The sequence below is a fragment of the Lampetra fluviatilis genome, chromosome 39 (assembly GCF_964198595.1).
Source record: "Lampetra fluviatilis chromosome 39, kcLamFluv1.1, whole genome shotgun sequence".
In the NCBI taxonomy this organism is placed as follows: Eukaryota; Metazoa; Chordata; class Hyperoartia; order Petromyzontiformes; family Petromyzontidae; genus Lampetra; species Lampetra fluviatilis.
The window spans coordinates 6,169,283-6,241,371 of NC_136313.1; the positions used below are offsets into that span (position 1 = coordinate 6,169,283).

At 51.0% G+C, this 72,089-nt stretch overlaps 1 protein-coding gene across 1 annotated transcript; it reads right to left on the minus strand.

The window, feature by feature from the left end:
- Window positions 1–41,996: 41,996 nt before the first annotated feature.
- LOC144946039 (insulin gene enhancer protein ISL-1-like) lies at window positions 41,997–49,083 on the minus strand (the record flags this gene model as incomplete). The annotated part of the gene is made up of 5 exons (XM_078874779.1): window positions 41,997–42,116; window positions 43,189–43,359; window positions 44,215–44,510; window positions 45,806–46,134; window positions 48,884–49,083. Coding segments are annotated over 5 exons (1,116 nt in total), but the record flags the coding sequence as incomplete, so codon positions are not given.
- Between the last annotated feature and the right edge of the window lie 23,006 nt (window positions 49,084–72,089).

Sequence of the window (72,089 nt, forward strand, 5' to 3'; positions counted from 1 at the left end):
CACTCAGCAAACCCCCCCCACCCCACCCAGCACCGTGTAGGCTTAATAGCAGCATCCTTGGGAGCCGTGAAGTGTGAGCCAGGCAAATCGTTTCCGTAAATCTAACGCCAGTTTCCTTACTGCGCGTGTTTTTCGGGGGTGCCGATAATGGCTCATTGACCCGCGGGCTAATGGGACCCCCCCTTCCCTCCCTTCTCCTCCTCTTCCTGTCCTTGGTAGAAGTTTGGCTCCGAGTTAAAGGCACTGCGCAAAATTGCGGGGCGCTTCAAAAATAAAAAAGTCAACATTTCTGAGAATTTTGCAACAACATCACGAGAAATGTTGTGCCTCCGGGCTCTGGAGGACCACCTGGAGAAGACTCTCTAGGCACGCGTTGACGATGATGGCGAACGAGTGGAGACTCTTTGACTTTTTTGAAGCTATTAACATTGCATTTGTTAGATTATCCGTTATTTTTCCATTTAAAACGATAGGCCCATGTAAGTGTTAACATTTTTTCGCGCTCGCGTTTTGGATGCGCGGATCCGTGAGCATCATCATCATCATTGTCGATACTCATCGACAAATTTATTAATGTTTTATATGTGTGTCTGTGTACAATGAAGAAGGGCCATCACCCGAAACGTCGCCTGTTATATATATGTTTTTATTTCCTGTCAAGGCCACTGTGTTATTGACGAATGTGTTGATTTTTTTTTACTTTACAAACATCAATTGATCGTTACCTTTTTATCGCGTTAGGTGTGGTTCAGGGAATCGATCGCCAGGTTGGCGAACACAAAAACAATGATCCCCCATATAGCCTTTAACAGACTGTTCAGGCAAGTGCTGTTAGCGAGTAGCACCTATGAAGGCCGGCACGGCACACGAGAGGATGGGTGGCAAGCACCACGCCCCGGCCGTCTTTGTCTCCCCAATGGCGATGTTTACACACCGCACCAGGTACTCATTTGAGGCTGAGTCGACCTAGGGGAGGAGGCCCAGGACCGGTTCAGATAATCGTCACTGGTGTTGGCCGTGTGCGGGAAACGCCGACTTCGTAGCGCAGCGCGTTAACCGCTACACCACCGCTCACCCACACACACATAAACACCACACACACACATAAACGCCACACACACACACATAAACGCCACACACACACACGCACGCGCACACACGGACTATGAAGATTGAGAAGCACTTTGGCAATATTGTGTTGTCACACAATGCAAAAGCGGGCGGTGTGGGGGGGGACACGCAAACCAACCGAACGCACAATTTCTTACAGTGTTTCAAAAGGGGGCCTTTGCGCGCGGTTAATAAATAAATAACGTCGCTCGCTGCCAGCAAGCTGTAAATATTTAATCGGATCTTTGCCTTGCTGAACAGATGTCAAGGCAAGCACCTTAAGGCAAGCCGTCCGCGTGGAATGACAGAGACGACGGAGACAGTGAAGTCGTGCAATTGTAAAGCCCGACAAGCCCTTTTGTTTAGTCAGATCAAAATTGGCACCGGTGTTTGGGGCCTCGTGGAAGGAGGGGGAAATGCTGCCGCGGCGAGTCTACGATGTTGGCACCGACGCACCAACGAGCCAGGCATCGTGCCCACTTCGACTACGTCTCCCCACCTCGGCGTGGTCAGTTCAAACAAATCGGTGTCCCCTTCCTTACTTAAATCGCCCGCCCGCGTCTTCTGACCGCTCAGCAGCGGTGAATGGTGGTCACAGTCAAACGGTGGGGGGGGGCTCGTGTACGGCGCGAAAGAAGTTCAACACGTTATAGTAACAGGTTTTTACCCTTTCAACTGGTACAAAAACTGACACCTTTATACAAGGCATCATGTTTGCAATAACCACAACACATGCATTTTGACTGCTTGTGTTGCGGTTATTGCAAACATGATGCCTTGTATAAAGGTGTCAGTTTTTGTACCAGTTGAAAGGGTAAAAACCTGTTACTATATTTTGCCACTGGTAAAGGAGGTCTCATAGTGAAGTTCAACACGCATACAGTCCAAGACGCCTGGTCGCCGTGGACGGAGCAGGGAAGCATGTAGTTTAACACGTAGGCTATCGCGATCAAAATTATCCATTATAAAGGTTGTTTTGGGGGTTAGGCTCTCTTAAATATAAAATGCGTCGTTTTATTCGACCCAGCCAAAAAGTTAAACGTGCCACATTCGTTACTACTTCGGAATACTACAGGTGTGTTGGAGAGCAAACCCATAGCATTTGCGGTTTCAGTGTTTGCAAATTACCCTGACAATGAGCTCTCAATAGACCCCCCCCCCCGCCCTAAGTGGGTGGTTTCCTTCTGGCGGCAGTGGCGTGAACACGACATTGCAGGGCTGCACCTTTAGCATCTCCCTCGGGCTGAGAAACGAGCTGACGATGTTTCGAGTGCGGCTGACCTAAACTCACAGTCCGTTGTTTCTTTTCTTCGTGATCCTGGTTCGAATTCAGGTTTCAGTTCTTTACACAAATATATTTATTTTTTAAAAAATACGACTCTTTGGTCACGTTCTGCAATCGTATCACCGGTGTCCCGACACCGTGAACTCTCCCAGTCCACACCTAGAGATCGGCCCCAGACAGATTAATCCGCAGGACAACATCTGAGGTCACTTCAAATCGGTCTCTTAGATCAAGCACGCTATTCGAGTAAGCTGGAGTGAGCGTCACGCTCAACTCCAACGTGATATTCGGGAGACAAAATCACCCTGAATGGTTCGGTCAAGTTGACAGGTACATTTGTGTGGGTCTGACGGTGCAAGTGATGCAAGTGGAAGGATAGAGATGAAGAGGAAGAAGAAGGCAGAGAAGAGGTAGGGTGGGGAGTGGCGAGGTGGTGCGATATGATGATGGTGGCATCAGGAGCGGAAAGAGAGATGACGCGGGGCAGGGCAGCGTGGAGTAGGTTGGACAAACGCGTAGAAGAAGATTAAGAATAATGAGAAAAATAAGAATATGAGAATAGGTTTTACCCTTTCTGGCAATAAAACAGTTGTGTTAAGATGTTAAAACACCAAACTGAAACATTTTGCAAGGAATCCTGTCTTCGTTAACCGCACATATTTGTAGTGAACATGCAAAAAAAACACATGCTCTGGTAGTATATAATGCATTGTCTTTGAAACTGATTGGTCCACATGTTTTTTTTTGCATGTTCACCGCAAGTATATGCGGTTAATGGAGACACGATTCCTTGCAAAAATGTACCAAATCTTGACTTTAAGTTTTCGTGACTGCAGAAAGTCATATTCTTTGGGTCTTTCGGTAAAGTCACGTAGATAGGTTCAAAGAAAATAACAAAAAACTACGACGTTTCGATCGCAACACAAGCGGTCGTCATCAGGAATACAACAAAAAACTATCTACGTGACTTTACCGAAAGACCAAAAGAATAAAAATGTTCCACTTTAGTGTTTTAACATCTTAACTGTTATATTGGCAGAAAGGGTAAAACCTATTATTATTATTATTATATTTTTATACTGAAATAATAATAATGAGAAGGAGAATAATAATAATAAGAAGCAGAAGTCTAAGAAGAAGAACGGTTCCTAGACAATTGCACGGGCACGATCATCCTAACCGGCTGTGTCCAAATCACCCGGGGCAGTGTTCCTCCGATTTCGCCAAATCTCAGACACTGAGCAGACAGAGATGGTGCTTGGATCAGCAAAAAAACCCACACCGTGCACATCAAAATCACAAAGCGATTTGGCGATGATGCTGCTGCTGCTGCTGCGTTGGCAGTGAAGGCAACGAGCAGAGTGCCTAAACAAAACCAACGCGTTCGCCAGTGACGGCTGGCGCGTGTGAGAGTGTGAGTGGCCTTAAAATAATGTAACTTATATAACAGACAACGTTGTGGGCCAATGGTCCTTTTTCGTAGCAGATGCGCCGTGGCGCAGGGCTATTTGTTGCAAGGTCCCCACGGGCCACTGGGCGGACCCTGGTGGCTTTTAGTGCGGCCCCCGACAATAAACACAGAGTGAAGTCGTCCCCCATCATCATCATCATCATCGTCGTCGTCGTCGTGCTGCTGTCAAACCCAGCAATGTTCTTAGGTTTTTTCGGTAAAGTCACGTAGGTAAAAAATTAAAATCAATCAAAGTAAAATAAAAAATAAAATAAAAATTTCGACGTTTCGGAGGCAACACAAGCTTCCGTCTTCAGGTGGAACCGTCACAGCACGATAGCTGTATCAAGTGAGAGAAATTCCAAGAAACAGTATTTGTATATATACTGGTTGAGGGTGGGAGGAGCCAAGGTAGGCCCTGAATATTATTTTTGTGAGGTTCGGTGCGGCTGAAGCACGCTGTTAGGAATGAGGCTCATTCCTACCCTCAACCAGTATATATACAAATACTGTTTCTTGGAATTCCTCTCACTTGATACAGCTATCGTGCTGTGACGGTTCAACTTGAAGACGGAAGCTTGTGTTGCCTCAGAAACGTCGTGATATTTATTTTATTTTTTATTTTACTTTTATTAATTAAAAATTTTTACCTATGTGACTTTACCGAAAAAAACCTAAGAATATGAATCCTTGCAGTCACGAAAGCTTCAAATCTAAAACACAGCAATGGTTTCAAACGCGTGGCGGCCCCCACACTGGCGATGTCTCATCGGAGAAAGTGACCCCCACCCCTCTGAAAATCATTGATGACCAATGCCTATAGCACGCAAATATATATGTAATATATACTCTTCATATTAATGTACATTAACACCCAGATTTATGTCTCCCCCACCCCCCACTTTTTTACGTCTTTTTGCTAATACGTCGTCGTCAATTTATTAACACAGCTACCCGATTCGCATCGCCTCAACGGCCCACACGCTCACGTCGCTGACAACGTCGTCATCGTCGTCCGTTCCTTTCTCGTGATCCGTCGCCTCTCAGCCTTCGCCTCCACCACCCACCACCACTATACCACTACCCTGTAAACCGCTTCGATTTACATAGTTTCGATTTACGTCGTTTCGATTTACGTCGTTTCGATTTTCGTCGGCACACCTTTGAGGAACGCATCCCCGACGTATAGCGGGGTTATTGCTGTGCATAGTTGCGTATAACACGCAGGCTTTCGCGACCAATATTCCTAATATAGGTTTTTGGGTTAAATCGCGTAAGTATAAATCTGTCGTAACCCTCCACCACTCGTGGAAACATCAAACCCAGGGAATCTTCTGTGTTGGGTCTATGCGTTGTGAAGAAGGGCCATTGCCCGAAACGTCAGCTGTTTTATAAATATTTTTTTCTTTGAACGCCGCAGTGTCATTGACGACTATGTTGCCTTGTTGTTGTTGTGAACTATGCACAGCAGGTTGTTACAGGTTGTGACAGACGGTTGCAGGGCTCAGTGATGATCAGCGCACAGCAAAAACCCATCGATGGACTCTACTGCTATGCTCTCCACGTCTTCTACTGCCCGCTTTAACCAACTCAGACTCACTAAAATGGTGCAGTTTGGTCAAACATCTCCGGCCCCGCAATCCTGATTTGGGGGGGGGGGCAGTATTTAAATGCAATTCTAAAATAACATTTCCTTCCCTGTCCGTGAGTATTCCTATTGTTATTCTTACGAGTACAACGATTGAACTTAGCCCATCATCAGTGTGCAGTCGACGAAATTAATATTACTTTGTAGGAGCTCCATAGGGCGACTGCAAAATTATTACGCTATCGTGGCCGGGCGGGCAGCAGTGACGTTGAGATGCATTTGGTGTTCGCCCCATTCTTACAGCACGAGGTTATCACGAATAGGCTGTGAATAAAAACTAGAACTAGACAATAGAAATGTGTTACCAGGTAAGGCCCCACAACTGAGCTATGCGGCTCTTTTCCAGAAGCGACCTGGCTATCACAAATGACAGCTCGACGAAGTGGGGCTTATCATCTTGTGGACATTTATAGCAGCAGGCAAATGCTCCAAACGCGTGACGTTGATTCTAAATGCGGAGGGGGAGAAACAAACCGGAGGACCCCGAGAAAAATCCACGCGAACATGGACAGAGAGAGACACGCAAACTTCAAATATACAGCAGCAGGCGTCAGGATTGGGATCGAACCCACGACCTCCTGCATACCAGGCGAGGTAGTTAACATCGCAGAGCCACCGTGATGATGATGATACAGAGAGACACGCAAACTTCAAATACACAGCAGCAGCAGACGTCAGGATCGGGATCAAACCCACGACCTCCTGCATACCAGGCGAGGAAGTTAACATCTCCCAGCCACCGTGGTGATGATGATGAGAGAGAGATACGCAAACTTCAAATATACAGTAGCAGGTGTGAGGGTCGCTAGCCCCCGAGATCCCTCCCTCGATAATGCTAACGGCCGGGCTAGCATCATCAATCGCCCCCCCGCTGCTAGGTTCCTCACCCGTGGCGTGGGAACCATCGCCCGAGGATTCCCCTCCCCCGCGGGTCCGCGTAGCCGGCATGGCTAATTACCGAGTAGTATTCTGCCCCTCCCTACTACGATACCTCCCTGTCCTAATCGCGCGCCTGCAACCCACACGGAGCGAACGTACGCACGCCCACACACACACACGCCGCTCCGCGCACTCCAACTCAACTCACGTTATGATCGCGCACCTGTATCGCACACGGGGTGGTCGCACGCACACACACGCAGCTCCCCACGCGACACACTGCTCAACAAGATCACGCGAGACCACGCTTCGCTATTAATGATTTATTATATGCTACCTGCGAATTGATGTTGAATCAGTGAGTCGACGAGGCTGGCCTATTCCACCCAAACCTGTACGTATTCCCTATTTATCGGCTTACGCTACCCTACTTCACCCCCCCACTCACTGTTTGGTGCCCGCGGTGGTTCGCTGCTCCCGGTGCTAACAGCGCACCTCGACGCGTCGCACGGACGTCCGGGTCGCTGGCTGGAGCTGCTGCGGGTCCGCTGGCCTGGAGAGAAGAGTCCGATTTTCCCTTTGCGCTCCCCATTTGTCCTGATTCCCGGACCCCTACCCCCTTCCCACGCACCGTGCGCCTTTGCTATGCTAATTAATCCTTTGTCCGCGCGGCGTGAACTCCAAACAATGGCACGCGCCCCCCTCGCCCGGGCCAGGCAGCTCCGCGGTGCCTTTGTTCCGCTAATCAATGAGCGACCTGCACGGCGCAAATTCCAATCAATCCTTTTCTCACGCAGGCCCCCATCATCGAGGTTCATGCGGCGGTGTCCATCACAAAGGCCCGTCGTGGGAAGCTGTGCATGGCTCCTCGCGCGCCTCCCCTCTCCCAATTATTTATACTAATAGCCTTATCCTTAAACTCCCCTAACAATGCTGCCTGCGCGCTCAAGCGTAATTATCCCAACCCTCCATGACTATGCGCAACAGCTCCTGCGGTCCCGCTATTCGTACTGTCCCGTCCCTCCCCTGCTTGCCCCGTCGACCCGTGGGGGTGTGTGTGGGGGGAAAATGCACCTCAACCGCGGTGGCCGAATGCCCCATGCCGCGACCACACCATATTACGGCTGGTCGCAGCGCCGCGGCGCAACGTAGCACGGGGGAGGTCGTCCAATTCCCTGATCGCCGGAAACCGTGAGAGTTAACCCCGATAAGGGTTTCTCGGATAAAAACCGGTCGGCCAGGTGACCTCCCCTCGGAGCTCTATGGGGGGGGGGAAATGCGTGCGGGTGTGTTCGTGTGAGGTGAGGTGAGGGGGACGCGGGGTTGGCTCCGTTGCTTGGTGGTGGCGAAGTCGGGGGTTTGGGCGCCTGCCGAACGGCTTCGTGGCGGCGGCATCACATAGCCCCCCGAGGTGCCAGTCCCCGTCCCGGGTTGACTGGAGCACCTCGCTTGGGCCGCGCCCACGAGGAAACGTTGCGGGGTCCGGGGGATCCGTCCGGACCTGGTGGCTGGCCTCGGGGCGGGTGGTTCCGTCCTCTGTAGCTCCTGCGGCGGTCTCCTCCTCCACTCCAGCGGCTCTCCCCGTCCTCCGGCACCTGTGGGCTGGGGCACAAACTCAGCAGCGGAAGGGTTTAGTGGCCGTCGTCCGCGTCTTCTCCGGACTGGATCGGGGCGTCTCGGGGGCCCGGCGGGGCCCATGTAGTGTGCGAGGCCCCCCAACACGAGGGGTGCGGGTACTCCGGGATTTCGGGGCCTTCGGGTGACGGGGTCCTCTCTCGCCGGGGCCGCTTTCCACGGTTTTAAGCGGCGGACGTTGACCACCGTCTCTCGATCCCTCTCCCCGCCATAGATTAGTACCGTCCAGGGGGATATCTGCCGCACCACGGTCCAGGGTCCCCGCCAGTAGGTCGTCAGTTTCCCCACCTGCCCGGCCCCGACGCGAGGGGTGTGTAGCCACACCTTAGCACCTGTCAGGAATAAGGGGGGTTCCATGCGGGGTCGGGTGCCCTGTTCCTGCCGCCGATGCGCGGCTTCCCCTTGCGGGTATGCTCGGCCTCGGGCTTCTCGCAGGGTCTCCAACAGGTGTTCCACGGGGCGGCTTCCCTCCTCCGGCTGGGGGGAAGGGACGCCGAATAGCAGATCTGCGGGTAAACGAGACTCACGGCCGAACATCATTAAAAACGGGGTTTGCCCCGTCGACGTGTGTACGGTGGTGGCGTAGGCGAAAAGGGCATAGGGGAGGTGTTCGTCCCAATCCCGTTGATTTGCAGCCGCCATACGTTTGAGTTTCCCCGCTAGGGTCTGATTCATGCGTTCTACCATACCATTCGCCTGGGGGTGGTACGCTGTGGTTCGGTCCTTCTGGATTCCGAATTCTCGGCACAGTGCCTGGAACAGCTCGGCCTCGAACTCGCTACCCTGGTCGGTGAGGACTCGTTCTGGGATCCCGTGCTTGAGTACGTAATGTTCCACGAATGCCCGGGCCACCACCAAGGCCGTTTTATCAGGGATGGCCACTGCCACGGGGTAGCGGGTGAAATACTCTACTGCGACTAGAATATACCGGTTGCCTCGATGGGATCGTGGGAATGGCCCCTGTAGATCGATCCCGACCAGCTGATTTGTGCGGCTGACGCGGAACGGCCTTAGGGGTACCTGGTATCGTGCCGGTTTCGGCCCGCACTGCTGACAGGCGCGGCAGCCCTGTACCCAGGCCGCCACGTCTTGTGCCAATTTGGGCCAGAGATACTGGCGACGCAGGGTCTCTCGAGTGCGTCGTTCCCCATCGTGGCCCCCGAGTGGGTGGTCATGCACCAGCCGAAGCAGCTGGGGTCGCACCTGGGCAGGAACACAGATGCACCCCGGCTGGCCGGCCTCGGTTAACTCCCGTACCACTCCGTTCTGCACACACAACCGGGCATACAAACCGCTCCAGGGTCCTGGCAGGGCGCTCTTTTCCTCCCGCAGTGCCGCCTCCACTGCCGCCAGATCGGGATCTCGCTGCTGGGTCTGTCTCAGCTGCTCGTCGTTCAGGCCCGGGAAGGCGCAGCCGACGTCCTCCTGGATCCGTCCGATCGGGTCCCGAGCCGCGGGTCCCGCGCTTGCCGTGCGGTCGACGGGATCCTCGGTGCCACCTGTGAGGGCCTCTGTGGCGCACACTGCACTCTCTCTCGCTGGGGGGGGGTCAGTGGCCGCGGCCGCTCGGGGGTCCGTTGCCTGCCGGCAGCGTCCCCCCGTGAAGCACGGGCAGGCCTCCTCCGCCCTTGTCTCGGCGTCCACCGTGGGTCGCCTCGACAAGGCGTCCGCGTTTGCATGCGTCCGGCCAGCCCGATACTCGATTTGCAGGTTGTACTCCTGCAACTGCGCCAACCAGCGGGCCATCTGCCCCCGCGGCTCCTTGAATGTAAGAAGGAACTGCAGAGCATAATGGTCAGTGCGTACGCGACATTTCCTGCCGTACAAATACGGCCGGAACTGCTTACATGCGAAAATCACGGCGTACAACTCTTGGCGGGTCACGCAATAGTTCAGCTCGGCCCCACTCAAGGTCCGGCTGGCGTACGCGATGACTCGTTCCGTCCCATCCTGTACCTGTGACAACACCGCGCCCAGCCCGCTGCTGCAGGCGTCGGTGTCCAAAATAAAATCGGTGGTAAAATCGGGGAAAGCGAGGGTGGGGGCGTGGGTGAGGTGGTCTTTGAGAGTGGTGAAGGCCGTCTGGCAGGCCCCCGTCCACTGGTAGGGGTGCTTAGGGGAGGTGAGTTGGGTGAGGGGGCGTGCAATCTCGCTGAATCCCTTTACAAATCGGCGATAATAGGTGGCGAGCCCCAAAAATGATCTGATCTCCGTCAGATTCCTTGGCCGTGGCCACTCCACTACGGCGCGTACCTTCTCCGGATCGGTGTGCACACCTGCCTCGCTGACGCGATGCCCGAGGTACCCCACCTCGCGTTGTGCGATGTAACACTTACGTGGCTTGAGCTTGAGATGAGCCGCTCGCAGTCGCTGGAACACCTCTCGAAGCCTGGACCAATGCTCAGACAAAGATCTACTGAACACTATCACATCGTCCAAGTAAATCAGGCACTGTTCCCATTGCAAGCCCCGCATCACCAACTCCATCAGCCGCTGGAACGTCGCGGGCGCATTGGTGAGTCCGAACGGGAGTACTCGAAACTCGAATAGCCCCATCGGGGTGGTGAATGCGGTTTTCGGCCGATCCTCCTCCGCCATCTCCACCTGCCAGTACCCGGACGCGAGATCGAGGGTGGAAAAATATCGCGCTCCAGCGAGGCTGTCGAAGGTGTCGTCGATGCGGGGTATGGGGAAGGCATCGCCGAGCGTGACTGCATTTAGTTTACGGTAATCGACGCAGAACCGGGTTGACCCATCCTTTTTCGTCACTAGTACCACTGGGGCTGACCAGGGGCTCGCCGAGGGCTGAATTATGTTATCGCGAAGCATGTCCCCAACTGCCTCTTTGATTTGGGCGCGTTCGGGTGCGCCCACTCGGTACGCAGGGAGTTTGATGGGTCGGGCTGCACCGGTGTCAATTTGGTGCTTAACAAGATCGGTCCGACCCACGTCCGAGTCGTGTTCACTGAATACGTCGGCATACTCCCGCAGTAACTCGCGCAGCCGATCGGCCTCTCCCTTAGGTAAATCCGCCCATGGTACATGTAACGCGTCGAGCAGGGGAACGACCTCGGCTCGGGGAGTCGGGCCGACTCGCCAGGCCAGGTCCTGGTCACCCTCAGGACGCCCGGGGTCCTCAGCCCAGAGTGCGAACACCGAGTCGTTAGAGTGGCGTGCGTGCAGGGGGTGTACGGTGGCTATCGGGGTGCGCCGCCGCAGTATCGCTGGGGTACTGTGGGGGTTAAACATCCGCATAAACAATCGGTCCCCATCTGCGTTTACCAACGTGGCGGATCCCACGACCCCATACCGTTTTGCCAACTCCGGGTGAGGAGTTAGCATTACCTCTCCTGATGGTCGGAGCGCGGGGTCGGTGGGGGATGTTGCCACCGGCACCAGCATCTCGGTGAGCGGGCCGATGGTGACTGCCGTCGCCAGGATAGCGGCCACAGGTGCGAAGCGGGGGCGCGTTGGTTCTCGTCCCAGGAACGGTATCCGCTCGCCGTTGCTCTCCATGGTGGCGCATCGCTGGCGGGGTTGCACGTTGAGTCCCAGCCGTTCTAAGAGGTCGGTACCTGCGATACACTCGTGACACAACGCACTCGACACGTAGAACTCCTGGGTGCACACCTGACTGCCTATGCGGACCTCTAGGGTGGCTCTCCCCAGCAGCCCCATTCCGGCTCCGCTCGCCGTGTGCAGCGCGCGGTTCGGGGCCTGCAGGTGATGCACGTCGACCCCGATCGCGCTGCAGTGCGCTGCGCTCACGAGCGAGGCCACCGCCCCCGTGTCCAGCAGAATTCGGGTACGCACTCCGTTTACCTCCCCTTCCACCAGCGATGTGGCCCCCGTGATCCCCGCCACCAGCTCCCGTAGCCAGTCGCCAGGAGTCACCGTTTCCGTGGGCGTTGTTGTTGGAACCTGTGTGGAGATCACTCGCTCGCCATTATTCTCATTATCGTCTATTTGTATCGGGACCACGTCGATTGCACCCCTAGTTGGTCCGCTCACTAGGGGGCGTTGGAGTTTAACCCCCGCGCCTGCCTAGCTCGGGTGATTTCAGGACAGTCTCTCACTAGATGCCCTCGGCGATCACACATATAACATGCCCGGGGAGGGGGGGCAGCTCCGTAGTGGGCCCCCTGCCCGCTCCCTCTCCCTCCCCCAGTACGCAGTTGTCCCAAATCGGACTCTAATTGGGACACCCTCCCAGCTAGTCCCCCTACTGTCGAGCGTAGTTCACCCATCTCAGACTGGAGGGTCTTCATATTTTTATTTGCTTCCTCGCGTACCTGGGTTACCCTCTCACCTACGTGGGTTACCTTACCGTCCATTCGGTCTACCCGGCCAGCAATATCTCCAATGCCGGTCTGTAACCCGGCTACCCACCCCGGGGTAGTCTCGCTGGGTCTCTGGGGCTCCCTTGCCCGTCCCCTTCCTGCGATGGCGAGCTCCTCCTCCTCGTCCGAGAGTAGGCTCGCTACGGCGCACTCTCGTCCCCTCCCTCGAGGCTGCGCGCGCTCACCAGAGAGCTTCTCGCATTTACGCGCGCGCTCGACAAGTGTGTTAAAGGAGAGGCGTGCACCGTCTATATTTGGCTGCCACCACAGGGTGCGTGCCAAATATCGCTGGACCTTCCCGGCGGCGAGGCTCTCAATTACTTTCGCCTCGTGCTCCGGGTACGCGAGCTGGGTCAACATGCGTACGTCCTCGGCGTAATCTCGCAGATCCTCGCCGGGCTGGCGGCGGCGTGCCTCTAAGGCCGCCTGCGCATCCTCCTCGTCATAGGCGCCGAAGCGCCGTTCGAGTTCGCACATTAATTTTTCCCACTGAGTTTGTACGCTTGCGGGCAAAGCTTCCACAAAGTCAGCTGCCCGTCCATCTAAATGTAGCTCTAACTGCTGCAACGACTCCTCATCTGACCACCCATTAACCTTTTTCGCCCCCCTGATGCTGCGGGCAAACGATTTCCATGTTGGAATTCCTTTGCCCGTAAATGTGCATTTGATTTTAATCTGGGTTGGGGGGCCTCTTTCCCTTGGGGGTGCGGGGGATCGTCCCGTTTCTGACACCAATATGTGAGGGTCGCTAGCCCCCGAGATCCCTCCCTCGATAATGCTAACGGCCGGGCTAGCATCATCAATCGCCCCCCCGCTGCTAGGTTCCTCACCCGTGGCGTGGGAACCATCGCCCGAGGATTCCCCTCCCCCGCGGGTCCGCGTAGCCGGCATGGCTAATTACCGAGTAGTATTCTGCCCCTCCCTACTACGATACCTCCCTGTCCTAATCGCGCGCCTGCAACCCACACGGAGCGAACGTACGCACGCCCACACACACACACGCCGCTCCGCGCACTCCAACTCAACTCACGTTATGATCGCGCACCTGTATCGCACACGGGGTGGTCGCACGCACACACACGCAGCTCCCCACGCGACACACTGCTCAACAAGATCACGCGAGACCACGCTTCGCTATTAATGATTTATTATATGCTACCTGCGAATTGATGTTGAATCAGTGAGTCGACGAGGCTGGCCTATTCCACCCAAACCTGTACGTATTCCCTATTTATCGGCTTACGCTACCCTACTTCACCCCCCCACTCACTGTTTGGTGCCCGCGGTGGTTCGCTGCTCCCGGTGCTAACAGCGCACCTCGACGCGTCGCACGGACGTCCGGGTCGCTGGCTGGAGCTGCTGCGGGTCCGCTGGCCTGGAGAGAAGAGTCCGATTTTCCCTTTGCGCTCCCCATTTGTCCTGATTCCCGGACCCCTACCCCCTTCCCACGCACCGTGCGCCTTTGCTATGCTAATTAATCCTTTGTCCGCGCGGCGTGAACTCCAAACAATGGCACGCGCCCCCCTCGCCCGGGCCAGGCAGCTCCGCGGTGCCTTTGTTCCGCTAATCAATGAGCGACCTGCACGGCGCAAATTCCAATCAATCCTTTTCTCACGCAGGCCCCCATCATCGAGGTTCATGCGGCGGTGTCCATCACAAAGGCCCGTCGTGGGAAGCTGTGCATGGCTCCTCGCGCGCCTCCCCTCTCCCAATTATTTATACTAATAGCCTTATCCTTAAACTCCCCTAACAATGCTGCCTGCGCGCTCAAGCGTAATTATCCCAACCCTCCATGACTATGCGCAACAGCTCCTGCGGTCCCGCTATTCGTGCTGTCCCGTCCCTCCCCTGCTTGCCCCGTCGACCCGTGGGGGTGTGTGTGGGGGGAAAATGCACCTCAACCGCGGTGGCCGAATGCCCCATGCCGCGACCACACCATATTACGGCTGGTCGCAGCGCCGCGGCGCAACGTAGCACGGGGGAGGTCGTCCAATTCCCTGATCGCCGGAAACCGTGAGAGTTAACCCCGATAAGGGTTTCTCGGATAAAAACCGGTCGGCCAGGTGACCTCCCCTCGGAGCTCTATGGGGGGGGGGAAATGCGTGCGGGTGTGTTCGTGTGAGGTGAGGTGAGGGGGACGCGGGGTTGGCTCCGTTGCTTGGTGGTGGCGAAGTCGGGGGTTTGGGCGCCTGCCGAACGGCTTCGTGGCGGCGGCATCACACAGGCGTTAGGATCGGGATCGACCCCACGACCTACTGCATACCAGGCGAGGTGGTTAACATCGCATAGCCACCGCGACATTGTTGCGTTGCTTCTGCGTTGCTTTACCCAGTTCAAGTAAATGTGCGGGGTACGTTTTTGTTTTCCAAAAAGAATTCTAAAACGAGGACTGTGGCACGGGGTAGGCACGCCCCTTGCTACTCCCTATTGAAGTGACGTCACGGGACCCCCACCGTCATCTATGAAGCAGGCGGTGGTGCGTCATTAATGGTTAATTACTTACACGAAACGAGTATAAAAGAGTCAGATTGATTTCCTGCTCAGGATGTGCTATTCATTTATGTTTTCCTCTACAGAATTCTGAGCCAGTGGTTGGAATTTCACATTCAAATGGCGGGGGCAAAGGTCGATCCATAGGACAACCACCGATGGTTTCCCCTACAAAGCGGCCCTCACTGTAATGACCCCCGAGGGATGATTTGCTGAGTCAACCCCGTCCCAAACCAAGATTCTAACGCGCAACCTTCCGACTGTGAAGCTGCTCGATCTACCGCCGTGCCAGAGTTGATTCGTACACTAGTAGCATTCACCAGCGCGGACTTGGAGTTCGAACCGCAAACTTCAATAGCGAGTCAATCCCCCCGAACTAGGATTCAAACTCGCAACCTTCCGACTGCGAGCCAAAGTTGGTTCGTACACCCGCAGCATTCACCAGGGCGGACTTGAAGTTCGAACCGCACACTTGAACAATGAGTCAATGCTCGAGCCAGGCTTCGAACTCGTAACCTTCCGACTGCGAGCCAGCGTTGATTCGTACACCCGCAGCATTCACCAGGGCGGACTTGGGGGGGGGGGGGGGGTGGGGAGGGGGCTTTCGAATCCGCCGGGAGTCTCGACAAACGAACGCTGCTGCAACCTGTCCCGCGCATCACCCGCGGCTCGGAGAGCCACATTTCCAACCCAGGCTCGATCAGCCGCGCCGTCTCAGTGTCTACCGACTCGGTATCATCCTCCCCACCCACCCACCCCAACCACCAACACCAAACCCCCTGAGCCACCGGGCCACCTAATGAAGCCCTTTATTTCCTCCTTTAAAGCAAGCCCCCCCCTCCGCCCCCAGAGGGAGACAGACGGACGTCTCATTCAATTTAATTAGCGAGCGGAAGATAGATTCTTTTTTTTCTGCCCACCCAAGTCTAGCCGCGCACGCGGGCCCTTTGTGGCGAGGCAAATTCTAAAACGCGGCGCGGAGCCGTGGGGGGGGGGGGGGGGGGTTGACGGGGAGCCCCCTTTTGTACGCGAACCCCCACGGGGGGCGGACGGGATTGTTGGGGAACGAGCCCGAAACAAATTGGAACACGGCGTGTTGATTATTAGCGTGTGTCTCGATTTTATGGTGGTGGTGGTGGTGGGGGGTAGTGCATTCACGCCACATGTGGTTTACCGGTGTCATCCAAACGCCCCGAATAGATGTGCGTGTGTGTGTGATAGATTGTAGCGGTGGTTTGACGAATACGTAGATAGGAGAGAGATTATGTTTATTGGTGTGTGTGTGTGTGCGCGTGTCTATGTGCGGTGGTGTCGCGGTTAGCGCGCTGCGCTACGAACCTGGCGACCCGAGTTCTCAATTCCCGCTCACTCCCAACATCAGTGACGATTATGTGAACCGGTCCTGGGCCTCCCCTAGGTCAACTTAGCCTCAAATGAGCACCTGGTGCGGTGTAAACATCGCCACTGGGGGAGACAAAGGCGGTCGGGCGTAGTGCTGACCACCAACCCCCTCGTGTGCCGTTCCAGCCTTCATAGGTGCTCGCTAACAGCACCTGCCCCAATAGTCTGTTAAGGCTATACGGGGGATCTTTGATGGTGATGGTGATGAGGATGATGATGGTGAAAGGCAAATACTTCTCCTTGTCCCAACACGCACTCATCTCATCATCAGCAGCATCTCCACTCATCTCCACTTACAACCAATAACCACTCCACATTCCTTTGGTTACAAAAAAAAACAATCCATCTATAAGACAACCACTGTTGACTGCTCTCACAAAGCGATACTCGTTTTATCGACCTCCCCCCCCCCAGAACGTTAATTGGCTGGGTTGACCCCCGACCGGGATATGAACTCGCGACCTCCGATTGTGGCTTCAACCGTGGTGCCATCTATCACTCGACCTGCCTGGAAACCCTCGACCTCTCTGTGCTCTGCAGAAGAGCCGATATTTGAAACGTCAGCTGCCCATCTCGCCGCGGTGGCTATGAGATGTTAACTACCTCGCCTGGTACACAGGAGGGAGGTCGCGGGTTCGATCCCGACCCTGACGCCTGCTTGATATTTGGGGTTTGCGTTTCCGCCCAATGGTGACGTGGATTTTTCTCCGAGTCCTCCGGTTTTCCCCTCCACACTTGGAATAAACATCACGCCTTTAGAGTATTTCGCTGCGATGCATTTCCATGTGATAAGCCACTCCGATGGGCTATCATTTGTGGCAAGGTCGCTTCTGAAAAAGAGCTATAGAGTATAGCTCAGTGGGTCTTACCTGGTAAAATAAAAATAGTATATCAATATTACCGTCAGTTTACCACACATTGCTCTATGATTACACAGGCACGGAGCGGTGGCGCAGCTGTACGCACACCGCGCTACAAACCCCGCGACCTTTGTTCGATCCCTGGGCATGGCTAAACCGAACGGTAAATATACATGTCCTGTACTTCCTCTACGTCGACTCAGCATTAAATGAGTTCCTTCTGCGATGTGCGAACGCCAGCACTGTGGAGACAAAAGCGGTCGGCCCCACATGGCGCTGGCCATATCACTCATTTTCGCGTGGTATTGGCTTTAAAAACAACACTTGCCCCAACAGTCTGTTTGGCCAACAAAACAAGGCCATATTTGTCATTGCAATACTAAACTAAAAATTTGATTTTGACAAGGTAAGGCTCGCTGAGCTACGCTACTCTGTTTCAGAAGCGATCTGGCCACAAATGTAATTCACCGAATTGGTTTATCACGTGGAAATATACAGCAGCAGCCAAATACTCTCAACGCATATTGATTCTAAATGTGGTGGGAAAAACCGCTACCACGGGGAGAGAGAACATGCAAACTCCAAATATACAGCAGGCGTCAGGGTCTGGAGGGAACCCACGACCTCCTGTAGACCTGGCGAGGTAGTTGACATATCATAGCCACCGTGGCGCTGTTAACCCAGGTATCACTTGCGCATAATAATCAATGTTAGCGGCGAGTGGTATCCTAAAGTCGTGGCAATTGCTGGACACGGCAAAAATCACCTGAACTAGGCCTCCGCTCCCCCTTCAACAAGGTGGTGAAGTGTGGTGAAAAAACTTCCACGACTGACAGCGAATGGAAAAGCCATCATTCAGCAGTGGATTGGTAAAGGGCTGTAAACTAAATGAATGCAGTTTAACACGTAGTAGGCTTTCGTGGCCAATATCATTCATCGTAAAGATTTTGGGTTAGATCGCGTAAGTATAAATGTGTCGTAACCCTCCACCAGCCGACACAGCCAGCAAGGTTCGTCACGTAAACAACGCGCCGATTAGTTTACTACTTCAGCTCGCCGATTGTGCTGGAGAGTAAATCCACAACATTTACTATGTGAGTAGTACGACGTTACGCAGGTAATCACATCAACCAGCATCATCGGGCGATTTGCCAGAATGGTGACGCAATCCACCTGCTTCCGGTGATAAATAGAGCGAGATGACGTCATCAATGAATACATTCGTCAATAACACTGTGGCGTTAAAATAAAAAAAAACGCATTATAGACGACGTTTTAGGCAACTACCCTTCTTTATGGCACATTCATGATGCGTTATAGCATATAAACCATGTTGCTGTGAAGAAGGGACATTAACCCAAAACATCGGCTAATATATATTTGGTTTCTTTGAAGGCCACGCAGTACTGTAAACACATGTTGAAGTAGTTGTTGTTGTTGTTGTTAATTGTGCTTGTGCATCACTGCCAATGCAGCAGCACCAGCAGCAGCAGCATCCCCAAATAATTCGTTTAAACCGATCCCGGTGGTGCTAACCACGACGACGACGACGGAGGTGGTGAGGAATGCGGTTGTCGGGTGATTGAGAGTTCGTGGAGCTCAGCGGATCCACGTGAGCCTCGACGATTGCCCCACGTGGAGCCGGAGCCGCTGCGGCGGCGTGCCTTGTCGTGACCTCATAATCTCCGGCGACCTTTACGTAACCCCTGCAGGACCTAATCTCGAGTGGCCCCCAATCAGTCTTCCGTTGCCACCTTTAAAAATAAAAGCGGTTGTGTGCTGTGTGTGTGTTTGGGGGGGGGGCATGAATGGCGTCCCTGGGACTATATCTGGCCGTGTCGGAGACACTGAGCTGGTACCACCTAGGTTCAAATCCGGGGCCTTCCCCAACCGACTTGAGATTTTCACAGGAAGAAATAAAGAAAAAAAGAAAGCAAATATCCCATCGTATTAAATGTTGCTTTGTCACAAGATTTGGATTCATGCTATCAATGGTGGTGACGTGTTCTGCAAAAGGACCATTGCCCGAAACGGCAGTGTTCACGACAAATGTGGTGAGGTTTTAATGGTTTTTACAATTGTCATTACTTGTGTAGAATGCACAGCGCGCGTCTGTCTATCCACTGCTGGATGAGGGCCTCCTCACGGCTTGCGGTGCCGCGAGGGAAATGCTGACCATACTTCACCACGCTGGTCAGTGCGCCTTAGTGAAGTGTGGGGGATTGGTCGAGGGTGCAGAACAACCGTGGCATTTTGCTGCACTGCGCCCTCTACCACCCACATGGCCCACTACGCCTGCCGGTTGTGCATGGTGGCGGTCACCCATCCCAGCGCTATCCGGGCTCAGCCCCTGCTTAGCTCGCGAGATCTGACGAAATCGTGGCGGCATCCTGGGCGATTTTGTCAAGCGTCGGTTACAATTAAAGTGTTCCGTGCAATTCTCGACTCACGCATACATTTCGACAACTTCGAGCAATGTTTTATATTTTTATTATTTTATTATTTCCCTTCTACGTGACTTCACCGAAAGAACCAATAATATGAATCCCTGCAGTCACGAAAGCTTTAAATCAAAATTTAACTTAGAGCAATGTCGATAATCTACGGTGTGCAGGTATCCAAATATGAATGTGTCGTTAAACCCGCCACCACCCGACGTGGCCAATTAGTAAGGTTTGTCGCGGAAATAAAACATGCCAAATAGTTACCAAATTTGACTGTCCGCCTGATGATGCTGGTTGTAATTACCGGCGAAACGCCGTACTCGAATTGTAAATGTTGTGGGTTTACTCTTTAACGGAAATAATAACTTGTTGGCATTTTTTGTTTACGTGACAACCCTTACTACTAATTGACTTATCAAGTGGTGGCGGGTTTAACGACGCATTTCATATTTACGTGATCTAACAAACCCCCCCCCCTCTATTATGGATAACATTGGTCGCGAAAGCCGTCTGGAGATAATTCACACACGTCCGTCCGTTCGTCTGGCATGCTCCGGATCTCCGATTCGGGTACATGGGAGGAAACCCACGCGCAGAACCAACAGAACCAACATGAAATCCCTTCGATGATTCGAACGTGACTCCACTCTGCTAACCGGAATGACCGCGGAGGCTCAACTGCGACGATGACCGATCCCAAAATGAGATCATTTGGTAACAAACGTTACATCGCACGCACCCACCCACTCACTCACGCATCATTCACGGGTGGATGGGGGGTCTCTCAATCACCCCGAGCAGCCGTCTCATTATGCAAAACTCTAAACAGAGGGGGCGTGTGGCAATTTGGGTCACCGAGCCTTGGATTGAGCCAAAGGTTCACAGGTTCAATCGGCCACTCTCTCTCTCTCCTTCAATGTCCAGCGCCGTTACAACAGAGGCTACTGGTTCAGAATCAGAATGTGTATTAATCCTGGAGGAATCCGATGAGCTATGAAGCTTCTTTTTTCACAGATGCCCAGTAGGGGCACGGGGTCAGAACGTTGCTGGTGTGTGGATCCACACACGAGCATCATCAGCGGCAACAGCAGTAGCAGCAGCATTCTTGATGATGACCATCACCATCATGGTCATCACCATCATCACATCATCATATCCTATCTGTGGTTGTTTTTTTCCATGTCACATCTCCTCCACCTCCTCCACTCCATGTCACGTGACTTGCGATCGCGAGCGAGCCCGTTCAACCTGGAGGAATCCGATGAGCTATGAGGCTCCTTTTGTGTGACAGATGTACAGTCGTCTCCCGCTTCTGTACTGCCATAAGTACATCGGTGCGACCTCCACAGTTGGTGGGGTAAAGTGTGGGTACTCGCGTTTCTTTCGAGATGTCCAAAAATAATTCTCTGTTGCTGAAAAAGAATTAGAGGTTTATACCCTTTCCGACAAGAATACATGAGGTGTCAAAAATGTTCAAACACCAAATGGAACTACAGTATCACGAGGCATCGAATGTATTTGCATGTTTTACCACAAGAATGTGCGGTTAATGCAGACCTGATGCCTTGTTACACTGATCAAAGGGCTCGCATAATGTGCATGCATAATGTACGTTGACTCATTCATGCTCCCCCCCCCCCCCACTTTGTGCAAGAGCGCAGAAGCGTGGTCACCACATCTACGCCTCTATATAAGGAACGAAACAGGTGGACTTCTCTACAAATCTGGTTGTCGCCTGATGAAGCTAGTTGTAATTACTGCGAAACGTCGTACTCAGATTGTAAGTGTTGTGGCTTGGCTCTCCAACACACCGGTGTTGCTGTACTAGTGACGAATTGACCACGTTCTGTTTACGTGACGATCCTTACTAGTTGGCCGTGTCGGGTGGTGGCGGGTTTTAACGACACATTTATAATATTTACGCGATCTAACCCCAAAAAAATCTCTATTATGGATGATATTGGTCGCGAAAACCTACGTGTTAAACTGACTGTAGGTGTGTATTTGGCAGAGGTGTGGACTCGAGTCATGTGACTTGGACTCGAGTCAGACTCGAGTCATGAATTTGATGACTTGCGACTCGACTTGGACTTGCATAACAATGACTTTGTCCCACCTCTGGTATTTGGTGTGTGAACATCTTAACACCGCCGGTATTCTTGCCGGAAAAGGGTAAACAGCGTTCGTCTTCTATTTTTGTGCACATCATCTTGACACTGGCAAAACGGGTGACCCGTGGATCTCCTCTCCGTCACTACCCCCACTCGTGTCGCCATTGCTCCGCGCTGCTTTTAACCGTGGCCGAGAACAGTAATTGGAGTGACCACCACGGGTCCGGTGGCCAGCACCACGCCCTGCCGTCTTTGTCTCCCCATTGCTGGTTTTTTTTTACACACAGCACCAGGTACTCAATTCAGGCTGAGTCGACCGCGGGGAGGCCCAGGACCAGTTCAGATATTCCTAAAGGAGAAGTTGGTCATGAGTGGAGAGGCTGAGTCGACAGAGGGAAAGCCCGGGTCCGATTGAGATGATAGTCACTGGTGTTGGTCGTGAGCAGGAAACGAACTCGGGTCGCCGGCTTTGTAGCAGCAGCAGCGCTAACCATTACACCACCGCTCCCGGCAGACACAAAAAGGACAGACACACACACACACGCGCGCACGCGCGCGCGCGCACTTTAACATTGTACAAACTTATATATATAGAGAGAGAGAAAGACACACACGCACACGCGGACCCGTTCTCTCGTGGCCAATTAGCTACATTTGGCACGGTCACTTGAATAATGCAGCTGTTGTTTTCGGGACACGTGTGTGTGTGTGTGGTGCTGTGTGTGCGCGCCGCACGTATAAACAACGGCTTGAACTTTCGAAAGCGTGTTTTTTTTTTTACGCCACTTGGCAATGCGCGTCCTTAGCGTGACCGCTCATTCCAGCCATCGCCGCCGTCCACTCAAAAGCAGAGAGACCGCCTGTTGATTGTTTAGCTGGAAGGCCCCGCTGCTAATGAGGGCCTTCGTGTCGGCGGCTATTTGTGCGCTCGCACGCGCGCGGATGGTCGAGGGGGATGGGGGGAGGGGCTCCACGGTGGCTAGGAGATGTTAACTCCCTCGCCTGGTCTACAGGAGATTGTGGGTTCGATCTCGACCCTGACGCCTGCTGCTGGATATTTGGAGTTTGCGTGTCTCTCTCTCGTCATCATCACGGTGGCTAGGAGATGGTAACTCCCTCGCCTGGTCTACAGGAGGTTGTCGGTTCGATCTCGACCCTGACGCCTGCTGCTGTATATTTGGAGATTGCGTGTCTCTCTCATCAACATCACGGTGGCTAGGAGATGTTAACTCCCTCGCCTGGTCTACAGGAGGTCGTGGGTTCGATCTTGACCCTGACGCCTGCTGCTGTATATCTGGAGTTTGCGTGTCTCTCTCTCACTCATCATCATCACAGTGGCTAGGAGATGTTAACTCCCTCGCCTGGTCTACAGGAGGTCGTGGGTTCGATCTCGACCCTGACGCCTGCTGCTGTATATTTTGAGTGTGTGTGTTTATCTCACTCATCATCATCACAGTGGCTAGGATATGTTAACTACCTCGCCTGGTACGCAGAAGGTCGTGGGTTCGATCCCGACCCTGATGCCTGCTGCTGTATATTTGGAGTCTGCGGTGTCTCTCTCATCATCATCATTATCACAGTGGCTAGGAGATGTTAACTACCTCGCCTAGTACGCAGGAGGTCGTGGGTTGGATCCCGACCCTGACGCCTACTGCTGTATATTTGGAGTTTGCGTGTCTTTCTCTCTCTCTCCCGGTGGTCGTGTGGATTTTTCTCCGGGTCCTCCGGTTTTCCACCTCCACGTTTAGAATCAACATCACGCGTTTAGAGTATTTCGCTACTGCTGTAAATTTCTCACGTGATAAGCCATTTCGTCGGGCTATCATTTGTGACAGCCAGGTCGCTTCTAAAAAAGATAAAAAGCTTTTCAACTCAATGGGACTTACCTGTTGAAATAAAAAAAAATCGTTCATATTTGAGGTGTCTGAAACATGACAAGACTAAAAATTCAAAGCGATTTGTAACACAAACGAACATTGAAAGCAATCGGCGGTGATCTCCCCATATACGGCCCTGAACATTCCAGTGGTGGAAATTCCACGTTTCTATGGCAGGGGGCGAGGCTCTCCACAGGGACAAACGCTGGGCGACCACCCCACACAAATCGGTACTCATTCTTATCGAGAACGGATGGAATTATGACTGAGTCAACCACCAAAGACAAAGATCCCCCGTATAGCTTGCATAGACTGTTGGGGCAAGTGCTGTTAGCGAGCACCTATGAAGGCCGGCACGGCACACGAGAGGGGTGGGTGGCCAGCGCCACGCCCTGGCCGCCTTTGTTTCCCCAATGGCGATGTTTACACACCGCACCAGGTGCTCATTTGAGGCTGAGTCGACCTAGTGGAGGAGGTCCAGGAGCGGTTCAGATAATCGTCACAGGTGTTGGCCGTGTGCGGGAATCTAACTCTGGTTCGTAGCGCAGCGTAGCGCTAACCTCATAATTCCCTCCGTTCTCGATAACAATGAGTACTGATTTGTGTGGGGTGGTCGCCAGCGGTTGTCCCTGTGGAGAGCCTCACCCCCCTGCCATAGAAACGTGGATTTTCCACCACTGGAATGCTCAGGGCCGTAGATGGACAGATCACCTCCGATTGTTTTCAATGTTCGTTTGTGTTACAAATCGCTTTGAATTTTTAGTTACACCACCGCTCCCCAACCAGCACCACCACCCCCACCACCCCCACCACCCCTGCCCATTTGATTCAATGCTCTCGAAGGGACCTTTTTGGCCAGTATCGAAATTATGGATAGAAAAAAACTAAGTCGAGGTTTTACCCTTTCTGGCAATAAAACAGTTTCCAAGGCGATGCGTAGATTATTATTATTATCAGAGCCATGTCTGTTTTGTCACAAGTAAGTGTGGTCAATGCAGACTTGACGCCTTGCGAAAGAGTATCTCATTTGGTCTACGAAAATTAGACTCCTTGGTTTTTTTGGTAAAGTCGCGTAGAAAATAATAATAGGTCGCGACGGTTCGACCGCCACGCAAGCGATCGTCCTCTGGTGTATTATTAATTTTTCTACGGGACTTTACCGAAAGAGTACGGATTCCTGCAGTCACGAAAGTTTCAAATGTTCGAAAATTGTTTGGTGTTTATTGCCAGAAAGGGTAAAAACACCTACTTATTATTAATATTGCTGCTGTTGTTGTTGTTAGTTTTTTGTTTCGCCAGGGCTGCCACGGAGTGTCCCAACCGCCAAACCCCCTCGACGGCGAACGCGCTACCGCCCGGTGCCGCGACATCATGGCCAGGGCCCCCTCGCCGACCATGGCAATCCGCGGTGGATGAAATTGAGAGGCGACCACTTTGCTGGGTTCTCTCTGGCCGGCGTGGAATGTGGAATTGGCACAGCCGAAAGCTCGTGTGAGTGGGAGAACTGGTTTTTAGGGAGGGGGGGGGGGTGAGGGGTGGATGGTGGGAGTTGAAAGGTTAGGCGGTCTTCACGGTGATGATGATGATGATGTTGTTGTTGTTGATGCCGCCCCACCTCGCCATCGCTTCCTTCCATCTGCTATATCCCGCAGCGATTGCAACGTCAATTCACTGCTCCCACAGCCTCGTCATCGTCTCCGATTAGCACGAGTTGGCTACGTACGGTGCGAAAGAAGGCAAACATACACACATCGTCACCACCACCATCTGGCTTCAATGTCTTCCCCGTGTTGCACAGTAAACACAAAATTAAAGTACCACTCTCACAGTGTCATCGCCATCATCATCGCCACCATCTGGCTTCATGTCACCCCCCGTGCCCCAGGGTAACAACCTCCGGTCATCCTCGCAGCCACCGAACAAAGACGGTCACCGCATAGCGCGCTTTCGGAAGCGCTTCCACGGCCGTCTGGAACGCTCTTCCTTCCGATATTCGGAAGCCACTGGAGCTATGCACTTTGAATATTTAGATTCAAAACGCATTTATGTAATTCCCCCCGCACCTACAATTATCACGGTTGGCTACGTACGGTTCGAAAGAAGTTCAACATATATACATTCTACTTAATTTGGAGCTTTCGTGACTGCAGGAATTACTCTTTGGTTCTTTCGGTAAAGTCACGTATAAAGAGAAAATAATAAATTAAATACTAGCATACGACGTTTAGATTGCAACACAAGCAATCATCATCAGGTATAAATGAAATAGAAACATTTAAGGCCTCGACACAGAGGCGTGGTTTCTCTGTGTGCCTATGTATGTGTCTCTCTCTATGTAACTCTGTGATATCTGTCTGCTTATATGTCTGTCTATATGTCTCTGGTTCTGTGTTTTATCTCTCTCTCTCAAATTTAGCATTCTCAGGAAGAACGTAATCAACCAGGTAAGGTGTTTGACTGTTATGTTATCCGACTCTGTTGTATTACATTACATTTCTAAGTATACTAGATTTGTGTTTCTATTTCATTTATACCTGATGATGATTGCTTGTGTTGCAATCGAAACGTCGTATGCTAGTATTTAATTTATTATTTTCTTTTTATACGTGACTTTACCGAAAGAACCAAAGAATATATACATTATACATACTCTGTGTGCCACCCCAATGCCTGTTTCCGAAAGTTGCCATGCACGCGTCCCACCCATCTCCTATATGCAATGCAAACATATAAATAGATAAATAAATGCCGCAGAGTGTGTTGGTGGTGTACATGGTGAAATGTGACGGGCACTTAACAAATTCACATTGATCAAATACACTGAGCCGGTAATCGCTGAGACCTTGGTTCGAAGTTTTCAGCTGCCCGTGGTTATGCCGGGTTTTCAATTGTACACATCTCAGCGCGGTCACCAGAGCATGACCATTTCACGGGCGCACGGTGGCGAGATGTTAACTACCTCGCCTTGTATACAGGAGGTCGTGGGTGAGATCCCGACCCTGACGCCTGCTGCTGTATATTTGGAGATTGCGTGTCTCTCTCATCAACATCACGGTGGCTAGGGGATGTTAACTCCCTCGCCTGGTTTACAGGAGGTCGTGGGTTAGATCCCGACCCTGACGCCTGCTGCTGTATATTTGGAGTTTGCGTTTTCTCTCTCCCCATGGTTGCATTAATTTTTCTCCGGGTCCTCCGGTTTTCCCCTCCACATATAGAATCATACGTTTGTAGCATTTAGCTGCTGTAAATGTCCACGTGATAACCCACTTAGTTGAACTATCATTTTTGGCCATATCGCTTCTGGAAAAGAGCCGTATGTCTCAGTGGGCCTTACCTGGTCAAATAAAAACAGTAAAAAAGAAATAGTATTGACTTCCCACAAAGTGGTACTCGTTTTACTGATCCCAGAATGACGATGGACCGCAGTCAATCTTTGTAATTGTAATGCAGCAAAAACAATACCCAAAGACAGGAACATCAACATTGTTTTAGAGGTGCAATTCAAGACAGGGTCTAACCCATGTTATTTGGTGCCAACTCAATGACTCTGACACGGCCCAATGCGAACCTCCAGAGGCCACGAGCCGAACACTGAGAGTGTTTTGTTTGAACGCAGGAAGCGATCCGCATTGGCTTACCGGAGAGACTTTCCAATGTTTATACAAAAAAATCCGACTTTTTTTAGCAACGATACTCGCCGCGGTTTTAAAATCGCCGGGTTTTTTTAACCTGCTGTGTATGACGCGTGGATTCAGAGCACGCTGGGACATTGCCAACGAGACATTGCAACAGAAGCCCGAGGAGTGTGCCAAGACGCCTGGAGATTGTCGGTCGCTTCGCAATTCGCAAGCGAGGGGGGGGGCAGGGAAGAGGAGCACGTGGATTAGAGAACACGCGCGCGGGTGAGAGACATCACCAATTGCCAGAGGGTCACTTTCGCCGATAAGACATCGTCAGTGTGAGGGCCGCCACGCGTTTGAAACGATTGCTGGGTTTGACAGCAGGAAGATGACAACGATGATGGGGGGGGGGGGATGGTCACCTGGCCGCAAAAAGGCCACCAGGGGCCACCCAGTGGCCCATGGGACCTTGCAACGAAGAACGCTGCGCCAGAGGTCGCAACCGGGTACCCGATACCCGTACCCTACCCGATACCCGACTACCCGTACGCGGCCGGGTACGGGTAGGCCGTGAGTCGCCGTTTGTCACTCATTTCGGGTAGGGTACGGGTATGGGTAGCGTACGGGTTTGCGACCCTGGTGCGGCCGGGTACGGGTAAGGAATCAAAACCCGTGTGCGACCTCTGCGCTGCGCTGAGACCGTTGAGCAAATAGAGTTGGGCCTTGGCAGGACACTTGATGGATGGAGGAGACGATGGCCGGTGGGACAAACTGAGCGTGGTTGGCTACGTACGTACGGTGCAGAAGAAGTTCAACGTACAACAACAAAGACAACGATCCCCTGTATAGCCTGTAACAGACTGCTGCGGCAAGTGCTGTTAGTGAGGACCTATGAAGGCCGGCACGGCACACGAGGGGGTGGGTGGCGCCACGCCCGGCCGCCTTTGTCTCCCCAGTGGCGATGTTTACACACCGCACCAGGTACTCATTTGCGGCTGAGTCGACCTAGGGGAGGCCCAGGACCCGTTCAGACAATTGTCACTGGTGTTGGCCGTGAGCGGGAATCGAACTCGGGTCACTGGGTTCGTAGCGCAGCGCGCTAACCGCTACACTAACGCTCGCCACACAGACACACACGTACACACACACACACACACAAGACAAAGATCCCCCGTATAGCCTTAACAGACTGTAGGGCAAGTGCTGTTAGCGAGCACCTATGAAGGCCGGAACGGTACACGAACGAGGGGGTGGGTAGCCAACACCACGCCCGACCGCCTTTGTCTCCCGAGTGGCGATGTTTACACACCGCACCAGGTACTCATTTAAGGCTGAGTCGACCTAGGGGAGGCCCAGGACTGGTTCAGATAATCGTCACTGGTGTTAGCCGTGAGCGGGAATCGAACCCGGGTCTCCAGGTTCATAGCGCAGCGCGCTAACCACTACACTACCGCTCCCCATAACACAGACACACACGTACACACAGACACACACGTACACACACACACAACAACAACAACAACCGCCATTCGCCACTAAGTGGCGGTGACGTCACCACGACGCTTGTGCCAGGCCATGTGCACCCTGAGGCCACGTGAAGTGTCGAACGCCCGCTGGCAGGAGGTCACGGGGCAGACCCAGGTGCCACGGGTCGACTGACCACACACACACGTACACACACACACGTACACACACACGTACACACACAGACACACACGTACACACACACGTACATACACGTACACACACACGTACACACACAGACACACACGTACACACACACACGTACACACACAGACACACACGTACACACACACACGTACACACACAGACACACACGTACACACACACGTACACACACAGACACACACGTACACACACGTATACACACAGACACACACGTACAAACACACACGTACACACACACACGTACACACACGTACTTACACAGACACACACGTGCACACACGTACACACACACACGTACACACACACACGTACACACACACGTACCCAGAGAGGACGTTCATTGTGGTGACGCTGCCGGGTGTCCTGTGACATCGCGGCACCACGAGGCACGGGGACGGCTTTGGGAGGTGTTCATCCAGCAGTGGATGGATCATGGCTGCTGATGATGATGATGCTGATGATGATGCTGATGATGATTATATTTATATTTATACATTGTTATTATAAAAAAAAAAGTTGGCCAAATTAGAATGTTTTCTTCTTCTTGGTCGTCTTCTTCTTGGGTTTCATCCAAACATCAGGAACACATCCCTGGAGGTCACGCGCGCGTGAGCCTCTATGTGTGTGTGTGGTGTGCGCACTGCCTGCGTGTGTGTGTGTGGTGAGCGCACTGTCTGTGTGTGTGTGGTGAGTGCACTGTCTGTGTGTGTGTGTGGTGAGTGCACTGCCTGTGTGTGTGTGTGGTGAGTGCACTGCCTGTGTGTGTGTGTGGTGAGCGCACTGCCTGTGTGTGTGTGGTGAGTGCACTGTGTGTGTGTGGTGAGTGCACTATGCGTGTGTGTGGTGAGTGCACTGTGTGTGTGTGTGGTTAGCACTATGTCTGTGTGTGTGTGTGGTGAGTGCACTGTGTGTGTGTGTGGTGAGTGCACTGCCTGTGTGTGTGTGTGGTTAGCACGATGTCTGTGTGTGCGTGTGGTGAGTGCACTGTGTGTGTGGTGAGCGCACTGTGTGTGTGTGGTGATTGCACTGCCTGTGTGTGTGTGGTTAGCGCACTGCCTGTGTGTGTGTGTGGTTAGCACGATGTCTGTGTGTGCGTGTGGTGAGTGCACTGTGTGTGTGTGGTGAGCGCACTGCCTGTGTGTGTGTGGTGAGTGCACTCACTGCCTGTGTGTGTGTGGTTAGCGCACTGCCTGTGTGTGTGTGGTTAGCACGATGTCTGTGTGTGCGTGTGGTGAGTGCACTGTGTGTGTGTGGTGAGCGCACTGCCTGTGTGTGTGTGGTGAGTGCACTGTCTACGAATCACACCAGCTGAGTTGTATTCCCGGCCACGGCCAACATCGATCTAGGAACCGGTCCTGGGGTCTCCCCTCCTAGGTCGACTCAGCCTTAAATGATGCCATGGCGTGGGTGTTAACATTCACACCTTGACAAAGGCAAGCCGGGCGTGATCCAGCATGCACCACTCCCTCGGGTGGGTTGTGCCCGGTTCGATCCCTGGTGGACTGCTGACGTTGCCAAGTCCCACACTTGGACCACTTCCATGTGTTTTCCACGACAAACAAAGATTCCTGAACAGACTGTAGGGGCAAGTGCTGTTAGCGAGCACCTATAAAGGTCGGCACGGCACACGAGGGGGTGGGTGGCCAGCACCACGCCCGGCTGCCTTTGTCTCCCCATTGCACACACACACACTCATACACAAGTATAATGAATGTTGGTTTAAACTTTCATCCACATGACCTAATTTGTTTTGTGGAACTAACAAGGAGCTGAGACAGAGAGCGCGGGGAGACAGAGAGGGGGGGGCGAGAGAGAGGGGAGAGAGAGAGGGGGGCAAGAGAGAGAGGGGGGGGGAAAGGGTAAGAAGGAGGAGAGCAGAGCGTGACATCTTTTGTGAAATCTTTCGTTTAAAAAGGGGGGGGGGGCACATAAAGCAAAGCATTTTTTTTAACGAAATGATGAACGAAGCAACGTGCCGACTACACCGAACATTTTCTTGTTTCCTCTGCTCTGATGGTAAAAAAGAGAGCGAGGGAGAGACAGAAATATTTCATTTAAAAAAGGTGGGGAGGGTTACGTAAAGCAAAGCATTGAAAAAAAAACGAAATGATGAACGAAGCAAAGTGCCGACTACACCGAGCATCTTCTTGCTCCCTCTGATCGTAAAAAAAGAGAGAGAAGGGAGGAGAGAGAGAGGGGCATGCTGATATGAGCTACCCGTCGGAGGCCGTCGGACTGCGAGAAGGGCTGCGTGCAGAACGAGAGTGAGCGAGAAAGTGAGCGAGAGGTGGGGGTTTACATAAAGCAGCAAAGTTAAACATTTTAAATAAAAAAAACGAAATGATGAACGAAGCAAAGTGCCGACTACACCGAACATCTTCTTGTTTCCACTGATCGTAAAAAAAGTGAGAGAGAGGGTAGAGAGAGGTGAGAGGGGAGAGAGCGATGGGAGAACGAGAGAGCGAGGGAGCCGCCTCTAGCCGCTGTGTAACCGAGTGCGTTTGTTGCATTAAGGAGGCGATGAGTTAGTGGACGCGCGCTGGGGAATGGTCATGCCTCAAATATGGCTCTGCTGGGCACCGCGTCTGGGTTAAACAAACATTGTCCCCCAGAGGGCCCTGGACACAGACGTGCAGACACTTTCCATGTGTCCGTGTGCCTGTCTGTCTGTGTGTGTGTGAGCGTGATTCTGGCCCCACCACCCCCTCGTGTGCCTTGCCGGCCTACATAGGTGCTCGCTAACAGCACGTGCCCAAAACGTCTGTTAAGGCTATGTGGGGCATCTTTGTGTGCGGGTAATGCGTGCCTTTGTCTCCCCCATTACGGCTGCTTACACATCGCACCGAGTACGAATTTAAGGCCGAGTCGATCTAGAGGACACCCAGGACTGGGGACTGATTTCAGAATAATTGCCACTGATGGTATCCTTGCCCTGCAATCGAACCCATGTCGACATCTCGTGTCCCGCGCCGGCCTGAATGAGCGTCCGCCAACACCACGTGCCCCACATTAATTAAATTCGGATGAATTCGACAAATTTCACAATACGCGTGGGTTTAATGCCACCGAACCTCACATACTTAACTCAAGTTATCAAACGACCGCTGTTTCATTCTGACTTGTGTTGGCGTTGATGTTGTTGTTGCTGTTCCAAATAAAACACAAATCGCAACTTTTATTTCATTTTTAACAAAATATTGCAACCTGAAAGCAATTGAACGTTGTTTGGTGGCAGTGGCATCACGTGGTAGGCACACGTCCCTGCTCGCAAGGAATCAAACAGTGTGTGTGGGGGGGGGCTCTGTCCAATTCCCCTCCCTCTCTGTTACTCGTCAGAAGCCCCCCCACCCTCCAGCCCGTGGGGGTCCCGGTGCAGTTGCACCGCCTGCACACTCGACAGCGACGCCACCGAGAGGAGGGTGGGGAAGCTCACAATGTCAATGAATCCATCAGCCACCTGTGGGTCAGTGGCGTAGTTAACGACGTCATCAGCTCAGGGGGGGGGGGGGGCTGCGGCAATGGGTTCAGGTGGGGGGGTCACCCAGTATTGTGATTGGTCTCGCACGGTCGCACCTAGAGGCCGAATCGCATCGTCGTTGCGCTCACGGTCTCGAACACTTAACGCTGTGGGGGCGCTCCGTTTTAAATGAGTTGTTCGCGTTGTTCTTCGACACTATTGTTGAAAACAAATCTCATGGTGGCTCTCAGCATGGGGGGGGGGGGCAACCAGGGGGTGAGGGGGGCAGGGAGGGACCCCCCCTCGCCCCCACGCTCGTCACGCTGCCGCTTGTGGGTCAACCCGGATTCTCGGCTGTGTTACTGAATCCGGCACACCAGCTGATATCATTGCTCCATCTCCACAGCAGACGGTGAATTTGGAGCGAGTTCCAGCCCCTCGGCCGTCATTCCATCGCTAGTCCTGACTACGGCATGAAATATAAAACTCAACGTAATTAAACATCTAATACAACATATTTTCAAATCGTTTTTTTATTTGTTTATTTTTTTGTTTGTTTACATTTTGTATTTTTTTCTCTCATGGAACCCAACCGGATTATATACTTGTTTTTGACAACAGGATCGCAATATTTGAAAAATTTGCATGCGTGACTGTAAACCAAGTCGTTTGCAAAGTAACCGTTGGCAGATTCGCATTATTATTCTCATTGCAGTGTATTTCAACAAATGATACACTTCGTTCTGTGAACGCCTCTCATTTTTGTTTGAGCTCATCCGCCGATACACGGTCTCCCCGTGGACGTCAATCATGGCAGTCGACTCATCATCACATCATCACAATCGTCACAATCGTCACAATCATCATCTTCAACTTTTTTTTGGGGGGGGGCGGGTGGTGGGGCGGCGGTGTGGAGGTTGGGAATCGTTAAAATAAGTACCACGATGTGGAAAGTTATCCCGAGGTCACGAGATCGATTTCCCTGCACGGAAGTTCCAAACAACCGCGCAAGATTCCTAAATCCTCCCTGGGAACCCCCCGCCTCTGTCCAGCCCAGCCACGGCGTGCGGTGGGGTGACGTGCGGGTCACTCCCACCTCTGGCAGGGATCGAAGAGCAGCCCAAGAGCCCCTCGAGAAACTCCCTCGAGCTCTCTGTAGAGCTCTCTCGAGTGGAGGTCTTTCCTCCAGCAGTGGAGCGAGCGAGCAATGGCAGGGCTGCACATTTGCCTTTGTATACGCGAGGGGGTGGGGGGGAATAATTGGTGGCTCTACGAAGGGACCGGTGCCCGACATAGGAATGTGGAATTCCCACCGATGTCGCTCAGGAGCCGCCAACTGGCAGCCCGCCGTAGTTTACCAGGTCACCAGTGCCGCTGATGCCATCACCTCTTTCCTTCCGCCAGATTCCACAACTTGTTGCACGGTTATCACCCGCACCACCCACAGTTTATGCAATGGATGATTTGTGTCACAAACGTACCGCGTGCGATTTGTCGCGTATCAATAAAAATACAATTTTACATCCATAAGTTAGGGGGGGGGGGGTGGGGGGCAAGGGACACATTTATTTTTGTTAAATATAGAAATTAAATAGCAACAAAGAGAAAATAAGTTAACGATGACTTCACGGCGAATTGTCTCAACGTGGACGTAAATTTGTGCGTTCATCTGTGTGTCCGAAAACATCATTCAACGTCGTCATCATCATCGTCGTGATTGTGATTACAAACCACGGTCTATCCACTGCTGGATGAAGGAGCCCCCCCAACCCCCCACACACACAATGTCGTTCCTTCACCAGCCTCGCCCGTCAGCCAATCGTGTACGCGCCTTGCCGCGGACGAGACATGAGTTTCGTTTAAAAAAACTATTTTTGATCTCGCGACTGGAGTATTCTTAAGAGACAAATTGAAAAGTTTTTTTTAAATAGTTTTTTGACTTTTCAGACGTGTTGAGATCGTTTATACTATCCGCTCGATTTGAAACGTCATAGTCCCTAACGATAGTGACGTCACCCTCCGCCACGTGACATCGATTTTGGCGGGAAGTGCGTGGAAGTGGCGTCGTCGAACGGACGTCACTTCCTGTGACCTCATACTTTTAGACCAGTCCGAAACTGAACCTATTCCTCCCCAGGGCTAGTCCGAAATTTCGTCTTCAGACCAGAATTTCGGATCAAACATCCCTCGACCGCAAACCACACCTGCCTGTGAAACGTAGCGCCCATCGCGATAGCCTCGCGCAGTTAAGAGCGGTGCAAATACCAACCGTACGAACGATTTCGATTGATCATGGACCAAGCCTACTCACCCATTGGCTTCCTCACTTTCGACCGAAGGGTCAATTGTAAGAAAATCTAAATATCTTTTTTCCGTGAAATGTCATTCTTCGTGCCCAAACCCGGCTGAACGCGGCAACAAATCCTGCCCGGGGAAATTGCTAAACGGCGCTCTCTGCGGCTGCCCATGGTTTGAGCCGGTAAACAAAGGGGCGAAGATAATTTATGTAATTCATGATTATATTTGGACAATTCAATTTTCAAGAGAGCACACGGTATGCAATTACAAGTCGCAGTAGATCATGCTCTCGCGGGATCCTCATTCATTACCATTTTTTATTTTTTCGGTCCCTGCCATTTACAGAGGGGTTGTTTTTTTTTCATGCAAACAATTTTCATGAACACTTTGCAGAGATCCTCCGGCAGAAGTAATTGGAAAAATAAGCTCAAATATTAACCCCCGCCCGCCTTCCCTGTTTTGCGCGGTAGTGAATTTTAACTCATTGATTATTTTTGTTTCGGCCAAAAGTTAAATGCTTCGCGTTTTTTTCATTTCAGAAAGAGCGTCAGTCACGATTAACATCGTTCCTTTTAACCGTGTATAGTAATCTACTGCTGGTTGAGGGCCTTCCCAATGCTCCCGCGCAGGTTATTCGACCACGATCGGTGAAGGTGGGGGGGGGGGGCATAGACGTGAAAGCATAGGAGAGTACAACAATGTTGTTGTATGCCCTACGCTGACACGAAATTCCTGGGAGGGAAATAAAATGAGCACCACAAATTTGGGGAGTCGAGTGTGGTTGTCGCGGATTGGATGGACTGGTCCGTGCCATGGGAATGTGGAACTTCCAACACGACATTGTAAATGCGAGGATTGTCATGCTTTAAATTATAAATAAGAAAGTAATCATTTACAGCCAGTTGTCTATCTACGAGTGGGTAAAGGCTTCCCCATGCCATGTCGACCATGTGGTTGTTTGACCATATTTCACCATCCTGGTCACTCCGGATTGGTGAAGAGCAGGAGGAGGGGGCCTTGGGCCAGTTCAGCTATCACTCTCTACTGATCATAGCCGCGGCCAGGAATTGAACTCGGGTGTTGGATTCGCAGCGCAGCGCTAACCCCTGTTCCGTTACTCCAAGACAGGGTAGGGTTTTAAGAGGTAAAAGTGCAGCCCTGAAATTGCCTGCTCGTGCCACTGCTGGTGGAAGAGTGTAAGAACCCACTCTGGACGGTGTTCAGCCGACACGTCCACGCCAGCCAGACGTCTTGATTGTGGTGGGAGTAATTTCCCTACAACTTTACCCCACCGCAAGCGACCTGCCACGATCTGTTGGTAAATTAAACATTTATTTTTCGGCACACGGTCGGCTTACTCGTGTGAGCGACATCACACGGTCTCTGCAATAACGAGCACGGGGCGACCCTGAGAGAGTGATGGAAATTCCACATTCCTATGGCCGAAGACGAGTCCATCCAAAGCACAACGACCGCTGACTTACCAACTAAAGAGCGGTGCCATATTATAATGAGTCAGTTTACAAACGATGGTGGCCGATGGGCCCGAGTCAAGCTCCCCAACCCGGAGTTGAACCTGCGACTCGTCTGATCGCGAGCGAAGCGTTGCGCCCTTTGCATCGCCGCATCAGTGGTAGCCAGCGCCGGTTTGACGCGGGGGCTTCAGGGGGCCGCAGCCCCTGGGGGTCTCGGATTTGTAGGGTCTGTCAGCCCCCCACCCACGGAATAAAGCATATATAGCCAGAGCTTTCTAACGGTTGAAATTCAATATTGTAGCACTACGATAAATCCTATTGGCAACCCGGCAGGACATCGCCATGTGTAATACTACGAGCTATGTCCCGAAACTTAAAGCAGTTTTTTGTTCGATTCAACTCTTGATTCAGGGTCACAATTTTGTCCAGTTTCACATTCAAAACAACTCAAAATTGAAATCACCAAGCGAAAGGGCAATACAATGATTGGCAGACGTCGGGCATGGCGATGGTGGTGGCTTGCGAAACAGTCAAGGCGAGGAAGTGAATGTACACAGCAGGGAACTCTAAAATTATAACAGCCGCCTGGCCCAATTAATCGCCTTCATTCGGCCCTGGCCGTTGCGATATTAATACCACCGCGGGCATTACAAGGCGCCTTGGGGAGGGGATTCGAACTGTGAGCCTCCCTGCATTGCGGCTCAAGTTGACAACCGCGCGCTGTCCGCCATCGCAAAGTTGTCACCCGCGCAGTTTCTAAAACACATCTCGCACCACTTCCGTGTTGCGCATGGCACGACGACGACAAACATCGTGTCTCTTTCAAGTTTCTAAGATTCCGATCATCATTTTTGTGTGTTCAACGGTTTTGCGAGCACGCTCGTTGCCACGGCTCTCCGCCGGTGCACTCCCGAATTGATCGACGCTACGGGAGACGCGCGGTCTTTAACGAACGATTTGTATGCACGGTCTGTTCTCCTGTACCGCGTGTTTTCATGCGAATTGGATGCGATTGAACGTGACGCCATCGAGCGAGCGGAACCACGTCGCAGCGCGAGCAGGAATGACCGGTGGTAGCGGCTGCCTCGGCGGAGCACCATCGCGCGAGGCGGGATGCTGCTGGATGCTTTTAGATGCTACCCACGCACCTCGGTCTTTGTTCAGCCTACGTATGCATCTCAGTGTTATTGTGGACTGCGCTTTACCCCTATGCTATTATTTATTAAAACGCGATTTCTCCAGAACGCGGTGTTCTTAAGGAACGCGACAAATACCGCGTTACAGGGAAACAGACTTTATCCATGTCGAACTTCTTTTGCACCGTACACAACCAACCGCGCTAATCAGAAGACTTACGTCCGTGCGACATTTCGATTTTTCCTGTGATTGCGTGGTCGGTTTTCTCAGTATGCTCTGATTCTCTGCACGCGCCATACGCCGTATTTTATTTGTTTTTGGCTTTTTACCACGTTGGTGACTCGGGGTCACCGTCATAACAAAAAAAAAGCGAGACTTGCATGGCCTCCTGAGTTGGTCTCACCCGACGATTAAACAAAACTCGACGTGAGACCTGACGATGCGCGTGACTTTGCTGGGAACGTCTTCTTCATCTTCTTCTTCGACTTATTATTATCATTATTATGATACATTTTTTTATTATTATTCGGTTCGTGGAGAAACCTCCCGGCAGCACGCGGAGCGAAACGACGGACGCGGTGCCGAGAAAACCGGCGGCATCAACCTGGCCACCCTCCAGAGAGGGTGATCTGGCCACCCTCCAGAGAACTACGCAGCAGCAGCAGCAGCAGGACAGCTGCGATTAACCGTCGCAGTGACGGCGTTATTTGGCATTTAATGTTCCCGCACGCTCCTTTCTCTGCTCCCCCCCCCCCCCGCCCTAGTGTCCCCTGCGATTCGACTGATCTCCACAATTCCGGGGCCGACGACCGAATTTCAGAGCGAACTCATTCTCGTTTTGTTGTTGTTATTGTTTCGTATCATCTCATCACGGCACATTTTCGCCCCCCCCGCCCCCGCCGCTCCCCACTCCGTGTCGGTTACGATTGCTTTCGGTACCCTACGACGTGACGTTACCGGACGGTTTGCACCACGTCGCTTGCATAAGTTGTAAGTAACCCGTTCATCACGCGTCGCGCGGTTACGATGCGGTTTGCCGTGAGCGTAAGTTATCGGTTTTCAAAACATTTTTTTGTTATTTTAAAACCGTTGAATCGGCGAGACCCGTCACGTGACCGCTCGTTGACCATTGCATTGCCGGCTGCGGTGATGTGGGGCGAAGTTTTAAAGAGCGCTGAGGCGTGCGTTGATCTCTCACAGCATCAGGTATTGCTGTGAGCGATCGTGTGTTGGAGTCTCGAGTCCTGCCCACGTGAACCTACTACAGGCGGCATATGCTCACCCCCCCCCCCCACCTTCGCGTCTCCCGAAACGGAAGATGATGCCACAGACCCACGTCAATCAGAATCTTTATTTATCCTGGAGAAATCCGATGAGCTATGAAGCTCTTTTTCACAGATGTCCAGTTAGGGATGGATGAGAAAGTTAGAATAGGAGTCACTTCAACAGGAGCTGTGGAGCCGCTCCAACTGGAGCCACTAAAATAGGTGCCACTCCAATAGAATTCACTCCAACAAGACTCAGTCCAATAGGAGCCACTCCAATAGAAGTTACTCCAACAGGACTCATTCCAATAGGAGCCACTCCAATAGAAGTCACTCCAACAGGACTCACTCCAATAGGAGCCACTCCCATAGAAGCCAATCCAACAGAACTCACTTCAATAGCAGCCACTCCCATAGAAGCCAATCCAATAGGACTCACTCCAATAGGAGCCACTCCCATATAAGTCACTCCAATAGGACTCACTCCAATAGGAGCCACTCCCATAGAAGCCAATCCAACATGACTTACTCCAATAGGAGCCACTCCCATAGAAGTCACTCCATCAGGACTCACTCCAATAGGAGCAACTCCCATAGAAGTCACTCCAATAGGACTCACTCCAATAGGAGCCACTCCCATAGAAGCCAATCCAACAGGACTCACTCCAATAGGAGCCACTCCCATAGAAGTCACTCCTTCAGGACTCACTCCAATAGGAGCCACTCCCATAGAAGTCACTCCAATAGGACTCACTCCAATAGGAGCCACTCCCATAGAAGCCAATCCAACAGGACTCACTCCAATAGGAGCCACTCCCATAGAAGTCACTCCAACAGGACTCACTCCAATAGGAGCCACTCCTATAGAAGTCACTCCAATAGGACTCACTCCAATAGGAGCCACTCCCATAGAAGGCAATCCAACAGGACTCACTCCAATAGGAGCCACTCCCATAGAAGCCACTCCATCAGGACTCACTCCAATAGCAGCAACTATCTCAACACCAGACTCGGTACAGATTGGACTGCCCCGTTGTCAGCCATCCAAGAGGTGCTTGTGAACGTCGCCCTTCATCTTTGAGCTAAGCCGAGTGTGCCAGAGACACAAACGAATTGAGCGAAATTTTCTTTTTGTCTGCAGCTGTCGGTGACCGGGCTCAGACCGTGTGAAACTCACTGCATTGGAGCATCCCCGGATCGATGTGCAGGTGGCTTGCTGAAACCGAGATTCTGAGGCTCTTGGCAGTGCTGGATTGGTGACTCTGCAGTGTTCATCGTGAACCCTGTTGAGTGCCTCGGGCTGTAATTGAGACGTTCCCTCTCGTTCACAGTTTACAAATGTGGGCGACGCAAATGTTTGATTTCTTGAAGAGTTTTCCCCGTTTCTTCCTTTCGAATATAACCTAATAAATGAAATAGAATTCACATTTTGTTTATTAAATAATAATAACTTAAATATAAGAATGTGTGTTTATGTATCATTCGATACTTACTGTTTCTGAATATTAATATGCACCACACACACACACATACAAACAGCATCAACAACAGCCGTCATTCGCCGCTAAGTGGCGGTGACATCTCCACAGCGCTTGTGCCAGGATAGGTGCGCATCAAGGTCACCGTGAAGAGTCGAGGCTCACCGGGAGGAGGTCACAGGACAGACTCAGCTGCTATGTATTGACTGAGATGACTTGCAGATGCACCACCTGTGCTGCCAACTGTGCCAACTTGCTCGGTTTTAGGCGCCCGGTACTCCGCTCATTGTTGTGAGCGTCTCTTCCGCCCTCCGTTGTTGTCGGAGGGCAGCTGCCTCCGAATTTCCACAAGCATCATGTACAGAGGCTGATCTTGACACCGCTGGTACCCATCATCGACAAGTCCATTCAGCTCCACATCCTCTTGTACCACATCGGCCTATCTCTTTTTTAGCCCGTGGCACACCCTTTTAGCCCCCTCTAACTGGTCATTCAGAAGCTGATTGGGCATGCGGTAGGCTGGCCACGCCGGCTATACGACCCAGCCAATGCAACCTTATCCGTCGCAGGAGCTCACCGTGATGGAAATTGTTTTCAGATCTTTCAAAAACGTGTGAGCTCCTCGTACAACCCAGTCTGGTTAAACACTAAAGACACCCTTTGTCCCCTGTGTTCAAAGCAAAATTTGGGGGGCATTTCTTACTTTCCAGAGCGCTGTAAAAAATCCGGAGAATACAGTAACAGCAGAAGAGAATATTTCACCGCGTGGATTAACCTCGTGTAGAAAAACCTTGGTTTAATTCGCTCTCACATTCACACGCACACACACACACTTATCACCAGTCCATCAGACCATTGCCATGATCAATAATGTCAACGTCATAAAATCCAACGCAGTCAATTTACAAAATGGCTATCAAGTGTTGAGGCCAAGCATGCTTGAGATGAATGGACATGGAGCCTTTAAAGTGCTACAAGTCACTAAGACCACAGCCATCTTACGAACGGATCTCCGATAATTATATATGACCATGAGCCCCCCCCCCCCCCCCAGTCCCCTCCCCACACCCATTCAAATCCTTCCCGTTCCTTCAAGTTGAGAATTTTCACATTTGTAGTTTTTCGGTGGCTCTTCGTCCCACGCGTACACAGTGGAGTAACAGTTGCGGACGATTATCTTCACGACCGTCGCGAGTCAAACTTTAACGGTTCGGTTGTTAGTCCGCCGATTTTTGTTTTTTACATCAACGCCTCCTCGCGCCAAGTCGGGAAGCTGCGGGCGTCTCAGCCGCGGGTCGTGACGCAGTTATAAATAAATCAAAAGTGGCTTCGGTTGGATCGGGGAAATGCAGCGTGATTCTGAACGTCCGTTCACATTTTTCTTTCTATTTTTTTTTACTATTTTTTGTCGTTTGTAATTCATTCTTGCACTTTCCCCAGCTCGCCGTGTCTTCCAATTAAACAAAAAACAACAAAAATAATAATTGTTTCGTGCCACAGCCACGGCTATTCACAGCCGTGACTATACCTAGGTCACCCTTGCACAAGAGGTAACGTGCCAAGTGTCGCAACAGGTTGAATTCGTCCCCTGGTTAAAATAAAGGATGCTCACTGACTGGCTTGACAGTCGAACGATTCCCGAATGTACGGGCTGATCAGAGCTTTAAGAAAATTGTGAATTCATCGATGACCTCTTCGTTTGAGATGTAAATTAAGATAAAATATGACCTCAAGTGGCTATTATATTCCCGAACGGCGGACGAACGAAGCTACGTTCATTCTTCTGACGAAACACATTAATTTTTTCACCACCCAAACTCAACAGTTGTCGCTGTCCATGACGCAACAGCCGATTTTCCACCCCCCGTGGTAATATAATTTAGTTTCAATGCCTCCTCCGTAAGCTACGTAAACAAAAAACTGGGCTGATGGCGTTAAGCAGAAGCGCTTTAAAGGAGGCTCGCTTAGCTGCTGGGCTTGGAGCGGAAGAGGCTCGGAGTCAACGTAGAGGTGGTCATGGTTCTCGCGGCCATGTTGGGTTGTTGTTTTAGGCTTCGATGGGGCTGGCCACCATGCTGCTTGGGGTGTCCGGGAGCTGGGAGGGAATGGAGCCCAGGTCGCTCCCTGCGGTGGAGTTCGATCCGGGTCCCCCGTCAGAGAACCCCATCTAACGACGAGAGGGAGGGGAGACGTTGAGCAGAGGCAAAGTTTCCCCCGTGTGGATCTTCACACGGTAAGTACTCACACTATAACGCGTTTTCTCCAGCGCTGTCCTTCCATAAGGGAACACTTATTGGCACAACATTCAACGTGCGCCGTTGTAACTCGGTAAGCGCGGCCTTGTAACGCGGAACACGCGCTGTTATAATGTGGAACACTCTCTGTTATAATACAAAATGCACTCCGTTATCACGCGGAACACGCTCCGTTATAATACAGAATGCACTCCATTATAACACAGAACGTGCGCCATTATAACGCGGTTTCTGAGTGGTCAACGACGAACTACTTTCTTGAGCAGCATGGCTGAGCGGTACGATATTGCAGTAGGCAGAACGATAAAGTAACGTGGCGGCGAACCCTAAGTTATTTGTCCCGCCATCTTACCGTGTATGCACATACGTCGTTACTTGCCGAACTTTATCGTTACGTTAATTATGGGGAAATTATTGTCGCTTCACACGTTTTTCACTTAACGCGGCACTTTTCAGGAATGAATCTACATCGTTAGAGGACTTCCTGTATATATAACAGCTGCTGAGCACAGGCCCAAAGGCCTGAAATGCTGAGTGGCGATCAACAAACGGTAAAATAGAAGTTGTGATAAATAAGAGTTACTACATTTTTTTTGCATTGAGCAAAGTTACGAGAACTTTGGGAGGAAGAAACAGAGTGTGAGGCGTTGTGACCTGCAGTGTGGTGGTGGTTGAACACATTATATAAAAGACAAAACAGTCAGTCTGTTAGACCAAATCCTCAACATGGGTGAGCGAATCACTACACTACTGCTGCACACCAGATCACGCGCATTCACAGGCACACGCTCACATATGTGTAGATTTTTATATAAATAGCAGCTGCTTCTGCTGATGATGATGTTGACATTGATGCATCAGCTTCATCTACTGCTGCAACAACTGCTGCTGATGATGACAACTAAAGATTATGATAGCAGTACTGCTGCTGCAGCCACCGTGGTAGCAACTGCTGACAATGATAATAATGATGGTCATTTTTACCAGGTGCTGGAACGGGCCCTGGTCGAGGTCGCTGCTCAGCGCGAACTCGCTGAGTGTTTTCCACGGCGCTGGCTGGAAACTCTGCACCTCGACGGGGTTCCCCGGTATCGCCGCCTCGTGTGGCACAGGGCTCCCGGCCACCAGCGGTGTGCCCGTCAGGCCCTGCAGGTTCTGCACAACCACAAAGCAAAGCCTCACCATCTAGGCATTTGCAACGACACCGCAAAGCCTTAGCGAGTAGGCCTGTGAAACAACACCACAAAGTTTTGATTTCAAGCTTTCGTGACTGCAGGGATTCATATTCTTGGTTCTTTCGGTAAAGTCACGTAGAAGGGTAATAATAAAATAATACAAATATAAAACAATAAAGATTCTCACGACGTTTCGACTGCAACACAAGCAATCATCATCAGGTGTGAAACGTCGTGAGAATCTTTATTGTTTTATATTTTTATTATTTTATTATTTCCCTTCTACGTGACTTTACCGAAAGAACCAAGAATATGAACACCACAAAGCCTTAGTGCGCAGGCCTGTGCAACAACACCGCAAAGCCTTTGTGCGTAGACCTGTGCAACAGCACCACAAAGCCTTAGTGGACAGGCCTGGGCAACAACACTGCAAAGCCTTAGTGGACAGGCCTGGGCAACAACACCACAAAGCCTTAGTGGACAGGCCTGGGCAACAACACCACAAAGCCTTAGCGAGTAGGACTGGGCAACAGCACCACAAAGCCTTAGTGGACAGGCCTGGGCAACAACACTGCAAAGCCTTAGTGGACAGGCCTGGGCAACAACACCACAAAGCCTTAGTGGACAGGCCTGGGCAACTACACCACAAAGCCTTAGCGAGTAGGCCTGGGCAACAGCACCACAAAGCCTTAGTGGACAGGCCTGGGCAACAATACTGCAAAGCCTTTCTGCGTAGGCCTGCCCAACAACATCACAATGCCTTAGCATGCAGGATTCCGTAGCCAGTACCATTGCACATCGGCGGTATAGGAGACAAGGAGCGAGCAATCGTTACCGTCTTGTCGGCGTGATGCTGCTGCTGCATCTGCTTCATGAGGATGCTGCGCTTCTTGTCCTTGCAGCGCTTGTTTTGGAACCAGACGCGGATGACACGCGGGCTCAGGCCAGTCATCTCCACGAGCTGCTCCTTCATGAGCGCGTCGGGCCGCGGGTTTGCCGCGTAGCACGTGCGCAGCGTCTGCAGCTGCTTCTCGTTGAGCACCGTGCGAACCCGCGTCGCCTTCTCTGGCCCGCTCGGAATCCCCCCTGGAACTCCGCCGCCACCACCAGCGATGCCACCGCCCACGAGTCCTGAAAGAATTGGGATTCGGTGATGTTACTTTAATTATTGTTATCTCGTCATTTTAGCCAGGTTTAATCGCAATCGTGCTATCGGTCAGCGTCACGTCACGAGATGAAATGTATAACACGTAGGCTTTCGCGACCAATATCATCCATAATAGAGGGGTTTTTTGTGTTAGATCGTGTCGTTAAAACCCGCCACCACCCGACACAGCCAACTAGTAAGGGTTGTCACGCCAATTCGTCACTAGTACAGCACACCGGTGTGTTGGAGAGCCAAGCCATAACATTTACAATTTGAGTACAACGTTTCGCCAGTAATTACAACTAGCTTCATCAGGCGACAGCCAGATTTGTGGAGAAGTCCACCTGTTTCATTCCTTATATAGAGGCCAAGATGGGGGGGGGGGTGGGATTAATGAGCCAACGTACATTATGCATGTGCATTATGCGATCCCTTTGATCTTTTCCTTCCTGTCCATTGTGTGTATTAAAATAGCCATACCAACTGTAATCCCATTTCAACTTCTAGTTACTACTGGCCAAGACTAATTAGATAATCTAGCAAAGTTGAAAGAAATCAAAATAATTTAAACCGCTCGGATAGCTACCGACTTAGTGCTGCGTGGAAGCGAATCATCAAATAATACATTGTTTAAATGCATGTCTATACAGGGCACAGTACTTCAATAGGGATTACCGTTGGTACGCCTATTTTAATACACACAATGGATAGGAAGGACAAGGTCAAAGGGCTCGCATAATGTGCATGTATAATGTACATTGGCTCATTAATCCCCCCCCCACTTTGCGCAAAAGCGCAGAAGTGTGGTCACCACATCTATGCCTCTATATAAGAAACTAGACAGGTGGACTTATCCACAAATCTGGCTGTCGCCTGATGAAGCTAGTTGTAATTACTGGCGAAACGTCGTACTCAGATTGTAAATGTTGTGGCTTGGCTCTCCAACACACCGGTGTGCTGTACTAGTGACGAATTGGCATGTTCTGTTTACTTGACAACCCTTACTAGTTGGCTGTGTCGGGTGGTGGCGGGTTTTAACGACACATTTATATATTTAAGCGATCTAACCCCAAAAAATACTTTATTTTGGAAGATGAAATGTACTTTCCGGGTACAACCCTTAGCGTTAGGAAAATGACACTTGGAAGCCGATATCACAAATCTACCTCTCAGAACCCTTCAAGTGCCTTCTGGTTTATACAGTGGAAGGCAGCACTCTCGGTTCTAAAGAAATGTTGTGTTCAATGTTGGATTCGAGGCGACCGCGACTCGGTCTCACCCGACAGGTGCAGACTTCTCGACGAGTGCACCGGACTGCCCGGTCGCGTCAGCGCCGTTCCGAGCAGCCCGCCGCCGCCGCCGCCTCCGGCACCGCCGGCGCCGCCGCCGCCACCGCCTCCTCCTCCGCCACCGCCGCCGTGGTGCTGGTCGGCTCGACACAGGAGTCCGCCGCCGTCGCGCAGCGCGAACTCGTCGCCGGGCAGCAGCTGGCGCGAGCAGGTCTCGCAGCGGAAGCACTCCATGTGGTAGATGTGGGAGCGCGCGCGCATCACAAAGTCCGTCTTGCTGAACGACGCGTTGCACTTGGCGCACTTGATCCCGAACAGCCTGCCGTGCCGTCAACAGAGCGACGCTGTGTGTTGGTAATTGACGGAGCGCTGCCGCGTGTTGTTAAATAGAGAATTCAAACAGGTTCTTCCTCTGCGGGGTCCCCCACTTTGGTTGGGGCAGGTGGGCGCTATTGTACCTCTTCTATCCTGTCGCCGACACGCCGCTCGGAAATTCCTGTCGATTTTTGTTTGCCCCCCTCGCCTGTTGAGGAACGGCGCGTTGTCCCGGGCCCGTTGTTTTTGCTCCAATGAGAAACATAAGCTAAGCAGTTATGGTCCCAGGGTAGCGCGTAGGCTTTCACAACCAATATTGTTCGTAATAACGAACGTTTTTTTTGGGTAAGATCGCGTCAATATTAACGTGCCAGTTAGTCTCTACTTCAGCACACCGGCGAGTTGCAGAGTAAACCGTCAACATTTGCAACCGAGTACCGTGACGTTTCGCTGGTGACTACAGCAACCAGCTTCATCAGGCGATTTGCCTCGAGTAATAGCTAATCGCCACGTTTTTTTTTATTTCTTTCACATCACAAACCTTACTAATTGGCTGTGTCGGGTGGTGGTGGCTAAACGACACATTCGTATATACGCAACCTGACCCAAAGAAAAACCCGTTAAGGTGCCGCCCTGCATTTGCCCCGATCGCACCACTGCCTAGGGCCTCAGGGCCTCCGATAAGTCAGCCGTGCGGTGCTCCTCTTGAAGGTTTTTTTTTGGAATTTATCTTACTTGATACAGCAATCGTGCTGTGACGGTTCCACCTGAAGACGGCGGCTTGTGTTGCCTCCGAAACGTCGTGATTTTTATTTTATATTTATTTTACTTTTATTAATTTTAATTTTTTACCTACGTGACTTTACCAAAAAAACCTAAGAATATGAATCCTTGCAGACACGAAAGCTTTTTTTTGGGTCCACTTCTCCCGTGAGACCACTCGGAAGAGGCGGCGAGAGCGCCCACGCTTTACCCCACCTCGCGTGACCTGCCGATCGAATCGTCTGACCGCGGCGCAGCCCGTTTACGCCGCTGGACGGACGGAGGCGGACGGGTTGGGGAGTGGAGGTGGAGGGAGAAGGGGGAGGGGGGTGTGTGGGGAGGAATTTTAAAAACTTGCACCATCGTTTCAGCTGACATCGAATGGGAACCTGCGACGCCCCACATTGCAAGCCCAGTGGGCGCTCACCCATTACACCCCCGTTGGGGTGGCACAGCGTCCCCAAAGGGAAACCGGACACCGCACGTCCAATAACCAATATGTGTTGCGTTGAGGAATGCGACACCGAAGCCGATACGAGAGCGGCGATTTTTACACTCGCTAGACAAAGGTCACCCGTGTAGCCTGCAACACACTTTTGGGGACAAGTGCTGTTAGCGAGCGCCTATGAAGGCTGGCAAGGTACACGAGGGGGGTGGGTGGCCAGCACCATGCCCGACCGCCTTTGTCTCCCCAGTGGCGATGTTTACACACCGCACCGGGTACTCATTTCAGGCTGAGTCGACCTAGGGGAGGCCCAGGACCGGTTCAGATAATCGTCACTGGCAGTGTTGGCCGTGAGCAGGAATCGAACCCGGGTTGCCAGGTTCATAGCGCAGTGCGCTAACCGCTGCACTACCGCTCCCCATACACACACACAGACACGGAGAGCCGTGCGCGGGTTTATGGCGGAATTATGAAACCCAAGCTGCCAGGGCCGAGTGATTCATTGGGCAGGGGTCAGCGTCTCGTTTACCTAAGTAACTATGTAATTTATACCCGCGGGGTAGAGATGGGACAGCTAAGTGGCCGCATTTAAATGATGGGGTTCAGCGTTATCCATGGGAGAGTTTTACACAGCGGACGTGAATTTGTGTCTGTGTAAATGCCCGTGTGTTGTGTGTGTGTCAGAGCGAGTGGTGGCACAGGCGTAAGCGTGACCAAGCAACGAACCTAACGGGAGGCCCGAGTGTGATTCCCGCTCACGGCCAACGCCAGTGATGATATACATCGCCAGAGGGATTTATGTGAGAGAATTGATTGTTCCGGGCCTCCCCTAGGTCCACTCAGCCTCAAATGGGTACCTGGTGCGGTGTGTAAACATCGCCACTAGGGAGACAAAGGCGGTTGTCAGTGGTGTTGGCCAACCAGTACCAATGACACGCTCACCCAATCACGCTCACCCACACGCCTGCTAGCTCACCTACCCACGTGATCGATCACTCACCAATGCACCTGCTCGCTCACTCAGCCACCCACTTGCTTAGGGGCCGTCCATAAATGACGTCACGCGACTTTGGACGATTTTTGACGCCCCCCCCCCCTCGTCACACGGCGTCACAAAAAGTCAGACCCCCCCCTCAAATATGACGTCACAAAGCTATGCCCCCCGCCAAATAAAAAATAAACATGCTTCAAATCGCTTTAAACTATTGTCATTGTAGTGCGTATTTAATGTGCCGCTGCACTCTGATGTTGTAGGAGAAAACGTTTATTAAAACGTCCATTTAATTAAGTAGAACGTGTCGTCTATATTTATTTAAAGTTGCGCATTTGATGTGACGTCACATTTCTCACCCCCTCCCCTCGTCACACATCGTCACAAATGTCTGACACCCCCCCCCCCTAGGTGTGTGACGTCATTTATAGACGGCCCCTTACCTATCCACGTGCTCGCTCGCTCGCCCACGCGTCTGGAGCTCACCTACCCACGTGCTCGATCACTCAGCCACGCACGTGCTTACCCCACCCACGTGCCCGCTCGCTCGCCCACCTGCTGTAGTCGCGCTTGCAGAAGGTTTTGCCATCGCGCACGAAGCAGGTGCACGTTTCGTCGAGGCTCTGGCCGCACTCGGCGCACTTGAGGCAGGCGGCGTGCCACTCGAGGTCCGGAGACACGCGCAGGATGAACGGGTCCTGGATGTGCGTGCCACAGCCGACGCACAGCGCAGCTCTCCTCCGCTCTGCGTCAGGCACACGCACAAATCATCATCAGCCGACACGCACACGCCACCACCACCATCATCATCATCATCACCGCCGTCGTCATCGTGAGATTTTAGATGCGCACAAATCGTCATCAGCCAACACGGACACGCCATCATCATCATCGCCGCCGTCGTCATCATCAGATTTGAGATGCGCACAAATCATCATCAGCCAACACAGACACGCCACCATCATCATCATCGCCGCCGTCGTCATCATCAGATTTGAGACGCGCACAAATCGTCATCAGCCAACGCACAGCGCAGCTCCCCTCCGATCTGTCACAAACAAAGACAAAGACCCCCCCCCCGGATAGCCTGTAAGAGACTGTTGGGGCAAGTGCTGTTAGCGAGCAGCACCTATGAAGGCCGGCACGGCACACGAGAGGTTGGGTTGCCAACACTACGCCCGGTTCCCTTTGTCTCCCCAGTGGCGAAGTTTACAGACCGCACCAGGTACCCATTTGAGGTTTAGTCGACCTAGGGGAGGCCCAGGACCGGTTCAGATAATCGTCACTGGTGTTGGCCGTGAGCGGGAATCTCCCTGGTTCGTAGCGCAGCGCACTAACCGCTACATTACCACCTCCCCACAGACGCACACACACACACGCAGGCATCATTAGTAAGGCTGCCACATTTCTGGCAGGCTCAACTCTGAGCACATTTCGTGAGCTGGTAGCCCCTCCCACCGTAAGCCCCCGCCCACTGTTACATAGCCACGCCCAATCAGCCACTAGCAGCGTCCACACAGAGAGAGAAAGCGCTGCTCATAGGACCACCGTCAACGCCAGGCAGACCGGTACCGGTCTGTGGCCTGTTAGGAACCGGGCCGCACTCAGGAGGTGAGCGGTGAGTCCGCACGTGGCCCGCCCCCATTATTTTATTATTGACCACTTCCATCCGCGCCTCTTTCCCGCACCGCGCACTTGTCTCAGTCACAGTGTTGGTAACCCCACAAGCTGCTAACGCCTAGTAGCCAAAATGAGTAAAAAACAAACGTCGCTGGAGAGCTTCTTTGAAAAGGGGGAAAGACGCAATGATGACCCCCCCCCCTCCGGTCCGTGAAAAAAATGTCTTCCACAGTCCCTGGTGCCAAAAAGGTTGGGGACCGCTACTCTACGTGTGTGTGGGCATTTAAATATCACAGCATATTACTGTGTTCCGACGTACGAACCGTTTGACTTACGAACTTTCGCCAGGAACGAATTGTGTTCGTAAGTCGAGGACGGTCCGTACATTTAATCCCGCACGTTCCTCTCTCTCCCGTCTCGGGTGTAGTTCTGATCCCGCTCCTCCCGTGCCGGTTTTCTTCGTGCACCTCACCTCACCTCCCGCAACTTGTTTGACGCTAATTCATTGACCTCGGTGGAAACATTTTTTTTTATATTATTTCCCTTCTACGTGACTTTACCGAAAGAACCAAAAAAATGTGTGTGTGTTGAACTTCTTTCGCACCGTACGTAGCTAACTGCGATAATCGGAGGTGCGGAGGAAGGACAACAAACAGTTTTTATACTCTTGAATAAATACTAGATCGGTAGGCTTTACGTGGTTAAAAAAAGAGCATTGCTTAGTTTACACCATGGAACGAATTTGATGTACGTTACGTAAAATTCACATTTGCGGGATTTTGAATCTCTAAATGTACACATCTCTGGGGAGCGGTAATCGAACAACGCAGGGGGACTGTCGTTTGTGCAAGCGCGCATTGCACTGCAGTTCCTGCCAAGTACTGTACAGCATTTTTTTTATTGGAACGCCGTGTTCTGGGTATTAATATAATTAATAAGTTGTCGTGAAATTATCGACTTTTGTCCGGTAAATGTGTGCTTTAAACAGATTTACTGCATTCTTCAGTGTGGTTTTTATTCTTATTCTCATTATGTCTTAGGGCCAAAGTGTTATCCGGTGTGAACGCATGATTCAATTCTATGATTCAAGTTAGTGAGGAAACCAGGGTTCCCTATACGGAATTTTGCCTTCCGGGCAGATTTCCAGGAAAATATCTGTTCCGTATTGCAAGGGATGCCTGTAATGTAAAAAAAAATATATCCTTATATATAAATATATATTCAAATCAAGTTTGAATCATCATCCAGTACGAGCAATGACTGAACCGTCATAGTAATCAGTAGCATCAGCACCATCATCATCATTTAGTAAGAGCAATCACAGAACCATCATAGTCATCAGTAGCATCAGCACCATCATCATCAAATCAAGTTTGAATATATATCCATGTTTTTTTTCATGTAGAGGGATAGATATATTGTCTGCTTATTTGTTTTGTTAATACAGATCAGAGCATGCACACGACTGCTTCAGCTCCCACTGAATGTCCATGTAATGTCCATATAATTTAGGGATAATTGAATTTGCTATTCATTTGTCGTCTATAGGATGCAGGAAAATCATGAAGGTGGCAATAACGATACGCATCGTCGTCGTCGTCGTCATCATCATCATCAGCAGTAGTAGTAGCATTGTCACTATCATCACTTTTAGCAACAGAAGCAACACTGGTCAACATCAAATTCATCATTGCCATCGTTATCATCATGATAAGAACCAATAGTGGCAACATCAGTGGTTTGAGTATCTTAGAAATCATCGTCAGTAGTAGCGGCATCATATCAGTTATCATCAGTAATCATTATCGGTAGCTGTTGTAATGTTAGTTGTGCCAGTATAGTAAAAGTTAAGATCTTCAGTCGCGGCAGTAGCATCAGCACCATCATCATCATTCATTCAGAGCAATGACAGACCCGTCATAGTCATCAGTAGTATCAGCACCATCAGCATCATCATCATTCATTCAGAGCAATGACATACCCATCATAGTCATCAGTAGCATCAGCACCATCATCATCATCATCCAGGAAGAGCAATGACAGACCCGTCATAGTCATCAGTAGCATCAGCACCATCATCAGCATCATCATCCATTCAGAGCAATCACAGACCCATCGTAGTCATCAGTAGCAGCAGCAACAACAGCATTATCAACACCATCAAGGGTACAGCAGCTGGTTGCCAATCCACTTCTGGATGAAGGCCTCGCCAAGTCGTGTGGGTCCTGGCGGTTATTCAAACCATACTCCACCGCGGCTGATCAGCGCGGGTCGGTGAATATTGAGGGGCATAGACGTGGCAGCAGTAGAAGTACGGCACAGCGATGAATTTTGCTGCCCAACCCTCTGCTGCTGCCAAACATCACGAAAACCATCGCAATCAACTCATCCATGAGAATGATCATCACACAGTCTGCATCCAGTGCCGGATGATCCTAGTAGCAAGAGTAGCTACACATGCTACGGGCCCCGCACTTTCAAGGGGAACTGCTTTTTGTGGCTACGTTTGTTACCCGCATCTCCCCGCGCCTCCGATTAGCGCGGCTGTTCTGCGTACGGCGCGAAAAAAAGTCCAGCGTACGCACGCGCATGACGCGTCATTACAGAAACGTCACTAACGAGATGAAGAGTCATAATAGAGGGTTTTTTGGGGGTTAGATCGCGTAAATATATCAATGTGTCGTTAAACCCTCTACCACCCGACACAGCCAACTAGTAAGGGTTGCCGCGTAAACAGAACGTGGCCAATTCGTCACCAGTACAGCAACGCCGGTGCGTTGGAGAGCCAGGCCGCAACGTTTACAATCTGAGAACGACGTTTCGCCCGTAATTACAACTAGCTTCATCAGGCGACAGCCAGATTTGTTCAACTGAGATGAAGAGAAGCGGGGGAACAATTCACGCGGGGCGGAGCAAACGAAAGAATCGAGAGGCGATCTGATAACAAATGTCATGCTCCGTGACAAACATCGCGATATCAATTTCCCGTAACTTTGCGAAGTGTGCGTTGTTTTTGTGCTTTGCTATACAGCGCGTGCAGCGCTGAACTGCGGTTCGTTAAACGCGGTACATAACAACAATAGTAAGGGGCTGTCCATAAATGACGTCACACGATTTTGGACGATGTTTTACCCCCACCCCCTCGTCACACGGCGTCACAAAAAGTCAGACCCCCCCTCAAATATGACGTCAGAAAGCTCTGCTCCCCCCCCCCCTAAACCATATTTCCATTTTGAAAATAAAGCGTGCTTCAAATCGTCTTCTTGGTTCTTTCGGTAAAGTCACGTAGAAGGGAAATAATAAAATAATAAAAATAAAACATAATAAAATACAATTCTCACAACGTTTCGTCCACAACGCAAGTAGCCGTCCTCAGGTGAAGAACAGGTCTGTCGGAAAGACAGCGTCTGAATGAACACCACCAAGCTTGGCAGCGTACATTTAAGCTGGGTTAAAAAAATGCTTCAAATCGCTTTAAACTATCGTCATTGTAGTGCGTATTTAATGTGGCGCTGCACTCTGATGTTGTAGGAGTGTTGTTATAACAATGAGTGTTGTTATACCAATTCTATATTTATTCAAAGTTGCGCATTTTAATGTGATGTCACATTTCTCAACCCCCCCACCCTCGTCACACATCGTCACTAATGTCTGATCCCCCCCCCCCCGTAGGTGCGTGGCGTCATTTATGGACGGCCCCTAAATCTGCATTGTAACGCGCTACCGCACAGCGTCCCATCGCTCTCGAAGACAATTGTCCAATCTCCGCGATCCTCTATATATATCAAGCTGTTGTCAGCCAATCAATGAGCGTGTACACGTGCGGGATGGAAACCGGCGCACCCGGGAAAAAGCACACATGCGAGGGGGCAACACTTTATCCCACACAAACGGAAATAGATGGGAGTCCACATTTTCGCTCTAGTGTATAGTGGTACAGTATAGAGTAGTGTAGTGTATCGTAGTGTATAGTGTAGTGTATCGTAATGTATAGCGGTACAGTATATAGTAGTGTATAGTGTAGTGTATAGTGTAGTGTATAGTGTAGTGTATCTGGCATCTGCAAGCGCCACGCAATGATGCGGTGACGGCCTTTGTTCAATGGCCAGAACCGAGTGATTTACACCACTCCGCAAGTAGTGGTTAACCCCTTCGAGTGTCACGTGATGGACCATGGGATGTCTGAAGCCGAGTCGTAATGCACGTGGAGAAAGAAGCTCGCAACTGCGGAGCACAACTTCGCGCGACGAGAGATCGCGACAATCTGAACAATTCTGGAGTATCGCCCGACGAGCCAGGGGTACGGCTCCTCCTCCTCCTCCTCGACGCCTGCGCGAAGGGAGTTTGACACGATCTGCGTGGTGATCCACCAACCCTCGCCACTGCCACCCCAGGGCTGGATTACAGGTGGCCACGTGCAGCGAAGCCTCCACCACCTACGTGCATAGGCCTGCCGCAAGCCTTCTCTCGTGACTTCAGGTGTTAATGTGTTAAAATGTTCAAACACCAAAATAGAAACCTTTTGCAAGAAATCAAGTTACTGCATTAACCAGACACAGTACTTGCGGTGAACGTGCAAACAAACATGCTCCGATAATAATGTGTGCATTTCGATTTAAAGCTTTCGTGACTGCAGGGATTCATCTTCTTGGTTCTTTCGGTAAAGTCACGTAGAAGGGAAATAATACAATAATAAAAACAAAACACACAAAAAATATGTATTATTTTATTATTCCCTTTTTATTATTTTATTATTTCCCTTCTACGTGACTTTACCGAAAGAACCAAGAAAATGTGTGCATTGTATTTGAAACGGATTAGCCTACACCAGAGACAGCCTTCTGTGTGGCCGAGTATCACCAGTGTTAGACCAAAGAACCCCAAATGGAGAACATTTATCGTCTGGGTTGAGCGGTTATATCAGTTACACAAGAAATATTTAAACTAAACTTTTGTTTTTTTACCAGGTAAGGCCCACTGAGCTATATGTCTCTTTTTCAGAAGCGACCTGGGTATCACAAATAATAGCACAACGAAGCGGCTTATCACGTGGACATGTATAGCAGCCGAATGTTCTAAACGCGTGATGTTGACTCTAAATGAGGAGGGAAAAACCGGAGGACTCGGAGAAAAACCCACGCGATCACGAGAAGAAACAGAGAGAGACACCGCAAACTCCAAATATACAGCAGCAGGCGTCAGGGTTGGGATCGAACCCACGACCTCCTGTATACCAGGCGAGGTAGTTAACACCTCGTCACCGTGGCAACAAATAACAAATCACGACTTTGGGTCATTGCCACGCAGCCAATAACTCTGAAAGACATTTTGCAAACCAATTAATTCATTGGGGTAACCAATAAATCCTCAACACTTGCGTCAATGACACTGCGGCCTTATATAGGAGGTCGCATTTAGGGCAATGGCTCTTCTTCATTGCAACATCAAATAGAGAAGCCAGCAGAGAGACAGAGTTCGAGACTGGATAATAAGAGTTCGAGACTGCACTTAACACCGTGGGATTGATGATAATTCACTTTTAAACATGTTTTCTGATGGCCCAGTCTTTTTTGTTAATAGGCATGGGAATAGTCACACAAACGATAGCTATTAACAGACACACACTGCTGAAGTCGTTTATATTTTACAACATATATAAAATGTTACCGATGCATTGCATTGTGGGAAGAAGTGTGTCTGTTTCATTGGATAACAGTGGTCTATCTACAACTTGAATGAACGAATGTGATATTTGGCGTATGTGATATTCAACGAATGTGACATTTCAGAGAAAAACACAACATCGGGAAATAAAATACTGCATTACAAAATGCAATTCAAATGAGTAAAACATAAATCGTGGCACAAAGATGCTTCGAAGGTCTGACGACACGATGATCGTCGACCGTAAATATCGTCACACGATGCATCGTGGAGTCCAAAAGCTCTCCCTGCTGCTATGCGTGGGCTTTCTTCCGGGTTCTCCAGTTCATTTCCAAAGCTTAACAACAACAATAACTCAAAGCATGCCACCAGTCGTCGGTGCTGTTGGCCAACCATCCCCCACCTAGCCAGACCCTCCTGAAACATTATTGTGGGACTCGGCGCGGCCTTCCTAAGTATATTAGCAATGATTATTATCACGAGAGCATTTACGACAGTGCTCTTCATTGCAAGGACCACGGGGGAGACTGGCGGCCCCTGGCGGCTTTCAGTTCGGCCCCAGACCGTGCGGCCCCCGACAGTTTCACAGAGTGAAGTCGCCCCCCATCATCGTCATCGTCGTGCTGCTGTCAAACCCAGCAATGGTTTCAAACGCGTGGCGCCCCCCGCACTGACGATGTCTCATCGGAGAAAGTGAGACCCCCCCCACCCCACCTTTGACCACTGGTATAAGGGGTAAGTAGGATCATGCTTATACTGGTAGGAACCTCCTGGTTACACCAGCCCACAGGGGATTATTGTGTCCGTCCGTCGTGCAGGGAGGGGCTGGGTGGGGAGGGGAGGGTGAGGAGGGGCTGGGTAGGGAGGGGAGGGGCTGGGTGGGGAGGGTGGGGCTGGGTGGGGGTGGGAGGGGTGGGGCTGGGTGGGGAGGGGCTGGTCACCCCGTGGTGCCCTTATAAAACTCAACGTTTAATGACGTCATTCTAAGGCAAGTGAATGGGGCTGGGGCAGGATGTGTCACGGATAGAAGGGGTCATGGCCGTGATGCTCGAGTAACACTAAAAACCAAACTATTTTTGTTTATTTTTACCAGGTAAGGCCCCACTGAGCTGTGTAGCTCTTCTTCAGAAGCGACCTGGCTATCACAATTGAGAGCTCAACGAAGTGGTTCATCGTCACGTGTAAATGTAGAGCAGCAGCCAAATATTCTGAAGTGCGTGACGCCGATTCTAAATATCGAGGGGAAAAACCGGAGAACCCGGAGACAAAATCCACGCAACCACGTGGAGAGAGACGCCCCAAACTCCAAATCTACAGCAGCAGCAGGCGTCAGGGTCGGGATCGAACACACGACCTCCTGTAGACCAGGCGAGCCGGTAAACAACTCGCCAGTAACGGAGTGGTAGCCAAGGGATGGAACGCGTCCGAGTGGACGTCCACCGTGGAGACGGAGCGATGAGACGGGTTCATGTGCAGGGGCTAGTTGGCGGCTGCTTGGGGTGGCCTTCATCCAGCAGTGGATTGACCATGGCTGCTGATGATTTGCACCAGGTTGTGTTTATGAAAAAGGTGCATAGGATCGTGTAGCAAAGTAATGACTGAGTCTCAATCTACACACACACATATCCACGTCTCGCTGCATAGACTGTTGGGGCAAGTGCAGTTAGCGAGCACCTATTAAGGTCGCACGGATGAGGAGGTGGTTGCTGTGGCCTTTATACCACCCGTCTTAACGAAAATAATAACAACAGCAGCAGACGGCATGTCCTGCTCGTATCGCCGTCTTCACTGAAAAGAGATCAAAGTATTCCTTACACCGCCTCTAAGGTGACCGTTAACATAATGTGATTATTCTGTGCACGTGGCCGGCCGCAACAGCAGCAGCAGCCGCGGCGGCGGCAGTGATGCCGAGATCGACAGCTGTCGAATAGCCCCCAGGCCGTCACCAATGAACGCCGTGGCCAGCAAATGTCAAAACGCGTGGGGGAGGTCCTCGATTGGATAAAAGAGGCGATATAAATATAAGATAAAGAGATTCAATCGAATGGCTGAGTGATTAGATTTCGCATGCACGTGTACAGTATATGCGTAGGCAAGGACAACGATCCCTCCCTCAGTATAGCCTTAACAGACTGTAGGGGCAAGTGCTGTTAGCGACGAGCACCTATGAAGGCCGGCACGGCACACGAAGGGGGGCTGGGTGACCAGCATCACGCCCGGCCGCGATGTTTACACACCGCACCAGGTACTCATTTGAGGCTGAGTCGACCCAGGGGAGGCCCATGACCGGTTCGGATAATCGTCACCGGTGTTGGCCGTGAGCGGGAATCTAACTCGGGTCGCCGGGTTCGTGGCGAAATGCGCCTACGGCTACACAACCAAAACGATGGACCATGAAGTAAAACCGTAGCAACGTTGACATGGAGACTCGTATAGAGATGTAGGCGTGTCAGGGGAAGCATTCCCACCAATAGGAGGGGGAGTGGGACGGTGACAGGAGAAGGGGGAGGAGCAGGTGAGGAGATATAAGGGAGAGAACGGGCGGGAAGAGGGGTTTGTTGCGGGGAACGAGATTGGGACGGCTGGGGACAGCTGTGGATGGGAGGAAAGGAATAAAAGACGAACGCCCTGCAACCTTGTGTCGGCTCTCCTTAGCATATACATAGGACTCACAGAGATACATAGAGACTCGTAGAGATACATAGAGACTCGTAGAGATAAAGAGATAACTAATATAAATACGGAGAGTCACATAGATACAGAGACTCACAGTTACATAGACTCACGTAGATACACAGAGACTTCCAGAGATACATAGAGACCCGTGTATATATATGTAGTGTCAGTGAGTCGGAGACGAGGTTTATAGAGGCACCTTCTTTATTGAGCACACACGCTCTCGCCTGCACACTCTACAGTCGCTAGCCTGTACACAACGCTAGCCGTCTAACACCGACGGCGCTGACGGAGACAGCCAACAACTATCTGGCAGCGACGATGGCGACGAGGCGACAGCCACGACGAGACGAGTCCACTCCCAGAACCAGCAGCCTCGAGCTCCCTGCTCTCAGCCCCTTTTATGCGGCCAGCGCGGCCTGGCTCCGCCCTGGCTGCACGTCCCTTCTCGAACCCACCAGCAAGTTCCAGGGGCTTCCAAATGGGGCCCTCAATAACCCTTGCCCCAGTTCCTCCGCCCTGCCGACACACCCGCTCACATGCTCACCGGCCTTTGTACTGTTTGTCCACCGCAGTTGCCGCTGCTGGCCACCAGCCGGCGCTATTACACTACGTATACACAGAGACTCACAGAGTTACACAGAGACTCGCATAGATACACAGAGACTTACAGAGATACATAGAGACTCGTATAGATACATAGAGACTCGTATAGCTATGTAGAGACACGTATAGATACATATATACTCACAGAGACACATAGACAGACATAGACATCCAAAGATATACATTGAAACACACGAGCCATGGTCGTGCGACTGGCCATGCAACCCAAACGATGGCCCAAGTAGAAAGCCACTGCAGTCTGCAACACCACACCAACTCTGTCGTGCAGTGGCCTTCTCGTGGCCAGCAGACCTCGAGATTGGCATTTAAGTCCTGAATTATTACTATAGCCACGCGCATGATTATAATGCAATACGTGTAACAATGACTAAGTTGGCAATGTATATATAAAAGTACGTTTTTGCGCATCGCATTGTGCCAAGCGCCCTTCTGTGAGTGATTATTTCTCCAGGAGTGCTGGTTTAATGCAACCAAACTATGGGGCCGGTTTCTACATTCAGTATCTCATCAGCAGTCAGGCTTGCTAAAACGCATTCATCTAACACACGCATGTTATGTACATTAACCTACATGTGTGTGTACGTACATGACTCCTCTACTTACGAACATTTGACTTACGAACTTTCAGAGATACGAACAAACCTGGTTCATATGTCCAGTTGCTTGTTTGGACCGAGAGTCGTAAGTTCAACCACCACGCAATAGATGGTGGTGGTGGCATCTATACCTGCAGAACATGAAGAGCCAGTGGCATCTACAGGAGATTAACAAACTCTTAAAGCCATTCCCCGTGTTTAGTGTACATGCTGTACAACATGTTTGCAATCGACAGGAGTAAAGTTGGACTTACGAACAAATCGACTTCCGAACAAATCGACTTATGAACAGATTAAAATCTAAAAGATATCTGGAACCTAACTAGTTCGTAAGTAGAGGAGTCCCTGCACATGGATGGTAGAAAAAAAAAGACAAAACATAAGTACGGAAATACACGCAACAATATAACGCTCTGTGTACAAAAAAAAGATGCATCTCACGAATAGCCGAATTGGAATTGGTTAGTGATGCTGCTACTACTTTTGCTGTGTTGGCAGAAGGGTGCAACAACCACAGTTAACAACAATACAATCCAACAACATTCGTCAAAAAACACTGTGGCCTTAAAATAACCTAATGTATAAATTTAATTTAATAGAGCGCCATTCATGCTGATGGAATCCCATAACGGTGTACATTAATAAGAAATAAAAGGACCATATCCCATATATGCAGCCACTGCCAAGCAACTGAAAACTATACAACCAAGCAAAATCTAAGAAATGAATAAACAAATTAATAACATGGCACCAACGACGTTTCGATCAATGGCCCTTCTTCACGTCAAATGAATATCAATATGAAGTCGAGTTACTGGTAAAGGGTAGTCCTGCGGGATATGGCCAACCAAGTTCGACTCCTGGCCACGGCCAACATCAGTAGCTGGATCAGTCCCTTGCCCTCCCCTCTAGCGGAGCTTCACCAAACTTGACCAAACCAGCGTGGTGAAGTATGGTGCGTGGGGATGATGCCTTCATCCAGCAGTGGATTTGAAGTCATCTACACATCACCCGTGTTATAGTCGAGTCTAAGCTTTTTTTTTGTCATCATCTTTTGAGGATTTTTTGTTGTTGCAGGGTCAGACTAAATGTGTTACATTGCTTTAAGTAACGTGCTAAACATACTCACAGACATAGACTAGCATTCACACCTAGTGTACCAGGTACACGTCGTTCGCCTCCCTTGGAGTGTGACGCTACAGCCGATATAAAGCTGGCACTATTATTATTTGTTATCTAACTGCACACCTATTGCCCAAACAGATATACCGTGCCACAAACAAACACACGGTCTGTATTAACAGCCTCACGTGGGGTGTTTGGAGTTTGCGTGTCTCTGATCGGCTCGGGTAGAGGGGGGGGCTAAATGGGCGCGGCACGGGCTCGAGAAGAGATGGAGCTGATCTGGTAATAGGTGCTCGCTAACAGCAGCTTGACCCAGCAGTGGACGAAATTATATACGGGGGATATTTTTTACATCTTTGTGTGTCGCGGTTTAGCGGACCGCGACTTCGAACCCGGCGACCCAAATTCCACATCGGTAACGAATCTCTGAGCCGGTCATGCGCCTCCCTTGGGTCGACTCAGCCTTAAACAACGAGTAACCCGGTGCGGTGTGTAAACATCGGGGCACTGGTGAGACAAAGACGGCCGGGCGTGGTATTGTCCATCAACCCCGCCGTGTACTGTGTCGGCTATATTAACAGCACTTTGCTCGTGTGATACGGCACGGGCTATACGGGGGACCTTTGCATTTGTCTTTGTGCGTGTTGTGTAAAAGTCATTGAAGCATTTGCCCTCTCTCGCCATTATCTAACACTGTCTCGAATATGTATGCCGCGTGTAAGTATAATGACATGCACACATCGTCATCACCACGCATCGTGGAGTAAAAGAGCCATTCAGTCATCATTCATTCGACACTCATTCACTCACTCATTCGTCGAGAGTGGCACAGAGAAGCCTTTGAAGATCTAAGTATGACCCGGTCCAGCATTTTCATCGAAGGTCTATTGTCCCAATATGCTGCTTCGAGTGGATGGGAACTGTGTGTTTGCAAGTGTGTGTGTGTATCTGCGTGTATGTGTGTGTGTATGAGTGTGTATGTTTTTGCAAGTGTGTGTGTAAGTGTGTACATGCGGGGAGCGGTAGTGTAGCGGTTAGCGCACTGCACTATGAACCTGGTGACCCGGGTTCGATTCCCGATCACGGCCAACACCGGTGACGATTATCTGAACCGGTCCTGGGCCTCTCCTAGGTCGACGCAGCCTCAAATGAGTACCCGGTGCGATGTGTAAAACATCGCCACTGGGGAGACAAAGGCGGCCGGGCGTGGTCCTGGCCAACCCACCCCCTAGTGTGCCGTGTTGGCCTTCATCGGTGCTCGCTAAACTGCACTTGCCACAACGGCATGTGTGGGTTACTTGGGAGATATTTGTCTTTGTTACGTCGACCAGGTAAAAGGTGCAGCAATTGCTTGCTCACACAACTGCTAGAGAGTATTTGGCCTACTCTTCCATGCTGGATAAGGTGGGCGTGCCCACACTTTACCCCACCCAGTTCGCCTGTCGGTAGCGAACTACTAAATTGCATGCATCGTTAACCTACGTCCCAGGTGCTCGTTCACCTAGGGGAGGCCCAGGACGGATTCAGTTTCCACTTGCGACTCGTGTTAGCCGTGGCCGGTAATTGAACTCGGGGGGAATCGTGTTCCAACGCAGTGCGCTAACCACAGCGCCACCGCTCTCCACGCGCCTACACGTGCGTACACATTGACACATGCACAGCGATATAATCTGCACCAATTACACCAGAGTCCGCCTTTGGCCTAACGCTGTTTGAGACTCGGCTCTACAGAAAGCTGTCTCTGGTGTGGACCAATCAGTTTCAAGAACAATCAGCATCATATACTACCAGAGCATGTGTTTTGTTGTTTGCGTGTTCACCACAAGTATGTGTGGTTAATGCAGACATGATTCCTTGCAAAAGGTTTCAGTTTGGTGTTTCAACAACTTAACACAACTGTTTTATTGCCAGAAAGGGTAAACACCTATTATTATATTTTTATATACTGGCAAGGGAGGTCGCATGATACACCAGTCTCCCGAATATAAAACACTCCATCCCACGATTTAAAGCTTTCGTGACTGCAGGGATTCATCTTCTTGGTTCTTTCGGTAAAGTCACGTATTATGCTTGATTTTTATTATTTTATTATTTCCCTTCTACCTGACATTACCGAAAGAACCAAGACGATGATTCCATCCCACATCTATGCCCGGTGTTAAAATAAAGTTGTACACATCTGCTCTCACGCACACAACCACACCGGATTATAAGACGCACGCACTCGTTTTGAAATGTAAAAAGCTAGGAAATGGTTAATCTCATAGTCCTAAATGTTAGGTATATTTCTGAATCGAGATGCACAACCGTGCATATTGCACACGCGCACAACTCCGTGACTGCGGCGTGGAACGTGACATCTTCGTGGTCAACGTCTTCCTTTTTTTATACGATCAGAGGAAAACAAAAAGATGCTCGGTGTAGTCGACACTTTGCTTCGTTCATCATTTTGTTCATTTGTCCTCTGCGAAACAGCTGATTACATCCCCATGAGTTATCTCGTGCGGTTAAATAAAGGGACACGGATACAAATTGGACCGCATCAAATACAGAGAGGCATTCGTAGTGTCAATAGGCACAGTGGGACTTCCCATATTAGACACAAAGACAAAGACCACCCCGGTATAGCCTTAAACCAGCCTGTGAGGGCAAGTGCTGTCAACGAGCACCTACGAAGGCCGGCACGGCACACGGGGTGGGGGTGGGTGGACAACACCACGCACGGCCGCCTTTGTCTCCCGCGCGGCGATGTTTACTGCACACCGCACCAGGTACTCATTTGAGGCTGAGTCGACCTAGGGGAGGCCCAGGACCGGTTCAGATGATCACATCTGATGTTGGCCGTGAGCGGGAATCGACCTCGTGTCGCCAGGTTCGGAGCGGCAGCGTAGCGCTAGCCACCCACACTAAGCTCACGCATGTGGAAATAGACACGTCAACAAAAGACAAAGATCCCCCGCATAGCCTGTAACAGACTGTTGGGGCAAGTGCTGTTAGCTAGCACCTTTGAAGGCCGGCACCGCACACGAAGGGGGTGGGTGGCCAACACCACGCCCGGCCGCCTTTGTCTCCCCAGTAGCGATGCTTACACATCGCAGCGAGTTACTGATTTGAGGCTGAGTCGACCTAATGGAGGCCCAACACCGGCTCAGACAATCGCCACCGGTGTTGGCCGCGAGCGTGAATCGAAGTCGGGTCGCCGCTTCACGACCGCACACACAACGCATTCACGTGAACACATACGCGTGCACACACGCAGACTGCCGCACTAATTCATGCACATATTCAATTAATTTAATTCAAGTGGAGAAGATGAGTGCCGATTTTTTTTTAGCTATTCATTGAAATGCTCGGTCGACCGAGGTGAGGCACGGATCGTCACCACTGAAGTTGGCCCTGGTTCCCGAATCTAACTGATGGGGCTGGGTACGGGAACGCACTGTGTTTATCGCTGCGCAACCGCCGGCTCCTCCATACACTAAACAAACACACGCGCCCCCACAATTGTATGTGTGCGTGATTGCATGTGTGATTGTATGTGTATGTGTGACGCTTGCAAAACGTGGACCCCCCTAATGGAACATCTATGCCGGTTAGAACACATTTAGGCTGGACTGCCTACGATCCATCCTGGGTTTAACCAGGCTGGATTGTGTGAGGAGCTCACAAATCCTCGAAAGATCTGGGCAACGTCCCATCGGAGAGCTCCTCCGGCAGGCAAGGCTGCGTTGGCTGGGCCATGTAGCCCGCATGCACAGTCACCGCATGCCTAAACAGCTTTTGTTCGGCCGGATAGAGGGGGCTAAACGGGCGCGGCACGGGCTAGAGAAGAGATGGATGTGGTACAGGAGGCCGTGGAGCTGGGTGGACTTGTTGATGACTGATACCAGCGGTGTCAAGATCGGCCTCTGTGGAGGAGGCTCGTGAAGGACGCTACTGGGCAGATGGAGGCAGTCGCCCTCCAACAACAACGGAGGGCGGAGGAGCGACGCTCACAACAACGAGCGGAGCGCCGGGTGGATAAAGCACAGCAAGTTGGCACAGTAGGGGGCACAGGTGGTGCATCTGCCAGTCGTCTCGGTCATCTCAGTCAGTCGACCCGTGGCACCTGCTGGGTCTGCCCCGTGGCCTCAAGGTGCACATGGCCTGGCACAAGCGTCGTGGTGACGTCACCGCCACTTAGTGGCGAATGGCGGTTGTTGTATGTGTAGGGGATGTCCGAGCCATCCTCCCACACTCGCGCCACACAGACACACAATCTCCGCACTCAACACAGCACGCGCCAATCACACGCACGGGAATACACGAGACGGCGGTCAAGGGATTAAAGGGCGCTGACGTCACGCGCACGTGGCGCGCGAGACGGAGACGTGGATGAGGCAGGGGGTGGAGGGTTTAAAGGGACTCTGAGACACGTGTTCGGGGTTAGTTTGAGGAACGAGTGTGGCTGTGGTTTGAAGAATAAAGAAGTGCTTAAGCAGTCTCCGACTCCTCTTCATATGTACGTGTGATTGTATGTGAGTGTGATTGTATGTACGTGTGTGATTGTATGTGTGTGTATGTGTAATTGTACGTGTGATTGTATGTGATTGTATGTGTGATTGTATGTGTGTGTATGTGTGATTTATGTGTGTGTGATTGTATGTGTGTATGTGTGATTGTGTGTGTGTGTGTGATTATGTGTGTGTGTGTGATTGTACGTGTATGTGTGTTTGGTTACACAACACCAGTGACAATTATCTGAACCGGTCCTAGGCCTCTCCTAGGTCGACTCAGCCTCATATAAGTACCTGGCGCGGTGTGTAAACATTGTAACTGGGGAGACAAAGGCGGACGGGCGTGCTGTTGGTCACCCACGCCCTCGTGTGCCATGCCGGCATTCATAGGTGCTCGCTAACAGCACTTGCCTCAACAGTCTGTTAAGGCTATACGGGGTATATTTATCTTCATAATGCGGGGGGGGGACACACGTGGATTAGAGAAATTACGTAAGCTAGACAGAGAGACATCAGCTTGGAGTTGGGTCGTGGCACGGCTAGACGGCGATGATGGTCGAGACTAGCGATGGAGCTGCAGCCAAAGAGAGGGGACGCGCCCGAGATCACGTGGACTGCGGGGACGGAGCCATGGAATCCGCTCGTGTTGGATGGGTCCGTTGCACCACACCAGCATGTGCTGTGTGAGCTGATTTCGCACCACCGTAGCCAATCGGAGATGCGGAGGAAGGACAACACTAAACACACACAAAAAGCTCCACGGAACGACTGCGCTGAGATTGCATAAAGATGGCAAATCAGGAGTCAGGCGATGGGAGATGCGCTCTCATCAAGGTTATTCGCAGCGCAAGCTGGAACCAACTTGCGCGGTTCTAGAGGTAGGATCACAGAGCGAAGAGGAGGAACGTTGCATGGAACTTCGAGTGGGTCGTACACCCCATGCAGATAAATAAATGATTTTCAGGTGAGGAGGAGGATGTTCCAAGACGTCACATCCAACCCGGCAGGCTGCCCTGGCAAATACCGCGATGGTATTAATCAGGGCAGAATGCATCCTTAATGAATGATTAATTACGTGAAAAATTCCATGCTCGTATATGGAGAGATTGTACTGGACATGGATTTGCGCTCGTACGGTTTATTTGGGGGGGGAGGGGGGGTGTTCTTCTTGCCCATATAAGGAAGTGTACTGGAACGGAAATCATTGTCAGAAAACTATGCCGATTTGTCAGCAGCAAAAACATCCAAAGCTCGATCCAATGCTCGACTACTGCTCGAGCAATGCTCGGGGGGGGGGGCGCTCATTGGTTGCAATTGGCCCCCGCCCGTTGTATATGACCGTTGGCTGCCCTGTAACATTAACATAATTTATCATTCGTCACGTCGCAGATTCACTCTGTCCTCTTACAGCTTCGCAAGCGAAGGTCAAAGACCCCCCCCGCCCGCCCCGCCCGCCTTCACACCGGCGGACGTGATTCGAGGAAGAGTAGGCCATTGCGTGTCTGCGTCGACGCCTACGTTTGCCCAACTTGAGAGAAGCGACCCACAGGACCCTCCTGAACGAGAGTCTCGAGACTCGGCGGAGTTTTTCCCGAGTGGACAGGCGTTAATGAGACAAACGGGGTGGTTTTTTTTGGTATTGCAAACCCCACTGTCCCTTCGCGGTGTGAGAAAATGAAACCTTCCGAAAGAGACGGAATAAACCGAGGGCATCATCGCGGGAGCTTGGACCAGTGGCGAGATAAAAAAAATGCGCCGATGGATTTTACAAGAAAAATGTTTATGCGGAAATGACCTAACTCAATCACGGAATGATGTAACCTCAATGCGTATATTGCAGTGACAAGGGGGAGACAATCCATCCTTGTGTGCAGATATTATAGACCTACCAGCCTCCTATCTCACGTGTTTTCGCGGGCAGATCAGAGGCTAACCAATCACAGGAGCAAGTGGGGGTCTTAGTGAATATTCCTCTACCATCAACCAAAGACAATTGCACATCGAGTATCGTTATACTTTGCTTCGATTCAGCGGAAACCGATGCGGTCACTCTAGCTTTTGTACAAATCAAAACACAACGTGTGTGTGTATATATATTCATTCCAGGGAGTGGTAGTGTAGTGGCTAGCGCGCTGCGCTACAAACCTGACGATCCGGGTTCGATTCCCGTTCACGGGCCAGCATAAGTGACGATTATTTGAACTGGTCCTGGGCCTCTCCTAGGTCGATTCAGCTTAAATGAGTACCTGATGTGGTGTGTAAACATCGCCACTGGGGAGACAAAGGCGGCCGAGCACTTGCCCCAACAGTCTGTTAAGGCTATATGGGGGATATTTGTCTTTGTCATTAGCATGTAAATATATATCGGGTAGTTATTTCAGATAGAATCAAAGTTATGGAAATCAAGAGGTGGATGAGTGAAAAGGGGTCATTGCCCGAAACGCCACATTACAAACGTTTTCTTTTTAAGGCAGCATTATTGACAAATATGTTGAGTTGTTATTGTTATGAAAGATGAATCAGAAATAATAATCACCACGATAATGAACTCGGTTTTTTTCAATGGAGTTTTTAATGAGCGATCTCAAAGCGCCACAATAAAATAATACCAAAATAAACCACTGACACACATCCAAGATAAAACCCCCAATGAGAATGCAACAACAACAAAGGATACAACCAAATTAGAAACAGGCAAGAAAAACTGATTAAATTGTCAGTGGACCACCAGGGAAGCTGCAGTACTACGATTACAAAAATAACTGTCCCAAAATAATAATAATCACAGACATAAATAAAATGTAACAAAGGTTGACGTGTGTGCACATATGCACGGGGAGACGACGCGTGGAATGACACCGAGAGACAGGGCAGGAAACACGCGGATGACATCACAAACGCAAAATTGTTAATCCAGCCGCCTCCGTATCACTCTTGTCGCGCTACTACAGCGATTACTGTGGCGGTGAATTTCACCCGTTGATTGCTACCACCCATGTTGAGGAGTCGGTCTCCAGCGGACGTTGACTCTTCCTTCGCATCATCCACATTGTGATCAACCACCACCACCACCACACTGCAGGTCACAACTCACTCACTCGCTTACTCCCCCACTCACTCACTTACCCATTCCCGCACTCACTCACCCACTCCCGCATTCACTCACCTACTCACTCACTCCTCACTCCCCCACTCACCTACTCATCCACTCACTCCCCCACTCACTCACCCACTCCCGCATTCATTCACCTACTCACTCACCCCCTCACTCCCCCGCTCAACGACTCAGTCCCCCACTCACTCACCCATTCACTTACTCACTCACCTCCTCACTCCCCCACTCACCTACTCATTCACCCCCTCACTCCCCCACTCACTCACCAACTTCCTCACTCACCTACTCACTCCCCCACTCACTCACCCACTCACCTACTCACTAATCCACTCACTCACCTACTCACTCACCCACTCACCCCCTCACTCCCCTACTCACATACTCACTCATCCACTCACTCACCCACTTCCTCACTCACCTACTCATTCCCCCACTCACTCACCCATTCACTTACTCACTCACCTCCTCACTCCCCCACTCACCTACTCATTCACCCCCTCACTCCCCCACTCACTCACCAACTTCCTCACTCACCTACTCACTCCCCCACTCACTCACCCACTCACCTACTCACTAATCCACTCACTCACCTACTCACTCACCCACTCACCCCCTCACTCCCCCACTCACATACTCACTCATCCACTCACTCACCCACTTCCTCACTCACCTACTCATTCCCCCACTCACTCACCCACTCATCTACCCACTAATCCACTCACTAACCTACTCACTCACCTACTCAACTACTCACTCACCCACTCACTCACCTACCCACTAATCCACTCACTCACCTACTCACTCACCTACTCACCTACTCACTCACCCACTCACTCACTCACTAACCCACTCACCACGCTGCAGGCCACAACACTCCCCTATCTGGCTTCCTCCCTCGTCCTGCTCGACTTGGTCTCTGTTCCCAAGTCCTTTATTATATTTATAAAAAAAACTAACACACTAAAAAATAATAACAATAACCTCCACTCATCGCAAAGAAACGCGGCGCTGCATCCCGCTGGTCGGCAACGTGGCCGATCTGTGCTCGAGACGCCACGCCGAGACTGCCGAGCCCGTGTCGGCTTGCCCAAGACCCCCGTAGCGCTCCGAGGTGGTTGGATGATGGTTCGAGGGACGAAGCTGGGGAACTCGGGCTGAACGATTAATCGCGATTTCAAATCGAAATCGCGATTTGAAACGATGCGATGAGCGAATCGCAAAGGCTGCGATTTTTTTTTTGCGATTTGAAAAGTCCTCTTACTTTCTTATTGGAATTGTTTCATTTTGTGTTATGATGAATTTATTTATTTAACTGAACAATTGTTCTACGTGTGATTGTTCTATTTCAATGAAAACATCGTAATTAATACATGTTGGAAGCAATTAAGATCGTTTAAGTTCTCATCCTTGCATTATAATATATAGAGCAGTTCATGTTTTGATGGTATCATGTGGTAATGTCCCATCACACGTTTTAGTGCATTTCGAACTGAAGCTTGACTTCAACATTTGTAATCGCAAATCAAATCGCAATATCTGTCAGAAAAATCTCAATTTGATATTTTCCCCAAATCGTTCAGCCCGAGTGGGTACGGCGCAGTGGCAGCCGAAGGAGGGAATGCGAAGTCGTCCGACAGGGAGACGCAGGAGGAGGAAGAGGAGGGAGGAGGGGGGAGGAGGAAGAGGAGGGGGAAGAGGAGGGGGAGGGAAGGAGGGAGGAGGGACTGTGAAGTCGCCCGGCAGGGAGGCGCAGGAGGAGGAAGAGGAGGAGGAGGGAGGGAGGGATGGAAGAGGAGGGAGGGAGGAGGAGGGGGAGGGAGGGAGGAGGAGGAGGGAGGGAGGGAGGAGGAGAAAGAGGAGGGGGAGGGAGGGAGGGATGGAGGAGGAGGGAGGGAGGGAGGAGGAGGAAGAGGAGGGGGATGGAGGGAGGGAGGGGGACTCCCGATGAGATGGCGAGAGAGAGAGAGACCGCTCGTGGCATCGCAGGATCGCAAGCTGTGACGGCGTGCGTTGAGAATACCTTCACACAGCAGTGGATAAAGCATGGCTACTGCTGCTGATCGTGATGATGATAGGGAAGATGGTGATATGGTTAGGCTACGTATACACGCAAAGATCCCCGTTGTAGCCTTGAATAGCCGGTTGATGCAGAGTGCTGTTTGCGAGCACCTATTAAGTCGCGTGCAGCAAGCGCGGTCGGTAACAACGCGACGAGGAGGTGCTCGTTTTTGGGCTGAGTCGACCTAGGGGCGGGCCGGGGGCGGCTTTCAGGCGATCACAGCTGATGTTGGCCGTGAGCGCGAATCGAACTCGGGTGGGCCCGGTTTGGTAGCCAGGCGTTGCGCTAACCACGACGCCGCCGCTGCTCTGATCACGCTGAGCTCACGCATGTGGACATAGGCACATAAACAAAAGACAAAGATCCCCCCTATAGCCTTAGCAGACTGTTGGGGCAAGTGCTGTTAGCGAGCGCCTATGAAGGCCGGCACGATAAACGAGTGGGTGGGTGGCCAGCACCACGCCGGGCCGCCTTTGTCTCCCCAGTGGCGATGTTTACTAGGTACACAGTTGAGGCTCAGTCGACCTAGGGGAGACCGGTTCATATAATCGTCACTGGTGTTGACCGTGAGCGGGAATCGAACTCGGGTCGCCAGGTTCGTAGCGCAGCGTTGCGCTAACCCGCGACACACACGCACACGCATTTGTCTCCCTAGTGGCGAAGTTTACACATGGCACACAGTACTAATTTGAGGCTTAGTCGACCTAGGAGAGCCCCAGGACCCGTTCAGATAATCGTCACTGGTGTTGGCCGTGAGCGGGAATCGAACTCGGATGGCCGGGTTCGTAGCGCTAACCGGCGCATTAACGCTCTAAAACACACAAAAAGACACATATACATATATACATATACACACATATACATACACGCGTGCAAAAAAAAGACTGTAGATATATACAAATGCAAAGATCCCCCGTATAGCCTCAACAGACTGTTGGGGCAAGTGCTGCTCGCTAGTACAAACTTAAATACACACGCACATATAACACACACACACTATGTATACTGTACGCACATACAGAAACGAAATGAAGAGATGAAAGTAGACGGATGTTTTAAGAACATTTTAAATGATATGTACATCACATAATTTCGTTTCATAAATATTTAAAATGTATGTTGTTAGTACATATGCGTGCATGTATGCGTGTTATTGTTATTCTGACATCACTAAATATTAAATATTATGCACACGTAAAATAAGTTAGCGATTCATTGAGATGTTATTATTTAAACATTAATAATAGCATCTACTGGAAAATATACTAACATGCTTCCAGAATTGCATGATAATACAACAGGCCGACTGCTGTAATTCTTAACATAAAATGCAGCCTTTGATTCATCCACTGCTGCATGAAGGCAACCCGTCTATGTGACCATACTTCACCACGCTGGGGAGAAGGCCATGACCGGTGCAGATATCACTCGCTACTGATGTTAACCGTGGCTGGGGATCGAACTTTAGGTGTATTGGGCTTATAGCGCTAATCACTGCGCCACCGCTCCACCCAAATGTATTATACGGCAGAGACAGATATTAGCAATTGCTTACATAATAAAATATACACCGTAATGTGTATTTACATAACCAGTTAAACACGTAGGCTTTCGCGACCTAAAATCATCCATAATACAAATTGTTGGGTTAGATCGCGTAAATATAAATGTGTCGTCAACCCCGCCACCACCCGACCCCAGCCAATTTGTAAATAACCAATCGCTAAATTTACCCAATGGCGCTGGGCATTGTGAGCCTCACCCATTGTGTGTGCGTGTGTTG